The sequence below is a fragment of the Saccostrea echinata genome, unplaced genomic scaffold (assembly GCF_033153115.1).
Source record: "Saccostrea echinata isolate AGI-Se365-2 ecotype Australia unplaced genomic scaffold, CSIRO_AGI_Sech_v1 ptg000023l, whole genome shotgun sequence".
Classification (NCBI taxonomy): Eukaryota; Metazoa; Mollusca; class Bivalvia; order Ostreida; family Ostreidae; genus Saccostrea; species Saccostrea echinata.
In genome coordinates, this window is record NW_026889772.1 from 3,642,527 (window position 1) to 3,714,615 (window position 72,089).

Sequence of the window (72,089 nt, forward strand, 5' to 3'; positions counted from 1 at the left end):
TCCATAGAAAGATATTGTTTACCTTTTAAATTCAATGCAACGATATCTGATCAACTTGGAAAATGACAATAAATTTGTAAACCATTTTATACAATATAAATCAACATTATACAATTACCCTATGGGCCTTATCAGCTCGAAAAGTTGGTACATAAAGTGTGTCGTCTTGTAAACATGTGCCTTTTTAACTCATTTCCGGTCAGGCTAATAACTCAAACGTACACAAACAAGACAGAAAAAAGGGTTGCACTAAAACCCGCAAAATACAAAAACAGAACAGTTTCCAGATTTTCAAAACTTTTATTCAATTATAATGTCAGAGAAGTGAAGAATGGATTGAAAATTTTCGATAAAAAAAATCCCATAATGAGACTCAAAACTCTAGATTAAAAAAAAATCAAAATCTCCTGTTAAAATTTTACATGTTAAAATTGTAAAACTCGATCTTTTACAGGTATAATTTAAATTCTTAAGGACATATGAAACATAATTTGAACTTTATTGTCTTTTTCCCTGGAGTTGAAGAGGCCCAATACTTAAAGGAACTGTGTGCTACATTTTAATGTCTATATATGCTGTTGTACACCTCTTCTAAAACAAGTTTGGATAAACAAAACATCTAGAATATATGGTTAGTAATTTTTGTATATTTTTCTTTGAATTATACAAAAATTTTCATCAATTGATATCTTTTCAAAACCCCTGGTAATGCATGCTGATTTTTTGTCTAATAACATCTGATGGCACTATAATCTTAAATTAAGAATATCTTGAAAAATTATCAGTAGGTAAGGTACGTTGCGTACGTCCTTAAGCATATTTATTACTTCTTAGTTGATCCAGATGTTTATTTTGGAATTATACATGTAAATCAGGAATACCCAATATCATTTTTTTATGGTTCACTCATAGAGGAATGGATAAAACTTTTTGAAATGAACCTTATTTTAACTAGGTATATTTTACACCCAAAGAAAGAAATGTAGGAAATATACACGTATCAGACATAGCTATGTTTTAATTTTGTGTACAGGACTGATCGATAATCTGCAGATATTTTTAATTTGCTATAAAATAATAATAAATTATTAATTAATAGGATCCCACAAATTTGAAATCTCCAATGAAAATATATGTAGACTTTTTCTTGTCAGATGTTGGAGAAAATCATCTGAATCTAGTTCTTATTGTAATGGAGACAGTTACTAATGTATCGCACACGGCTCCCTCACACCATAATGCTACCAAGTTCTTTTTAAGGGGGACCGACCATCTGATAAGAGAGATAACTTTTCAAGTTCAAAAACCTGATATTACCCATAGTTTGTCTTACCAGACTTTAGTAATGGATCCCTTCGAATACTGGTAGTCGATTCAATCAAATTTATTATACCTCTATTGATTTTTCCCTATTTAACATTAGATCGTTAGATGTGACTAATTCCCTAGAAATCATCATGAATGGACTAATCCCCGTGTGTTAGTCAAGTGAGCTAATCCCTGCTTTGAAAGCTAATTCCCGGTTATCCGTAATCCTTTAGATTTTACTTTCACATTGGTATGATATGTGAATGGACTAATCCCCGTGTGTTAGTTCATTGAGCTAATCCCTACTTTGAAATCACGCTATCGGAATCCTCTAAATTTTACGTTTGTATCAGTATAATAAAACAGTTAAAGTATATAATTGTGGGAGTTATCAAGATTCCAGTTCCCCTCGACCAGGACTATTTCCCTTGGCTTCGCCTCGGGAAATAGTCCTGGCCTTGGGGAACTGGAATCTTGCTAACTCCCTCAATGATATACTTTAACTGTATACTAACACATAACGGAAACATCTACTTCTATTTCCTTTTGCCTACATTTTTCAAATTGTTTTATCATAATTGTTATAAAATATTGACAACCAGATTTTAAACCTTTACAAATTTAAGCAGTTGTATCTTTTTATGAACAATTTTAAAAATGCATTAATGTATTATATACCATAACTGCATAAGTAGTATCTTCTATTAGTATTACATTTAACACATATTGAAGAAAGATAACTCTTGCTGATGAATGTATCCTTTTCTTGCAAGCACAGATAACATTGTGATATTCTGACTTAGGAAACAGCGCTTTATTATGTTTTCTAAAATGAATTTAATAGGTGTGACACTAAATATTATATACACCTCATATTTTTAATCTTACGTTGTGATAATAAATAATTGCTCTTCCTGTTTTCTGTGTCTAAATTTCTTCATATCATGGTCCGACATAAAAATCATTTTTGAGAGAATAAGCACCGCTTCATACCTCATTTTATTTTCCATTTGAATCTAATACTGTAGTTCTTGAAAATCAATGTTGGGAAGTTTTTAAAAAATTATGAAATTTAGAGCAGAGGGTCATTACTTCTTAAGGAAAGTTTAAGTTTAATGGTCGATACAATGTTTTTGTCAGCAAATACAGTCTATCATTTAATCGAATGCTGATTGACGTTTTTCATACTTATAATTGTTAGGCCATTGTTTGAACACTGAATTGTTTATGGATTTTTCCGTTTGCCCATTCATGACAATGAGCACACTGCGGGTGTGACCGGTCGACAGGGGATGCTTATTCCTCCATGGTATCTGATCCCACCTCTGATATTTTTTAGAGGTCCTTGTTTGCTCTGCTCCTGATTTGTATTGTTTCAATGGACTTTTGAGCTTGATTACTGTTCTTTATCTCCATTTATCATTTGATAAAATTATTCAAAGCATTCTCAATGAGAGCATGACGACAATCAAATACTAGAGTAGGTGAGAGGTAATTAGACATTGTCACCTGATAATGCCATTACAAATCATTTTACTATATCCATGGATTTAAGTGGTGTGGTCCACCGCTGTACTATTTTACAATCTAAGCTGTCATTGCATTTATTTCAAAAACAAATTTTGACAATATATAATGAAATGTATCTAATCTTGGAGGTTACATTTAAACCACTTTTTTTTAGTTGAATACTGTGGGAAAACTTCAATAGGCTTTCGTAAACTCGCTTTTAACAGTCTGCACTATACTTTTTGTTGTGGTTCATGATGACATATTTATTTTATATTATAAAGTTTGGACTGACTGTACATGTCATAGAGTATATTTTGTGTTCATTTTTAAATGCACTGTTCGTTACAAATCAATTTAACATATTAATCACGTATAATCAAATAAACCAATAAGTATCATATGCTTGCATATCGGCAGGAGTTTTGTTTTTATATTTAATTTTTTAGTGAGCGTTTTCTCATATCAATGTCATTCCTCCTTATGAGTGTACCGAAACAAGTCCACATATTACTTCCAAAGTTATTTCATGCATCGCTTGGGGCTTCTAATGCGGAAATTCTAGTAAATCTGATACTTAGTTTGATTAATAGATTTCAAGTATACATCAGTTAATGAAATAACACTATGTATAAATGCACGTAACAACACTTGAAATTGTAATGCCTCCAACATAGAGTACGTTTGGTACTTTGATTATTCTTGTTGTATCAAATGACATATCTACTGTTTTATCAAATTCTGTGAGGCTTTTTTGAAGATGACGCATAATTGATCCTGCAAATATTATGAAACAGCTATTTTAGACTTTAGCAGGAAAAAATATTTGGCATCCCAAAGTTAAAGTTGGTGAAGATGGGGATACTATTCAAAATGTTGAAACATATACACATTTAGGAATAAAATTCCAACAGGATGGTACATACTTAATATCCATGCGTTTGCATGTAACCGATTAAATATCCCCCAACACAGAACCAACATTTATTAATGTGTTTTATTTATATCTGTAATACTCGGTATGTTTTTGACCTTTGTACTAGGGAGGGGGCTATACCCTTATAAAGGATTAAAATTTACATGTACATGTGTAATTTACTTTCCTTTGTTCTGTTCTTGAATCAGATATTGTTTGGGATAATTTTTCAGATAGAGATGCAAAATTACTTGAAGATGTTCAAATTACAGGCCCAGGCTTAAGGATAATTTCATCAAGATCAATGTTATATGAAGAGTTTGAATGGGATACCATAGAAATAAGAAGAAAAAATCAATAAACATTTTATAACATATACTCTATGGATAAACTTCCCAGTATTTGCCAGACTTATTCGGCCATGTTTTTTAACCACACAATACTTATCCCTTAAGGAATTAGGACAATCTTACATTTCATATTCCACAAGCCAAAAAAACTTCATATATGAAAAGTTTTCTCCCTTCAACTATTAGACTGTGGATTGACTTATCTTTTGATATTTGAATTCTTCCAACACTGTACTGCCTTTAAAAATGTTTACTCCCTAAAATATTACACTTACGAGAGTCGCAAAGCGAATATACTGCATTGCCAATTACGAAATAAAATGCTGATTTATTTAATCATTTTTTAAGGGAAAATAAAGTTTGAGACATAAATTGAATTAGTTCTGAAACTGCAATTCACTTTTTCCTGGTATCCATAATATTATGTGCAAAAGCAAACACTTACAGAAAGCTTTAACAATGAGCAATTTTCATTGGCTTATCTTTATAACTTATTTTAAAATGGAGACAAATCACTTAGTTACAACTTACTTTCTGACCTATTTTTTTTTATTTCTTATAAGATCTGCAACATGTCGATTTTGCAAAAAGTCGACACGATACTATACCAAAATGTTGCAGTATATTTAGAATTGCCCATGATATTATTCTGCTAAAAGAGAAATTTGTATGTTTTCTTTAATAAATTTTCAAACCACAGAACCAACATTTATTTATGTGTTTTATTTATACCTGTAATACTCGGTATGTTTTTTACCTTTGTGCTACAGAGGGGGCTAACATAGGTAGCGTGTCCTCTGCTCAATCCTACAATGTATCGAACGATAATATTTTAAATTAAATAAACATATTAAATTAATAAACATTATTTATTAACATTAAAACAATATTTTACTGTTAAGAGATTTTCTAGCTTGTATTTTATTGTACATACTCCTTTTTAATTAAAAGTAATGCAGCTTAATTTCATCGTTTCTCTTTTGAAGTTTGTTACGCCTGGAGTACCCTGTCATATATAACACGAATTAATTTGTTAAAAATTCAAATTATGTGCCATTTATTATTAATTTCACTAAAATAGTTTTTTTTAAATTCCTAAAATAATACATAATATGATCATGTATTCTCCATAATATAACAATTATAGTAAACATTTATTCCCACTTCTCATATGATATTTTTTTATATTATGTCTATGCAAATACTATTTCAAAGTTTTTCATCATTGATGTGGAATTTGAGAGACATTAATGCCCAAAATCTCAAAAATTAATTTCTCAAACTTTCAAAGTAAATCAAAGCATCATAATAAAGTTTCGAAAAATCATAGTAAATTAAATTTTTATTGTTAATCAGGGTATCTAAGGTATACACTTAAATAAACTAGAAATTACTATTAATAGCTATTTTAAATTTTTTAGGAACTTTTCGTAAATGTTTTTCCCATCTTATTACTGATGTCGTTTTCTGTGAATGCCAATATGAATTTCTATTCATAACTTTATCATAAATACATCTTTGCTCAAAGAGTTTATTTTGAAATGTATAAATTTAGAATATAAAAATGCATGTAAAAATCTTCTTATTTTGGATCAGTTTCCCAGAACTACTAGTTAAATAAGTATAATTACCAAAAATGGTATGCCTTATAATACTTAATACGCTGAAAATTTCTAACGTACGGAAAACGTAAATGCGCCGTGTTAAAAAAAAAAATCACGCAATCCAAATTGTGTGTGAACTTGAAAAGGACATTTCCTGAACACTGTGATATTATAATAGTCGTTATTAGCATATAAAAGACAAAATTTAATCTGTCACATATTTCGTTCCGGTCGATAGATTTTTACGGTCGTACCTTTGCAATTCTTAACCAACAATGTCGTTAAAACAATCCACTTTCTGACAAGACACCATGTCAATTAAGAGGTCTCCGGCGGGAGACACTTGATAATCTCATTTATAAGATTTGTACAGAAAAAGATATCAAGGTATATTTTTAATAGCAGTTTTTTCGTATGTCCATTAAAACATATTTTTATCTTTTGAGAGTTGTTCCATTTAATTAACATTTCAATTTATTTATGTCACTTGCCAATATTATTTACTATGTTAAAATTATGACAATTGTACTAACTGTATTAACTTTACTAACACCAGGAGAAGAACTTGAAAGTTGAAAGAACTTGTTTCTAATCCTTTTGTGTTAAACAATAAGATATGTTCAAATCAAATCAGTTGTTCCAGAATAGACCCTTCCTTCACAGTCATCGTACTGGCCCCCTTGCGTGCCCCAGTGCCTAGGGCTAATTAATGAGAACTTGGTAAAGGGTTGACATTATACATACACACTACAGCTAAAACATTTTTGTTCTTTCTTGAATTTTCAATTAGTCATGTGTGTATGAGAATCCTGAATTCATAAAAAAATTAACATTCTGTTTCCGGAATCCGTTAAAGAACATGGTTTCTCATGTATATTAACAGTCTATGTATATTTTGTGTTCTTTGTAGAAATTGTTCTTTGTTGAATTCGAAGCTACTCTGCGAGTTCTTGTAACCAATTTAAAACAAAAATCAGCTAATGCTCTGTTTGAGTTTCTCTTTTACTGTGTTCTTTGTTTGGTATTTGATTGGACTTTATTTAGTTGTAAGAAATATGAAAGGAGGTCCCAGAGACTATTTGGAAAAGGTTAAATTTTGTTCTGCGCCTTGCGCATGCGTTCTGGGACTGGCGTGACGAGTTAGCAGTAACTGTGATCACGGATCTTGGGAAATCCACGAGGATTGACACAGTGGCGCTCCCCACGACCCGCGAACACAATTACAAAGTCATAAATCTAATGGCCTCTGTTGTCTGCTTGTAAGACAGTCATCTGAAAAGAAGAAGAAAAGTCATGAACGTTTTTATACAGCACAATATGGTAAAATTGGTCAGACATTTTTATCATTAAAACTTGTGGTTTTATTGAGCACTCAATATTTAAAATTGATATTTCAAGATTATAATAATACCGTGCTATAAGGATTTTTCTCATGAATATTTGATACCAGCAAGCGCCATAATTATAAGCAAGAATGCTATGCATTTTTATAGTTCTCCATGTATGAATAAACATGTTAATAAAAAGTGACCAATGCTTTTTTATGACGAGATGAGCGGCTCTTAAGCAAGTAGTTGACGTAGTCCCGGGAATTTCTCACAACCTGGGACCCCATCAACTTACTGCCCACGAGTCACAAGCTAGAGGATATCCGATGTACCGGAAGAACCCCGAACAAACGAGAGAAATAAGTTTGCAGAATGACAGAACCGCAAAAAGCTGACTATAAATATAGAGGTTATTAAGCAAGAAGATATAGAAAAATATTAATAGAGCAGACAATCTGATTAGAAGTCTTAAACACTGGACAAAATTAGTTTCCCAGATAAATTAGTTCCCGGCTGCAGTGTTTTAGAAATTTCGGCTTCTCTCGTGTCGTGCGTCTTTGCAAGTGAAAAAAGTAACTTATGCCTAGCCGTTTACAGGAAACCGGTTGAACGTCTAATGCCGCAGATTAATGTTTGACGGGGACCACGGCGTGCAAAACAAGGTGAATTCTAAAACAATAGTCAGTCACGTGATTCGGTCCACCAACAATATGTGAAATGAACAAGAAATTTGCATTAGAGATGACTTTCAACATAAGGTTATTACGCTGAAAAATGATTTGTGGACTTGAACACTGCTTACGATTTGCACTAATTAGGAATATTAAGTATTTCAATCGTCCACGTGTTCTATGAAAAATATAATTTTTTCTCTACAGATTGGCATTGTAAGATTTCAGCTACTTTTAAAATTTAAAATAAAAAAAACTTTATGTACATTTTCATGCTAACAAACTAGGCACCAGATTTCATACAAATAAAAAAAATAATTTAGAACAGACTGTTAGATTACCTGACTGGCTGTGGATGGTGGGACATTATTGAGTGAAGGTTGTACAAGGTCAATGGTTTAATCAACTTAAACCTTTCCGTTTTTATGGGGCAAAATTTTTAATTGATTCATCGTTTTGAATATGTGTAACCAATCAGAATTTCAGATTTGACCACCCATTTACAACTTATTTGCATAATTGATCCCTGAAACAATATCAATTGTCCATTTTCATTCAACCGTAAAATATCTTGATTTTGCAGGGCGGATGTGATTGAGTGAATTATATCCATAATTTATGGCTATCAATATGTTGCATCATGTTTGCAGGGTATCGTGTCAACGACATAGTCTGTACAGGAGATAACCCGGAGAAAAAAGCTTGCATGGGAATATTTATTACACCTATTTATAATTACTTTTAATGAAGGTCATGATAAGAAACATTATGTTCTACCAGTTCTGTCGGATTTGCGCCTCAAGGAATATGTTGTTAGTATTATTAAGATTACTTATTAAGAGTACAACTTATCCATCAATAATTTTTTTGAATGAAGATCAAACTGCTTGTCAAAATATTTATATAGCGGCACGTTTCTCCTGACATTTATTATTTTTAAAACAAGAACGTCCAGTTGCTAACCTATTTTTTATTAATTGTTATCTTTAGGCAACATGCATAGCTGTTACAATGTTTTATTATTTAGGACTTATAGCATTATGATGGATAAAGTCAGAGACAGATCATAAGATACTTATTTAGGATAAAAAAAGAAAAATACTTCGTAAATTTCAAATTTATCAAGAAACCATATGGACATACCTTGCGATGAAACTCCGCTTCAAGGTAAATTCCTGAAACAGGACAGAAAAATTAAAACGCCTTGTCCTCCATATCTAGCAAAGCTTACAAAATCAAGTCATTTTCTGACTTTCAAATTAATCACAGTGTAATAATTAAAATCGCCATTCTTAATCAAATGTCCTCCAAATTAAAGATGGTGACACCCTAAAGGTTAAGATGCGTATGAATACACTGACGTTAACACGGGCTCTGATCATGCGCGAGAGAAATGAAGACTTTATAATTTAAAATCAATCGTTTTGAATTTTTTTGAAATGTCTGGTTATGTACGAAAATGACATTTTGAAGCTAACATAACACAATGAAACATGTCTGACGTGGAAGAATATCAATGCTGAGGCGTGACACGGTCTCTGACAAGCCGGCAAATTTTGCTGACATCTTCTTGATGGATGAGCCGCGTTTGTATTAAATATGTATTACTGTATTGCCTTTAATAAACCACTCCTATTGTGGATAAAAAACGTCTATATAAACCTTTGGGAAACCGGTGGTATTATGGATAAAAACGTCTTCACAGAGAGTGCTCTGTACATGTCCTTAACATGAATGTATTGAAGTACATGAAGTCTCCGAGAAAACAAAATCAAACTTTCGTATTTTCCGTATTGTTCTTATTTGACACGTTTATTTAGCTAAGACATGTTATAATATTGTTTTTTTAAAAAAAAGTATATTAGCGAGAACCACAAACGTGTAGATCAAATTTATTGACAATATTTTAACTAAAACGTGTCAATATTGACTGTTGGAGGAAGTTTTGCCCGCGGGTCTCTTTCTTTGCACGGATTACACAAAAACAAGATGATATCTAAACCAAAGCCTTTCAATGATATGTACATATAGCAGAGACTCATAATCCGACAAAATTAAAGAAGTAGATTGCAGCTCAGTAATTTTACATTACAATTATAACTAAAAACTTATTTTTTTTATGTTGAAATAAGATGCATGATGTTTTAATTCTTATCATTTTTTATAATAATAAGAAAATATTATAATAATAAAAGTTGTTGAAATCAAATTCAATATTACTCCAACGCCCATTTTCAAATTGTGCACAAGAATCCATACAGAGTTGGGAGTAACTAGGATAAGCTCTGTTATAAATACAAATTTCAGACAGTTATTGTCTTTGGATGTTATTAATTTTACTGATAGATTTGATTGATGGTTTGGGATTTGAAAATGTTGCGCTTTTACGGAAATAAAAAAAAAAATCCATACATCTAAAGAATTTTGCAGTGCTACATATGTAATAAATCATTTTTTTCAAATTTGAAAAAAAAAACCCAGCTTGCAATGTTTCATCAATTTCTTCATACATGTAGATGTATGCAAATTTTCCTCCAATAATAAAGCAACTTGCAAGAAAAAAGACTAAGTTTTAATTATGTGGTTATTAGATATCACGGCAATAAATTATAATAGAACACCAATTACCATGGTTATAAAATTTGTAAGGATAATACTAAGTAGTGCTTATATGTAGGTCCTTTTTAAATCCAACTATAAAATATTTGTTCTATATTGTAAATTTTGTATTTTGATAATTACACCTACACTGAAATTAAATTCCTTACATTTCATTCCATAAATTGCATACTTCATTTTAGAAAGGACAAAGTTAAGATACAGGACTATATTTACCCAATGTTTGAAAGATTGATCATACATAAGTACAATATGAAACCAAAATACAGGGTGCCAATTATTTTTTTTTTATAATAACTTAACCCGAACACCTGCCTTTACGGAAAGAGCTGGAAGAGTTCTATTCAGTTTTTATTGTGTCATCATTAGTGATAATGTTCTTTTTTTTTTTTACACAAAAGATTTTAATTTAATGTATATATTAGCTACATGTATACAGGAAACTTTAAACTACTAGAGTTTACCAGGACATTTTTAAAAACAAATTGCACATTAGAAAGTATCACAAAAACAGACTCCTTCATAAAATCAATTTGCAGAAAAGAGCAGCAAAATATTTTCTCTTCATATTACAAAATCCATGAACAACTCTGTATTATGTATTTTTTTTAACAAATAAAATTATACGACACAGTATCCTGTACGTATAATTAAAATAGCAATGCTATATTACTCTAGCTGGTACGTAAAATTTTAAAAATAGCTACATGTATGCTATTTTACTCTAGATGGTATGTGTAATTAAATACCTAAGCTAATTTACTTTAGATGGTACGTATAAATAAATAGCTAAGCTATTTTACTCTAGATGGTACGTATAATTAAATAGCTATGCTATTTTACTCTAGATGGTACATATAATTAAATAGCTAAGCTATTTAACTGTAGATGGTACGTATAATTAAATAGCTTTTTCACTCTAGATGGTACATATGATTAAATAGCTTAGCTTTTTTTTTTACTCTAGATGGTAGGTATAATTAAAAAGCTAAGCTATTTTACACTAGTTGGTACGTATAATTAATTAGCTATTTTACTCTAGATGGCACGTATAATTAAATAGTTATTTTACTCTAGATGGTAGGTATAATAAAATACTATGCTGTTAACTCTAGATGGTAGGTATAATTAAATAGCTATTTTACTCTAGATGGAACGTATAATTAAAAAGCTATGCTATTTTACTCTAGATGTAAGTATCAGACAGTTGGAAATAGGAAATTTAACTATGTTAACTAACGATCGTAATATTCAACACTGAGAAAGGTTTATCATTACTGGCACCTACTGCATTTGTATATACATTCATTGCTATTATTCAGTATTGAATTGCATTGCTTGACCCATATGGGTGTATCATGCAATAAAAAGATTATTATTATTATTTCTATTTTTCAAAAAAATATTCATTATATAATGAATTTGGATAGAATAATAAACATGTATGCTTATTATTTTTTGTTTTTACTTTAGGTGGATCAATGCACATGTGTTAAATTGCATATAAACTTACAAAGTACTGAACAACGATATTGAAGATAAATCATTAATAACCCACCTGAGAGAGAGAGAGAGAGAGAGAGAATATGCAGACATGGAAAGATAAACAGAATCGAAAATAAGATCAAACACACATGTACATCTTTCTAGCATAGTGTGTAGCCATATTAAAATACATTTCAATCTGTAAACTCTAAAGTTTTGCGATTGCAAAAAGTATAGTATAAAAATTTTAAAAAAATCTTTTACTAAAAAATAATGACCTGATACTATACAGTATATTATTTTACTTAATATGTATGCTGGCTTCCGCATAATTAATCAAAAGTTGCAATTTTTTTTTTCGTTTTTAAACAATGAAAGAGGAAATAAATGAAACCTTCTAACTAGTGACCACATGGTGTACTTGTAGACGTAGATGAATCTCCAAAGTGGTCTTTAAAAAACAAAATTTTAGTCTTTACTCAGGTCAACGGACTTATTAAAGTTTGGTTGTGTATAAATGTTGGCATAACTAAGTTTTGAGTATATTTTCACAGTGTGCCGATTTCGTGTATTACTATCATCAATTTATATTTATTGCATAAAGTTTATTATTATTATTACTAGTTTTAAACAACTATTATAACGTGTAGTTTTACTCCAAACTTTTCGTCCAACCAGAGATCAAAAGAGAGTATATTTATGTTAAAATATCATTACTTAAAAAAACAATGTGAGATCAGAAGAATAAAAGGATTATAACCAGTAAACAATCGAAGCGTGAATTAACACTTCCCCGAGGCTACAGAAATGTATTTTGTTTCTGGTAAGTGACTTGTGGATCTACCTGTTTGATATGCCCAAACAATGTGAATAAATTCGGGAAATTTACATAGATTTTCGAGCTGTCATGAATGAAAATTAGAAAAATATTAACTTGATTTGTTTGTGGTTTCGTCTTTAACAGATTTATTACTGAAATGTGAATTTGATTTTCCATTAAAATTGTGTTGATGTGGCGTGTTTTAAAACCGAGAATTCCAGAATTTGATACGAAATAAAATATTGACTTTAAAATCATCACATTTGTAAAGTCAAAAAGCATGAAAATGACTCCCATATAATGTATTTATAAATTTGTCTTCAAGAGTTGCAATATTGGATAACGACCTCGCTATAATTGCTACATATATACGGTAGGATTCTTTAAGGTTGCACGGTGTTTGCTTTTTACAATGAATAGTTCCTGACTTTAGATGAAGACAGCAGTTAATACAGACACACATATATAGGACAGAACTGTCAGAATCAGTACTGCCAATATCACCAAGTCCTGAAATAAGGAATATATAAGTCTCCCAGCATCTATCTAAATCTTCAAACCAAGCTTAAAATGTTGTCGTTCACGATTATGTCACACGTTAAACTCTGGTAAGTAATTTACCTAGGCAGGATTTATATTTGGAAGAAAATTTCTGTCAAAATAGGTAAGGTCAAATACAAGATAAGACAACTCTCACAATACGCTGGTAGAGGGCAGTCACGCTTGCCCACGTCTATAATTGATGATTGAAAAATAGTTGAAAACTTTCTTTTTTTAACACCGTTGATAAATGGGATTTGGATTTTTTTGCATCCAACAGCTATTATTTCACATCAACTTAATTCTAAAATGTAAAACTCATTAAATTTTAATGTCTGTACATATCTCTTCTTTTTTGGCTTAAAGGATGTAGTAGAAATCCAACAAACTTTAACACCTCCCCCCCATTCATTAAAGTAAATCTAGATATCACAAAGTAATAGAAATAGATACATATGTTGTATTTAATTTCAAACATCTTTTTTCAAAAATATTTCTTTTAGAATTTTCTGAAGTAATAGACTACATTGTATACCAAATTATGTAACTTCAAGTTGTAAATGTATTTCTGTTGCTTGTGTCTTTCATTTCTTTGAAATGATTCTATTCAAAGGTTTTTCACTAGCAATAAAAATACACATGTGATACTGTAAAATGTGAAATAATGGATAGAATTAAATGCATGTAGATTTAAGATTGGATAAATCGTGGTACCTGAAACCATAGTTTGACAAAGGAGTAGATATGAAAAACAATTAATAAAGTCTTTCTTGAGAAATAGTATTTATTTATATACTTTAAATAGTATATATGCATTTTTATCATAATCGTGAACCATTTTTAATTTTTGTAAAATTAAAATTAAATTTAAAATTCCACAAAGTAAGAAATGTGAAATCACAGGTTGTGACGTCATAAAGTTGACCGGTTGAGACGTCATAAAGTTGACCGGTTGAGATGACATACATGTAACTTTAGCGGTTATGAGATTGAAAACATTGTAATCATAGATTTCAAAATACTTGGAGAAGCTTAGGCTGTTTTAGTCTCTATCAGGATGGTTTATTTACTCTCACTTTATTATAACAGGATAGGAACTATTTAAAAAAAAACCTCTTCGTGAATGGAAGGAAATCTCGAGTTTTGTCGCACTTGGATAATCTTTCACACTATGACAAAATATCACTTTGACATTCTTTCACATTGTGAGAAAAATATCACTCTTATTCAATAAAAAAATCACGACTGAAAATGAAATAATATTTTAAAGTCTATTTATAGTTCCTAGATAGTATATGCAAACGCAAACGGTTCATAACACTCCATATGCCATATTCACCGTAAAGTCAGCGGCGATTGTGACGTCACAAACGATCGACACTTCAAGCAATGGTTGCAACGACCGGTGATTAAGAGCAAAACTTTCCTCCATAGTGAGACTTCCCCCGGAAGTCTTGCTCTAGAATGAGCCTTCTAACAAGGGGGAAGTCTATCTCTAACTCTAGAGCCGTACTTCCCCTCCACAGCCTTACTTCCCCCTTTCCCAAAAGTATCTAAAGAGAGTAAGTCTACCCAAGGAGGAATCCTCGCTTTAGAGCCTTACTCCCCTCTCCCGCAAGATTTGCTCTAGAGTGATACTATATCTTTGGGGAAGACCCACTCTAGGGTCATTTTTCCCTTGAAGTCTTCCTCTAGAGTAAAACACCCTATCACCATCAATGTAAATTCTAACTTTATAAACTTGTTGGATAGGAAAAAAGGTTATTAATGTTATGTTTTGAGTAATAGTAACTAATACAAAGGTAGTGGTCATGCTGTCTTATCAAATTTTATATTTCATTTTATAGTAGACTTATGAGTTCGGTGTACGTATCTGAGCCATACTAAAAAATATATAAAAGTTCATTGCAAGAGCTCAAAGGTTTTTTTTAAGATATCGTCCAGAAACGAAAGTATTATACATAGACAGAAAATCAGCTACTAGTAGTCGGACGGACAAACGGATGGAGAGTTCCCCCATGGGGAAGTCTCGCTCTAGAGCCAGACTTCCAGGGGAAGTTTCACTCTAGAGCCAGACTTCCGGGGGGTTTGTCTGACTATGGGGGACGCCTCACTATACAATGTCGGAGCCAGCTGTGTATACCAAAAGTGTCGATAATTGTATATTATACTATGCTTTTTTCAGTGATACTATTCCCGCCTTTTCAGGATATATTTCACATATACTGGGGATAGCTACTCGGTTGTCAATGTGGGAGGCGATAACTATGAGGCCAAACATTGATATTGGCTAGGTTATGTGTTATATACTATGTACGTGTCTGTGGTCTAGCTACTATGGTGGCATATTTCTGCCCCCTTGAATATCAGAAGTCTCGTTTAAAGTCATCATTTCGTAAGTTCTATGGTCGATACAATGACCTAGTCAGCAAGTACAATCTATCATTAAGTCAAATGCTGACTGACTTTTTTCATACTAATTGTTAGGCCATTATTTACACACTGAATCGTCGACGGATTTTTCCATTATTTCCCGATCATGACAAAGAGCACACGGCGGGTGTGACCGGTCGGCAGGGAATGCTCACTCCTCCATGGCACCTGATCCCACCTTTGATGTCTTAGAGGTCCATGTTTACTCTGCTCCTATTTTGTAATGTTTAATGGACATTTGAGCTCGCATACTGTCCGTTATCTGAACATATTTCATGCAAGATAAATAATAGCTACATCTTTCGTCGGACAAAAAGATTTGAAAACGGAAAAAAGATCCTCAAAAATGTGTTAAATTATATTAGATATGCTGTATATCTCTAAAATATTTCCTGATTTTAGTTGAAAGCAGGGTATTTCAAAAATTTAAAATCAGATCAGATCCGTAGCAATGTTTTTTTTTTTTTTTTTTTTTTTTTTTTTTTTTTTTTTTTTTGAAAAGGGGGAGAGCACAAAAATCATTGACAAGAAAAAAAAAGTCTGAAAAGAAATAGACCTGGTTCACATAATTCAAATTCTAAAAACGGTAAGGGGGAAGGAGTTGGTTAGGTGGGTTAGGTTGGTTAGGGGGGTATATTAAGTTGCATTGAATAGCATAAGAGCAGATAGAGTATTGTATCTTCACATTTTATTCCACCTACCTTAGATACTGTGAAGAGAAGCGACACACGTAACTGATCCATTCAATCTTTAAGGACACGTGATCCGTGTTATAACCCATAATCAGTTTTCGCTTTTTCAATGTGAAATACAGTAATTTATGTTATGAACATAAATGTATTGAAGTAACTAAAATCCTTCAGCAATTCATATCTTAATTTAGTTTCAAATTATTAAAAATAAATATATTCAATTGACTAACATTAAATTCTTTTGAACTCGGTGAAGGGAAAAACACTCCTACACTCAGAATATCAGAAAACGTGCTAGACCTCGTGAGAATTCTACTGAAACGCTTGTTAATGTTTTACCGTTTTTAAAATATGTCATGTTTTTACTTCATTCAAGGTGCCAGTTTCTACGTTTTAATCAAATACTCCAGGACCTTAACATTGACTAGGTTCTGCTTTGTGGTTTGGTTTTTGTATACATGTAGTAGAAGTTAATGTGTTTCCTGTAACGAATCGTCCAATCAGCGAGCAGAATCAACTTATTGATATTCTAGAAACCAACATGAGGTAATTCATCATCTTTAATTAATTCAAGAAACCAAAATTGTCATATTCAGTTATGAATAGAATTCCAATTAAATAATTCCACCACATTCATTTATAGGGGTTATACCCTAGACATCAATGACAATTAGGATTTTATTAATAATTTAAATACATTTTAAAAGCACTGCAGCTAAGAGCTTTAAAAATAGAAAAAGCACAAGCAAGGGGGTACTAACTACTATACATAAAGTAAAAAAAATCAGTAAATTGTTTTACGATAGACCATAAAACAATTAACTGAATGATTAATTTTCGTTTGATTGGTGGATCTAGAAGGGGTGCGAGCTGCAAAGCCCATGGTTATCATGTAGGAATAAAGGACAAGAGAGATCAGCCCCTCACTTTTAAATTAATGGTATTCTAGATTTTGTTGCCTTTTCTTGCCTTTTTTAAACCTTTGCAATCCCTGCCCAATCTTTCTTTCACTTTGTGACAATGTTCATTTCTCTTCTTTCTTTTCCTATTTCTTGTTAAATAATTTTTGTCTTTTGAAATGTATAAAATTTTGTAACCCCTCTACCTTTAATGTCAATTAACAAGCTTCAAATTTTAGTTTCATCATTTATGGAAGGAAGAACAATGTGCATGAACAATCTGATGTTTTTTTTTAAGTTTTAGCATCCTGTAGAACATTCATTTTAATTCTGTATCACATCATGAATAACCATGTATTGTATAACACATTAGAAAAAAGCTCTGTACACAACTTACAAAATAAAAACTTACAGAACCAGTATTGTGTATTGTATCATTTGACAAGTTAAACATCTACAACAGAGTGGACACCATGAAATGTATGGCGATAAGGAACAGTATTCAAGCTCAAAGTCCATTAAAACAATACAAATCGGGAGCAAAGCAAACACGGAACTCCAAAAAGTTCAGAGGTAGGATTAGGTTCCATGGAGGAGTGAGCATCCCCTGTCGACCAGTCACACCGACCGTTTGCTCCTTGTCATGATCGGGAAATAATGGAAAAATCCGTCGACAATTCAGTGTGTAAATAATGGCCTAACAATTAGTATGAAAAACGTCAGTCATCATTTGACTTAATGATAAATTGTACTTGCTGACAAGGTCAATGTATCGACCATAGAACTTACAAATGACGACTTTAAACGAGACTGCTGATATTCTTGTTTCATCAACTTGTTTGTCAATAACTTACTTCGTTTTAGAAATTGTTCATACGTAGAGCATGCTCTTGCAGTGAGAGATATAAACCCCATATGCAGGTGATGAAGGTATATTGCTGCATAAGTAGGGGAAGTTGACAATTGAAAAGTTAAAGTCATCACGTTTATCATAAAGCTTTGTTGTTAGATTACCATTAACGTCTTTTTTAAGTAAAATATCCAAATATGAAACAGATGTGTCAGACTCTGTGGTATCTTTTATTTCAAGCTCAGCAGGACATATCGTATCGACATACGAATGGAAATAACCATTGTTAATTGACAGTATATATACTAAATGTCGAGTTGAAGGCCACAGCAAGTGCTTTCTTCTTTTCACGTACATGATTTTGAACAAATTCTGCTTCATATGAATACAAAAATAGGTCTGATAATAACGGGGCGCAATTGGTACCCATGGGAATTCCAATAGATTGTTGGAAGACCTGGTCTCCAAAAACCACATAATATTGTCAATCAGAAACTCAAACATCTTTTTGATATCAACTTCAGAGTATCTGTTTGTATAATCAGAATGTTTTAACAAAATAATTTTGCAAATGACCAATGACAAGGTAAGTAAATTTACGAGTTCCATTTTTATTGAAAAAGCAGCTGTCAATGATATCAAAAAGCCTGGACTTTAATTCATCGTGGGGAATGGTTGTATATAAAGTTGAAAAGTCGTTAGTTTTTATGTTGTTAATTTTGGTAAAATATTGTGATTTCAAATTTTCCAAAAGGTCTTGGAATTTTTATGTTTCCACATCTGATTTACACCACCTCTCGAATATATTGTTGCACAGTACTCCTGAAGTTTCTCCTTCACTACTGTTACTATTTTAGTGAGGAGTAAAGAAAGAGGCTTGGTAAAACATTTACCGGAACCCGCTATGTATCTTTGTTTGTAAGGACTTTCATGAAGTTTCGGAATCCAATATAGATATAGTAATTCAAATTCATATTGGTTGTTGGGAATGTTAAAAATATTCAAAACTGACACATGATTTTGAAGAATTTGGATTCTTTGATTTTTTTTAAAAAAAATCCAAATTTGGATTTGGATTGGATTCTCTATATCTGTCCATCGTCGGCAGGTAATTTGACTTAAGCCTTATTCTATACAATCTACGCTCGTAATGCACATGGTTTGGAAAAATAGGCTAACCATTGAAGAACACTTCTGCTGCTGTATAAAGTTCCCAAAAGTATGCTCTTCAACACCCAACAAATATAATTAAAAAAAAATATAAAAAATGAAGTAAAAATAAATAAATAAGAACTGCGTGAGAAACAGTGAATTAAAACCTTGCATAGAATTCTGTTAATTATTCCATAATTCATTCACAGATTTAATGATTCTCGTTGAAGCTTATAATGATTCGGCTATCTGCAAATCGGTTTAGTGTGTCGCACAAGCAGAGAAATTTAAATGCATATAGGCTTTATACGAGAACTTCCAAACCAAGATTGGAAAAAAGATATTAAATTATATTTGTCCATGCTGAGTCAAAAGGACATGCATGTGCAATTGTTTCAGCTTTGTAAGCTGAATAAATTATTGTGTCTTCATATAGCCTTAAAAAATGTGATGGCAATAATATGTGAACAATATAGTACATTGTTATGGTTTTTTTTCACCCTCAAACTATGTCGCTCGAATAACATACCAGAGCAATTTCGGTATTACATTATTTCAGTGTAGCTGTCTGGTATCGATGTCAAGAATATCTTAAGATATACCTTTAAAGAAGTCGCAATATTTGCTTTTTAAAATTGCATTTCTTAACAGAGAACTTAGAGTCTTATTTATTACTTCTTAAGAAAAGCACAACTTTTCCAGAGATAAATATATGGACATTATGATCATTATTACTTAAAATTTTGTAATCTGATTTGCGAACATGGAAGTCTTCAAGTTGAATATTATTTATAATGCATTTCTTTAAGGTGTTTCTTTACGCATTATGTAAGCTTCTGAGCTATCATTCGCTCTATTCGTTCATTTTTCGTTCTTTCTGGCTGCTGATTTGAAAACAAACGAGAGTTGTCCCGGAATTCCGTAGACTGAGCTCATATCTTTTATAGAAATTAATATACCCTTAAAACATTTCTGGGTGGATAAAGTGTAGCTTCGGAGGATAAATATAAAGTTTTAACAATAGTTACTTTCATTCGTATGTCGACACGATATATCCCAGTGATATTGAAATAAAAGATACCACAGAGTCTGACACATCTGTTTCATATTTGGATATTTTACTAGAAAAAAACGTTAATGGTAATCTAACAACAAAGCTTTATGATAAACGTGATGACTTTAACTTTTCAATCGTCAACTTCCCTTACTTATGCAGCAATATACCCTTATCACCTGCATATGGGGTGTATATCTCTCAGTTGATTCGATACGCAAGGGCATGCTCTACATATGAACAATTTCTAAAATGAGGTAAGTCACTGAAAAACAAATTGATGAAACAAGAATATCAACAGTCTCGTTTTAAATCATCATTTCGTATGTTCTACGGTCGATACAATGACCTTGTCAGCAAATACCATCTAGTCATATGCTGACTGACGTATACATACTAATTGTTAGGCCATTATTTACACACTGAATTGTCGACGGATTTTTCGGCGGTGTGATCGGTCAGCAGGGGATGCTCACTCCTCTATGGGACCTGATCCCACCTCTGATGTTTTTGGAGTTCCGTGTTTGCTCTGCTCCCGATTTGTATTGTTTTAATGGACTTTGAGGCTGAACACTGTTCGTTATCTCCATTATTTCATTTTAACTACTGAACATGTATCTCTGCTGGTGGACAGTTTGTCCCCGAGGATACTTGTCGTTCGGTACTTATTCATGCATGATAAGTATACACAACATAACGACAGGATACTGACAGACGCGTCGCCCAGTATAAAAAGGCGTCACTCTTTTGAATCTATAAGGGACACAGACTCTAAGAGTTCAATTGCTGTCCCTCGGATTATCCTTAGGGATATTATACATATGTCATATGTGCAGTCTTCAGGTTCCAAGTTTTGGTATAGAACTAATAGTTCTTAAAAATATTTGAAGGAATGTAAATTTTCTATTAGTGATATATTTGACGATTCCTTTTCCGATCCCATGTGTTCTATTTCAAAATGTTCTGTCAAAAACTGTAAAACCTGGTATATTTTGATTACTAGGTCTTCGTTTTCTAGTAATTTTACTGGACAAAATTGGGAAAATCCGAATTGCAAATCTTTTAATGTTGTCTATGGAATAGACTGTACCCTTTGTTGGCTTATTTATGTTGGTGAAACCAAGGGTTCACTTAATAACAGAATATCGGGGCATAGATTTCAAATTAACAACTGGGGCCAGCAGAGTCCATACAATTTGAAATCACAAAATTTTACCAAAATCAGTAACATAAAAACTTACTTAAAGTCCAGGCTTTTTGGCATCATTGACAGATACTTTTTCAATAAAAATGGAACTCACAAATTTACTTACCTTGTCATTGGTCATTTGCAAAATTATTTTGCTAAAAACATTCTGATTGTACACAGAAGTACTCTAAAGATGGTATGAAAAAGATGCTTGAGTTTCTGATTGACAATACCTATGTGGTTTTTGGAGACGAGGTCTTCCAACAATCTGTTGGAATTCCCATGGGTACCAACTGCGCCCCCTTATTAACAGACCTATTTTTGTATTCATATGAAGCAGAATTTATTCAAAATCTTACGTATTATCAATTAACAACAGTTATTTCCATTCATACGTCGACACGATATATCCCAGTGAGCTTGAAATAAAAGATACCACAGAGTCTGACACATCTGTTTCATATTTGGATATTTTACTAGAAAAAACGTTAGTGTTAATCTAACAACAAAGCTTTATGGTAAACGTAATGACATTAACTTTTTAATCGCAACTTCCCCTACGTATGCAGCAATATACCCTTATCACCTGCATATGATGTGTATATCTCTCAGTTGATTCGATACGCAAGAGCATGCTCTATATATGAACAATGCATAAAACGAGGTAAGTTACTGACAAACAAGTTGATGAAACAAGAATATAACAGTCTCGTTTAATGTCATCATTTCGTAAGTTCTACGGTCGATACAATGACCTTGTCAGCAAATACAGTCTATCATTAAGTCATATGCTGCTGACGTTTTTTATACTTATTGTTAGGCCATTATTTACACACTGAATTGTCGACGGATTTTTCCATTATTTCCCGATCATGACAAGGAGCACACGGCGGGTGTGACTGATCGGCAGGGGATGCTCACTCCTCCATGGGACCTGATCCTACCTCTGAGATTTTTGGAGTTCCGTGTTTGCTTTGCTCCCGATTTGTATTGTTTTAATGGACTTTGAGCTTGAATACTGTTCCTTATCTCCATATTTCATTAGGAGTGTTCCGTGGTGACAAACATGTTGACTTTAAAATAAAGTAACATGAATTCCATTTAATCAAATGGAATGAAACTTCACACATCGACAAAATGAATCTTTGCACTTGAAAATGTGCTGATCATAAATCTTGTTAAAATAATATGATGAAGAGTGATATTGTCTACATATTTTTTGAATGACCCTCGTATCCTCAAGTTCATTTTCCTGATTTTATCTACAAGTTTACGAATTCTCTTTTCTCCTTTTATTTACAATATTACAAAGAATTGTTTTAAATTCTGATTTTAGTTACACGTTAATGAACAGTTCGCTTTTCTGATTTTACCTACAAGTTTACAAAGAGTTCGCATTTTCTTATTTTATCTACAAGTTTACAAAGAGTTCGCTTTTCTGATTGAAAATGAAAAAAAAAAATTGACCTATGTCTTGTGCAAATTTCAATCAAATAATCAGATAACATTTATATGGATATATGTACATGCATAAAGACTTTACAGAAAGAATTGGAAATAAAGTTCTTGACCTTTAAATAAGAATTGCCTCGTTCAAAAAGGAGACAAAGATATATAAAAACCCTTTTCACTGGAACCATTGGATCAGTTTTTACATACATTTAAGCTTCATTATTTAAGATCGTTTCAAATCCAGTATGAATGCAGTTCTTATCTTACCGTGCACGTCCAGTGCGGAACATTTTTATTTGCATTGGGACGTCCTCGAAAATGTCATTGCTCCAAATTAAGGCCGTAAAAGAAAAGAATATATTGTGTTCAACCAAAAAAAAAAAAAAGAAAAAAAAAAAAAAAAAGAAAAAAGAAAAAAAAAAGATCCTTCTTGAACTCTAAACTTGTGCTCTACCAACTGAGGTAGAACTTGGTTTCTGACGAACAAAACTACTGACAAATACAATTGTACATGGATTTCCCTCTTTCAATTTTTTGATATTTGAAGAAAACAACCCAAGTTCATCACTGGCAAGTTTACATCCCCATAGGAACCCGAGATGGGGTATGTGCCCCAAATAATTTTGCCACTATATACTGTACAATTTAGTAAGAAAGGAAGCCTGCTTAAGATTGTGCCTCCACAATAATGAAGCCTAAGGACCTTTTTTCAATACTTTTTTGTTTCTCCTAAAGGAATTTTTGTTAGGTTGTGCCTCCAAACTAAATTTGTTAGGTTGTGCCCCCTCCCCCAAACTGAAATTGCAGCGCACAGTATGTATCACCGGCCCATTTTATGGGTCTGAATCAGGCACGGCACTAAATTTAACAAGGAAAAGAAAGTAGAAAGTGCGATCGACAAGACCAGGATTCTAATCCTGGTACCCAGCACTCTGTCTATGTGCTCTATCAACTGAACTACCTGGTAAATGGTAGTCAAACCTGCTGGTTGCAGGTACATGCAAAGAAAATCTTTCAGCCAGTCATAAGACACATACAGGTACAAGTTTATAAGAAAGCACCTGTTAGCTAGCATGTTTTTTTTTTTGAAATTCCACGTCTAGTCTGCTATTTTTTACAAAATGAAATGGCCAAAAGGACACCATTGAATTTATAGACACAACAAATACTAGTAGAACAAAGCAGATAAAGGATGCCAGGAACTACAGAAAAATTTACCTATGCTTTTCAACGAGACAGGCTTACAAAAGTAGCTTTCATATATAGTAAAATACACGAAGAAAATGCTGGGGTGTTTTGATAAAAAGAAATTCAAATTATGTCCCCTCTAATACATGTATGTCTAAAATCCCTTGCTATCAGTGTAGAATCTACATTATATTTCGATAATGCATGTAGATGTAGTTGAGGGGAACATTGTCAACAAGGTGCAGCAAAGGTTGACAATGGTTTTCGAGGAGTGAAAATTTTCAATGTTACCCTCAACTACATGTACATGCAACATCAAAAGATAATAATATTAAAGATTCGACTCTGATAGCAACAGGGTAGTTACATTGCTAATTTTTCAATATTTCTCTCAATGAAAACCTAATAAGAAATTATTAGAAAAATGTAAAAATTGACCATTGAAAATGTTCTCAAAAACTTTACAGTAACAAAACTTCATGAATATTTCTAATTTTTTAAAGATTATATTGAACTGACAAGTTATATTTTTACCAAATTATGTATCTTGGCCGAACATGAAGTTGTTTAACTAAAGAGATCACGTTTTTAGTGAGAGAGGCACCTATTTAAGCAAATATATTTGGATTTGGAAGAAAATAATCGTTTGTGTTTTTCATCCTTAAACAGTCATATACAAACTTGTAAATAGTACTATAAATGGTATCTCCTTCCTTGTCTGTTGGATATAAATAAGCTTATAAGGTTCATTATTCCTTTGTTCACTCATAAAAAATTTTGATTTTCCTAAAGTGACCTTATTTTATATACGTTAAAAAGCACACTATTTCAGAGGAAAGAAGATTGACGAACAAGGCGAGCAAAATACGTATTGTTCGAGAAAAGTGAACAATTAAATCTCAATTATGTCCATTTTTTCTTTGATATTTATTTAACATTAACGTATACTTTATGTAAAATTTCCACAAATCGCAACAATCTCACAAAGATTGAAGTTATTCCTCTACAAAATAGCATACATAATCAAAGAGGGCAAAAATGATCAATTCTTGTACTAAAACGCAGTTTTTCCATGCGAGTGGGTCTTCCCTCCATTTTTTTTTTTGAAAGATTATACTCATAGTATGCGTAAAAATATACATTTTTAGGTTAACATGAAACATGGAGCAAAGACCCACTTAACCTTAAAAAATACACTTTTATGACACATTCTTGTTAGTCTCGAATGGAAAATTGATATTCAGATTATTTATTGCATAGGTTCGAACACCAAGAATACCTGTTTTTTTTTAATCATAGAATGATTTCTGCAGAGAGAATTTTCCGCAGTTTCGTTTGTCATGATCTCATACCTTTCAATGATAAAAATTTTACTCTAAAAACTTAATTCACTGAAACTGACTTTTATACATTTGAAACTATAAGCATTTTTCATGCCTTATTCGCCCATTCCCTTTGACAGAAATCGCTGTAGTCAGCTCAATCACCCTCCAATATCAATTGAAAGACGTGGAGATAATAAGAAATAGGAAAAAATTCCATCAAGAAATTACTATTAATAAAGTTTTACTCTCAGCAGCTTAGTTATAGCCTCCCACTGTTTAAATCAGGAATACTTTTTTTTCTGTAACATGTTTAAAAATACCTCAGGAAAAAATGCAAATATATTAGCAAAATTGTAAAGTGGGTTGGGGGTGGTCTGATCTTTGGATGAGAGAACTTGAATATCAGCAGCAGAGTTGAATTTAAGTGATGTATGCTGTGCTGATGCTGTATTTTTTTTCATCTTCTAGATATTTTTTTTTCTTGGGGATAACTTTTACTAAATATTATCATATAACAAATGAAATGGGGCTGTTATACTGTGCACTGAAATTTTATAGCAAACTACATCTGGATTCATACAGGTACTCCTTCAAATTATTCAATACTGTGAAGAAAAGCATAACAGAATTTAAAATCATTGGTCTTGTTCATTGCATACCTTTAACTTAGATGTAAGTGCTATGTAGTTCTATCAACATTGGAATGTAAGAATATCACAGGCAATGATTAGGTAAAAAATATGGCAAAAATAAACAATAAAACAAATCTCATAATTATATTTTTCTTTGCACTTGCCAAAATCAATATAAACAACATATGTAAAACATATTAAGATTAACTACTAAGCATATATGTATCATGTTTCAAATAAAATATGTACATGCTCATCATATGTATGTAACATGTTGAAAAAAAAAGTCAACCTTCACGTGTCAGATACGTGAAAAAATACTCATATAACTCATTATTATGAAAATGTCCAGTTGTTTTAATTTCTCATTTTTTAATATTATACTTTAGAAGCATATATTTGTTGTTACAATTATACATGTTTACACTTTAACAATCAGGAATCCGCTTTTTATGAAGAAACCCTTCTATACAAAATTGATATAGAACTAATAAATTTCAAAATACATACATTTTGATATAATGTGAATAAGTTTATATAAAATTTACAGACGCCTACAAAACAAGAGGCCCAAGGGCCTTGAATCACTCTTCCGATAAACTGTACAACCTATCACTTCTATTTGAAGCCTCTAAGTATCCTGTATATTTAGATAAACCCTTGAAATTCCAATTCACACTCTAAGAACCCAGGATGATTCTAAGCCAATTAGTACCTGAGAGTTGGTCATGGTACACTTGTCACTCTCTGAGGACCCATCAACTAAGTTGGATGATTCTAAGCCAATTAATACCTAAAATATTTTTTTTAAAAATTATAACCACAAAATTTTATAAGTAGTATAGGTCAAAGTGACCTACTTTTCAGTTGTTGTACTCCGAAGACCCAAGGTACATCGACTGACAAAGTTTGATGATTCTAAGCCAATTAGTACCCAAAATATTTAATTAAAGCCATAAATTTTCAAAAGTAGGTCAAGGTGACCTACTTTTTAGATGACGTACTTTGAGGACCCAAGATACATCAACTGACAAAGTTTGATGATCATAGGCCTTAAATTGTTCAAAATATGCCTCTAAATCATTTTGAAAAAGAATGGCCGCAAAATTTAAAAAGTAGGTCACCATGACCTACTTTTCAGTCAACATGATATGAGGTCCTTAGATGCATCAACTGACAAGATTTGATGATCCTAGTCCTTATAGTAAGCAAAATATCAACATTTTAATAAAATGTAATTTTTGGTCAACTGTGAAGTGACCTTGAGACCACGCCCTTTGCCCCAGGGTAAATCCCCGTGCAAATTTTAATCTACAGCATATCCTCATCCTTTTGTGTAAGTTTGGTGATAATTTGCCAAGTGGTTCTTGAGAAGAAGATTTTTTAGCAACCAGTACTTTTGTTTCTATTTTCCTAATTATCTCCCCTTATTTAAGGTTCACAACCCTAGTTTTAGTACAAACGGGAGCCCTTGGGCCAAGGATACCCTGTGACAAATTTGACAATAATTGACCAAGGGGTTCTTGAGTTATGGTCCATATTCTAAAAAGTTTACGCACACCACACAAATGGCCATAGCATTAGCTCTTTGAGCCTTTGGCTCAGAAGAGCTAAAAATGAACGATAAATCTCTTTGAGCCTTTTAATAATCAATATATACATTGAATTGAATAATCATCAAACAAACATTTATATTCATTAATCATCTCAAAATAATAGGTCAAGGGAATAATGAATACACAAATGTGTTCTAGGTAAAACTTGTTTAATTACACCACTGGTTCCACAGAAATTTGCCAGATTTGGACAACATTCAGGAAAAGACATTATTTTTAACAACTGAATTTCCTGACTGGGACTAAAAGTTTTCCTCATAATATCCAAATTTTAAAATACACAACGTCCAGATTAGACAAGTTTTACAGTTCAGGTTCTTTTATGCATTGGTTGAACTGACAAGCAACATGAACTGACATGCAACAAATCACAAGAAAATTAATAAGTAAGAATTTTTAAAAATAAAATCCTATAAAATAATTATGCGTAAAAGATAAATCCTGTATCTCATGGTTCCATGTTATCAAACTGCTGCACCCTTAGCCAGGATTATACAGCGGTCATCATACTGTGTATACCACAAGTACAGATCTACCACTCAGTACCTTAAAAAAGCCAGTAAGTATGAACCTAGGCTTCAGTATTGTACTGTACCATCCACTGCCTCAATATTGTACTGTACCATCCACTAAGTACTAACTGAAGCCTCAGTTGAAAATGTGTTGAATTTTCATATATCTAAAAGTTTACATTTTGTGGAAGACATGGATTTGTGGGTCTCTATATGCCATGAAAACAACAAAAGTTTAACCCCAACGAAAATAAATGATTTCACAGTAATACTGTAAATGTACTTTTTTCTACAGGTCATAATTCTGCAGAATCACTATTTCTGTTCAATCTGCAGGTAAAAAATTACAAGGATGTCTTGGATTGCCATTTATATCTCCAATGCACTACAAGTATGCTGTGACAAAATACCGTTGAAAGTTTGTGACCGGGGAACATAGCAAAAAATTAATCTAACGTGGAAAAAAGTACACCTACAGTACTTGTAAACATATTCCGGGGAACATAGCAAAGATTAATTTAACGTGGAAAAAAGTACACCTACGGTACTTGTAAACTTATTCCTTCAATCTTGAATACATTTCCATTTTATATGTGTAAATTTGCCAGAAATCATGTTCTACTGAATGGAAACAATACCCCATGAGAAAAAAGGAGGACACATCAATGTTCGTCAGAAATGTTTAAAATCGTACTGAGAAACAAACAGTTAACTGGGCCATGGTATAAAGGAGAAACGGGAGCCTCTGTATCCTCTACACCACGACCCCCTGTCAGCTGGAGCCCATCCCTGCTGTACAACCATAACAGTGACTGTCTGTCTGTATGTGTACACCCTCCAACTCACGGGCAGACAAAATATCAAACACTGTCATGGAATCTGAAAAGAGTGCAGACATCTAAACACCAGTATTTCTTTGACTAAATCACCCAATCATTACTACATGAAGCAAAAAGCAAAACATCTGGCTGTTTAATTTTGTCATTTCTTTATGTACATATACAACACTGCACAATTAAAGAATTTATAGAACATAACAGTCTATATTTCTAAAGAATTTAAAACAAACCTCTTGAATAATAAGATTTCTAAACAATCTTTCTTCAATTAATCTTAAGAGCTGAAAAGACATATCTGGCAAAGATGTGATTTTCATACTTTAAAGAAAGTGAAAGAAAACAGATGTTGTGAGGGGGAAAGGATGGGGGTAGGTGGGTTACCTTTAGTATTGTCCTTGGTGATTCCCATTTCCAGCTGTTGGTTAAAATCGCAGTCATAAATTTTCCCATTCCAATTGACATTTATCAGATTGCGACACATCAGCTTGTCTAAAGTGTGGATGTTATAGTTCCTGACCAGTAGCTCCATATAACTCTCTAGCTCATTTCTAAAATACAAAATATAATATCAAAGTTCTGGACCAGCAGCTCCATATAACTCTCTAGCTCATTTCTAAAATACAAAATATAATATCAAAGTTCTGGACCAGCAGCTCCATATAACTCTCTAGCTCATTTCTAAAATACAAAATATAATATCAAAGTTCTGGACCAGCAGCTCCATATAACTCTCTAGCTCATTTCTAAAATACAAATATAATATCAAAGTTCTGGACCAGCAGCTCCATATAACTCTCTAGCTCATTTCTAAAATACAAAATATAATATCAAAGTTCTGGACCAGCAGCTCCACATAACTCTCTAGCTCATTTCTAAAATACAAAATATAATATCAAAGTTCTGGACCAGCAGCTCCATATAACTCTCTAGCTCATTTCTAAAATACAAAATATAATATCAAAGTTCTGGACCAGCAGCTCCATATAACTCTCTAGATCATTTCTAAAATACAAATATAATATCAAAGTTCTGGACCAGCAGCTCCATATAACTCTCTAGATCATTTCTAAAATACAAATATAATATCAAAGTTCTGGACCAGCAGCTCCATATAACTCTCTAGCTCATTTCTAAAATACAAATATAATATCAAAGTTCTGGACCAGCAGCTCCATATAACTCTCTAGCTCATTTCTAAAATACAAAATATAATATCAAAGTTCTGGACCAGCAGCTCCACATAACTCTCTAGCTCATTTCTAAAATACAAAATATAATATCAAAGTTCTGGACCAGCAGCTCCACATAACTCTCTAGCTCATTTCTAAAATACAAATATAATATCAAAGTTCTGGACCAGCAGCTCCATATAACTCTCTAGCTCATTTCTAAAATACAAAATATAATATCAAAGTTCTGGACCAGCAGCTCCATATAACTCTCTAGCTCATTTCTAAAATACAAATATAATATCAAAGTTCTGGACCAGCAGCTCCATATAACTCTCTAGCTCATTTCTAAAATACAAATATAATATCAAAGTTCTGGACCAGCAGCTTCATATAACTCTCTAGCTCATTTCTAAAATACAAATATAATATCAAAGTTCTGGACCAGCAGCTCCACATAACTCTCTAGCTCATTTTTAAAATACAAAATATAATATCAAAGTTCTGGACCAGCAGCTCCATATAACTCTCCAGCTCATTTCTAAAATATAATATTCTTACACCACTTCTTCTAAAACATCTATTTTCAAATAGATATTTTATAAGAATCTAAAGATCTATATCTTTGATACAGTCTGTCAATCTTAATTTTATGATACAAATACTGCCAATCCTTTAGTTACCTTTGATAAAGCATCCTCATATTTGACACATAAAATATTTTGAAATTTTATGATACATTTGGTTTTGATACTAAAACCTTGTAACTAATTTTAAAAGTCATTTTTTGATGTGATAATGCTTATACCAGTCAGGGGTGATACTGAAATCCGTCATTTTTCATGTTTTTAAAATGACGATTTTTAGTCATAAAATAAAATTTTTATTATGACTTAAACTCGTCATTTTTAAGAAAATGACGAAAAACAGTCATAAAAATTTAGAGTGTTTCTAGAATACCGAGTTACCTCTCTTTGAAAAATGTTAGATCCACCAACCGAAAAAAGGACAAAAAACATCGTAAACAAACTTCATTTCTCTAATACAGTTGACTACAATACTGGTTATGTCGACAGTACAAATTTCCCAAGCAAAAATAAGAGTGGAAGAGTTATTTGTCAATTTATTTGCATTAAATAGGAAAGAAGACGAAAATGACGATATGCCGTCTTTTTTCAAAATGGAGGGTCTGGGCGCACTAAAATATCTCGCTTGTTTTACGGGGCGCACTACTTTTTTATGGCTTTAACTTTTTGTCAAGACTTTTCTCTACAAGTACGTATTCTTCCAGACGGTGTACTATATGTTTTTATAGGTTTAAAAGCCATGTAAAAATGGCGAATTAGTTCTACCAAAATTCGACATTTTACCGCTAAATAATAACTTTCACCTTCCATGTTGATGTTCTAACGCACGTGGTCGGCAGTAATTAGTGACCCGGATGAAATGAAACTTGCGTAAACACTCTTCTTTCAGCGGTGAATTCAAATTTCGCTTTTATGTAACCAGGATAGAAGAATAAAGTTGAAAAAGAATATATGACGATAGTAAGTCATACTGACAAAAATGACGAAAATACGTAGTTAGTAAATATGACGATTATCCATCATTTTTCAGAAATGACGGATTTCAGTCTCACCCCTGACTGTATACAGTAAAACGAGGTTACATCGAACATGCTTATATTAAATGCACATTCATAGCCAAGTAATTTTCATTTCTTGTTTAAAAGCCTATTATGAAATTATCAGATATAGTGAATAAATTCTATAATGAATCAAATTTGTTTGTCCCTTACACTTCACTATTGGCATGTTTTACTGTACATGTAATAACTTAATCCTCTAAACAAGAAGTGAATTAATCTTTACCTTCGATAGAGGAAGTCCGCAAAACGTTTGATTGGCATGTTGGTAATTGTGAAGAGCTGGTTAAACTTAATTCCGAAGAACTCCATCAGTTCTTGGCGGTATTTATCCTCCAGCGGTCCCTGGGGTGGGGGCAGGAAGGCACCTGTTGTGAATTATAACTGGCTGATCAGCATCGGTTGACATATTCTCAAACAAGTTATCATATTGGTGTTTGTTTAACAAAGGAATCATTAATTTCTATATGGGTGATATTCCAACTCCTATGTCCATTACATGATAAATAACACAAGATATTTTAAAGTTGCTGAAAAATAAAATGATTCGGAATATTTTTCTAATTTAAAATGGTGATCACAGCCCTTTCAGTAAGGTTTGACATTTATGCAAAAGATTTTCCTTCTTCCAAATTTAAAATGAATTAAATCAAGGGACTTTTGTACAGGTCTATTTGGGCATATACATGCACTTACTGTAATTTAAGGTTATCTCCAACCTCCTATGACATCATAAGTTATTGCGATAGTTTTCATTAAAACTTGGGTGACAATAAAAAATATTTCTTTTGTAGAAATGTTTCACAATGTGTACAATGAAAAAATAGTGCTTCGTAAAAGAATAAAGGAAATTAATACTTTTTCATAATAAATCAAGTCTTTAAAAAAGTGGTGCAAAGGGCAATAACTAACATGTTTCTCCTTTTATTGTATTTTCTCGTATTATATATTGACATTCATATTTACATGTATATTTATTAATAAAGTAGCAATTATTTGAATTTTTTTTGTATTACATTTATTTTATATGAACCTGTTTTTATGCATTTTTAAAAATCCTGTAAGTGCATGTTTACCAATATATATTTTTGTTTGCTTATGTTTGTTAACTAATCCTCTAAGATTGAAGTCTGTCAAGCAAAGGGTTCTGAAGATATTGAGCAGACAATATCTACCTATGTCTGGAGTGGTTTAACCCTTGACCTTTGACTTGTGACCTTAATAGGGGTCATCAACTCCTTATGTGGAACCAGTGCACGAAGTTTGATGTCTGTCAAGAAAAGGGTTCTCAAGATATTGAGAGGACAACACCTTAATTGGTCTATTGTCCAAGTCATACTGACTGAAAGGTGCAAATCAATATGTCCCCTTTTTTCAAGGGGGCATAATAAAATGAATAATTTTTTTATTCAAAATACTGTTTACAGATATGCACAACAGATCTACTGATCTGTCAGTAAAATTTGACATTTATGCAGAAAATTTTCCATCTTCAAAATTTAAACGTATTGAGCATTGTAACCGCAAATGATTAGATGACACTTTGGACAACAAAACAACAAGTAAAGATTAAACAAAAAGTCTGTGAGCCAGTGCTCACTAGTAATACCCCCGCTTTGATGTGAATGTACACAAGTTAAGTTATGGACAGACGCACGAATAAACAGGAAGTTGACATCGGATTTGTACAAAAATGATTCCCACCATATGGCATGCCTAAACAAAGAATTTGCTAAAATTTCAAGCATCTGCAATCAGTAGTTGCTGAGAAAACTGCAACCAAAATTTGTTATGTATGGTACGGACAGACGCATGGATAAACAGGAAGTTGACATCGGATTCGTACAAAAATTAATCACACCATATGGCATGCCTAAACAAAGAGTATGCTAAAATTTCAAGCATCTGCAATCAGTAGTTGCTGAGAAAACTGCGACCAAAATTTGTTATGTATTGTACAGACAGATGCACGGATAAACAGGAAGTTGACATCGGATTCGTACAAAAATGATTCCCACCATATGGCATGCCTAAACAAAGAATGTGTTAAAATTTCAAGCATCTGCAATCAGTAGTTGCTGAGAAAACTGCGACCAAAATTTGTTATGTATGGTACGGACAGACGCATGGATAAACAGGAAGTTGACATCGGATTCGTACAAAAATTAATCCCACCATATGGCATGCCTAAACAAAGAATGTGTTAAAATTTCAAGCATCTGCAATCAGTAGTTGCTGAGAAAACTGCGACCAAAATTTGTTATGTATCATACGGACAGATGCATGGATAAACAGGAAGTTGACAAGGGATTTGTACAAAAATGATTCCACCATATGGCATGCCTCAACAAAGTGTGTGCTAAAATTTCAAGCATCTGCGATGAGTAGTTGCTGAGAAAACTGTGACGAAAATTTTGTTACGGACAGACAGACAGACACACACAGACGGACAGACAGACACACAAGGGTAAAACAGTATACCCCCCTCTCCTTCGGAGCGGGGGTATAAAAATAATTTCATTCTGACACTACTCTGTTTCTCAATTTAAAACAACTTTTGTGCTCATCATTCGGGCTGCGGGGCATGTCCTCATTGTAATTTAATAAAACTTGGAGCCAAATAGAAATATTTCTTTTTCTTTTTTTTTTTTTTATAGATGTTTTACAATCCTTACTATGAAAAAATATGGTTTAGTAAAAAAAAAAAAAAAAGGTGCAAAGGGAAATAACTCTCACTTGTGTTTCTTCATTCATTGTTTTGTTTTCTCTGACATCCATAATTATTTATATTTATCAATAAAGTAACAATAGATTTAGATATTAAACTTATATTTTCTGAACCTGTTTTTATGCATTTTAGTAATGTTACAAGTGTTCGCCAAAATGTGTGATATGGTTATATGTGTCTGACATCTTAACAAAGGTGGCAACCTATAAATTTTCTGTGTTTATTAAAAATATATTCAGAGAAAATCATTGCAGTTTTCTGCTTTGAACCAATGAAAGTGTGAAGGCCAGTGGAGACACAATGTTTCATATATAATTGAACAAGATTTATTATCACTCAAGCACCTTCATTAATCATGCATTATTTAACAGAGGTTTTGAACTGAAAAAGGTGAAAATTCAATATATTTGGATGTGTTGAAACTAGAAAATATTTACTTGGCCAATGCACTTTCATTGCATAGAAATGGCCTGTCTAGTACTAAAAACAAAATACTTTTGTATATCACCAGGGACCTATACACTAATTGTATATAGGTCCCTGATTTTACAAATACATGTAACTGTATTGTTGATATATTTGTACCAAATTCAACTATATATCTTGAAATTCTAAATATTATAAAATGTGTAGCTTTGAATATGACCCTCATTAAATGTTCCACAATGAATTTCTTGTTTGCAAATGTATTTTGGAAAAAAATCTTTCCATTAGCTTTTTCTAATACCCTTGCATGCACGAGATTTTTTTCTGTGATAAGAAACACCATATCTTTAAGTGGAATGTTTTAGGTTCCCAAAGTCTTACTACATAATCCATAAGCTGTCCTTTGAAGGATATTTTGAAGAAAAAGTCAATTGTATGTATTACAACATCCCCATGTGCTACATAAAAAAGAATTCGCCAGACCACTTACCAAGAGGATTGTAGACTAGGTCCAGCTTTAGACCCGAGCCCTCTTCTCCATACCCGAGGGAGTTAAACTTGATCAGAGCTTGTATGCTCCTATCAAACACTCCCTTTCCCCTCTGTTGGTTAACATTCTTAGCTGTGTAACAGGGTAGGGAAGCTACAATATTCACTTGGTGATCCTTCATAAACTCTGCAGTGTCCTCCTGTCCTGTAAAATAATGAAACTGGCTCAAAAATTAATTAAAAGAACTGTTATTTGTGTTGTAGTATATGTATGATTTTACTTACTTATGTATTATCCAGATTCAAAAAAATAAACAAAAATGCTCAGAGAGAGAGAGAAAGAGAGAAAGATTACACTCTTAATTTATATATTTGTGTCATAGAGCCTCAGACTGATTAACAACCCAGAAAAGGAGGTCACTCTAATTATTTACCTGGTTCTGTGTGTACGGTGAGGTTACTCCTTATTAGTCCCCTACCGGTGAAACCAGAGGGGACTAAAGGTTTCCTCTGAGTCTGTCCGTCCGTCTGTCTGTCCCTCTGTCTGTCTGTCAGTCTGTCCCACTTGGTTTTCCGCACTTTTTTCCTAAACGCTTGCAGATATTGAGCTGATTTTTTTGTATGTGAGTGTATCTTGATGAGTTACAGATCAAGTTTGCATGGTGAGGTTACACCTTATTTACCTGGTTCTGTGTGTACAGTGAGGTTACTCCGTACAATAATCTTCTTCCCGAGTTTTCGGCCTCCACTAACCAGATATCTAAACTGATCTAACAGCTCCGGGGCACCTCCTACAACACACACATGTACAGTGTACTATGTATTTCAAATAGCATGATTAATGGCAAAAACATTTTCAAAATTCTTCTTTGCAACTTTCAGTGTTTTCAATAGAAGAAAATAAATTTGAAATAGGAGGAAACCAATCATGGCGAGAGGTCTGGAAACAAAAATTAGCATTTTGACTCATTTTTCTTACCTCTCAGGTCAACAAAATGTTAAGTAAATAATTTATTCAAAAATTTAAGAACTTTTAAACACAGAGTATCAAAATACATGTATTCTACTAAAATATATGAATGACGAAAATCTCACAGCTGGCAAAATTTCTTGTACAGGTGGTTAATTCTGCCAGTTGATGTTTCCTTAAGAAGATCCAAATGGAAGGATTTTTCTTTATATTCAAACTGATTACCTTTTATTTCTGTGTTGTATTTTACCTGTGATATTTAGTGTGTGGATAGAGGGACTATTTTGGATATTCAGGATGACTACCCTTTATTTCTGTGTTGTTTCTTTTACCTGTGATATTTAGTGTGTGGATAGAGGGACTACTTTGGATATTCAGGATGACTATCCTTTATTTCTGTGTTGTATTTTACCTTTGATATTTAGTGTGTGGATAGAGGGACTACTTTGGATATTCCGAATGACTACCATTTATTTCTGTGTTGTATTTTACCTGTGAGTTTTAGTGTGTGGATAGAGGGACTACTTTGGATATTCAGGATGACTACCCTTTATTTCTGTGTTGTTTCTTTTACCTGTGATATTTAGTGTGTGGATAGAGGGACTACTTTGGATATTCAGGATGACTATCCTTTATTTCTGTGTTGTATTTTACCTTTGATATTTAGTGTGTGGATAGAGGGACTACTTTGGATATTCCGAATGACTACCATTTATTTCTGTGTTGTATTTTACCTGTGAGTTTTAGTGTGTGGATAGAGGGACTACTTTGGATATTCAGGATGACTACCCTTTATGTCTGTGTTGTTTCTTTTACCTGTGATATTTAGTGTGTGGATAGAGGGACTACTTTGGATATATTCATTTCCCTTTATATCTGTGTTGTGTTTTTCCTGTGAGATTTAGTGCATGGATAGAGGGACTACTTTGGATATTCAGACTGACTATCCTTTATTTCTGTGTTGTATTCTACCTTTGAGATCCAGTGTGTGGATGGAGGGACTATTTTGGATATTCAGGCTGATTACCCTTTATTTCTGTGTTGTATTCTACCTGTGAGATCCAGTGTGTGGATGGAGGGACTATTTTGGATATTCAGAATGACTACCCTTTATTTCTGTGTTGTGTTTTACCTGCGAGATTTAGTGTGTGGATAGAGGGACTACTTTGGATATTCACAATGACTACCCCTTACGTCCTTGTGGTATTTTACCTGTGATATTTAGTGTGTGGATGGAGGGACTATTTTGGATATTCAGGCTGATTACCCTTTATTTCTGTGTTGTATTCTACCCAGGGCTCGAAATAATTGATGGCCCGCTGGTCTGGGTCCAGTGGATTTTCAATCTGGGCTAGTACATTGCAGAGGGCATGTGCCCTTTGGGTCAGCATTTTTTTTTATGCATAATAAAAGTCATTCACAGTAGGGCTAGTTAACTTGCCAGTGTTGTATGTCCCAACTTCTACTGTTTCTTGTTTTGTTAAGTTGTACTTCTAAGTATCACAATATAAAAACAAGAGGCCCATGGGCCACATCGCTCACCTGAGCACATTGGCTAGGAAAAAAAGCAAAAATCAGTACAGTATTGAAAAGTTTACAGGGAGGGGGGTGTTGAATTTTAAACTACCTGATGATGCTTTCATATCAATATAACAAATGGCTTTGTTGTTCTTGAGCAGCAGATTTTTTTCCCATATATTCATTTGTAAAAATTTGATCCCCCATTGTGTCCCCACCCTACCCCCGGGGGCCCTCATTTGAACAAATTTCATTCTACACTACCGAAAGATGCCTCCATATCAATTTGACTAATCATGGCTTTTCTGTTCTTGAGAAAAAGACTTTTTCCTATATATTCCTCTGTAAACTTTGATCACCCATTGTGGCCCCAACCTATCCCCGGGGTAATGATTTGAACAAACTTGAATCTTCACTATCTGAGGATGCTTCCATATAAATATGACCAATCATGGCTTTACTGTTCTTAAGAAGAAGATTTTTAAAGATATTTTCCTATATATTTCTATGTAAAACTTTGATCCCCCATTGTGGCCCCACCCTACCCCCGGGGGTTATTATTTGAACAAATTTGAATCTTCACTACCTGAGGATGCTTCCATATAAATATGACCAATCATGGCTTTACTGTTTTTAGAGATATTTTCCTATATATTTCTATGTAAAACTTTGATCCCCCATTGTGGCCCCACCCTACCCCAGGGGGTTATGATTTGAACAAATTTGAATCTTCACTACCTGAGGATGCTTCCATATAAATATGATCAATCATGGCTTTACTGTTTTTAAGAAAAGATTTTTAGAGATATTTTCCTATATATTTCTATGTAAAACTTGGATCCCCCATTGTGGCCCCACCCTACCCCCGGGGGTCATGATTTGAACAAACTACAATCTACACTACCTGAGGATGCTTCCATATAAATATGACCAATCCTGGCTTTGCTGTTCTTAAGAAGAAGATTTTTAAAGATATTTTCCTATATATATCTATGTAAAACTTGGATCCCCCATTGTGGCCCCACCCTACCCCCGGGGGTCATGATTTGAACAAACTACAATCTACACTACCTGAGGATGCTTCCACAAAAATATGACCAATCATGGCTTTGCTGTTCTTAAGAAGATTTTTAAAGGTTTTTTTCTATATATTTCTATGTAAAACTTGGATCCACCATTGTGGCCCCACCCTCCCCCTGGGGGTCATGATTTGAACAAATTTGAATCTACACTACCTGAGGATGCTTCCATAAAAATATGACCAATCATGGCTTTGCTGTTCTTAAGAAGAAGATTTTTAAAGATATTTTCCTATATATTTCTATGTAAAACTTGGATCCCTCATTGTGGCCCCACCCTACCCCCGGGGGTCATGATTTGAACAAACTTGAATCTACACTACCTGAGGATGTTTCCATATAAATATGACCAATCTTGGCTTTACTGTTCTTAAGAAGAAGATTTTTAAAGATATTTTCCTATATATTTCTATGTAAAACTTGGATCCCCCATTGTGGCCCCACCCTACCCCCGGGGGTCATGATTTGAACAAACTTGAATCTACACTACCTGAGGATGTTTCCACATAAGATTCATCTTTCCTGGCCCAGTGGTTCTTGAGAAGAAGATTTTTAAATGATGCCATTATTTTTTCACTAATTCCTAATTATCTCCCCTTGAAAGAGGGCTTGGCCCTTCATTTGAATAAACTTGAATCCCCTTTACCCAAGGATGCTTTGTGGCAAGTTTGGTTGAATTTGGCCCAGTGGTTCTTGAGAAGATGAAAATGTGAAAAGTTTACAACAACAACAACAACGCCAACGACGACAGACAACGGAGAAAATTTTGATCAGAAAAGCTCACTTGAGCCTTTGGCTCAGGTGAGCTAAAAAATATTACTATTATTATTATGGTTTTGGGCCAGTCTTTTTAAAATCTACTGGCCCAGTGGGACAGTGAAAGTACTAAGCTGACCAGTAAACAAAAATAATTATTTCTAGCCCTGCTACCTGTGAGATCCAGGGTATGGATGGAGGGACTATTCTTGAGGATATTCAGACATCTTTCAGCGACTTCATGGCTCATCATTTCTTTACGGCGTGGTGAAGACTCTACATGACAGTGGTTACATGCCTGGTTACAATACAGTCCTATATTGGCCTGCAGGACCTCTATTGTCTTTTTATTTAATGCATCCTCAGTGTCTGAAATATGAACATTTCTTAAGCACTGAATAAAATGGACTAAAAAACAAATATACAAATTTTTGCATTCCTCAATTGTTAAGTATCAATGTTTTTACTCCTAAAATTAACAGTTACACAGAAGGTGTTTCAGCATTATTCCTGGTCAATGTTCCTAAAGTTTCAAGAATTTTTCCCATTGTTAATATGATTTATTTGCATAAATTTTCCCATTCAAAATAGAAAACAAGTAAAATAGCACTTATAGTTAGTATAAAATTACTTGGTAGCCTAAAATCTGAAATAAAATTTACACACTTTAAAGTTGAGTACATCATCAAACAGAATACATGTAACAGAGAAATGATGGATTCTTCTGTGTTATTTAAATGAAAAAAAGAAGAAAACTTCAAAATACCAATATGTTGTGCATCATTTTCTGCCCTTTTCAGCTTCCAGTAATCCTCAAAGTCTGGAACATTCAGATTTGTCAGTGCTCTCTGTCTGCGCTTTCTTTCCTCTTTTGTCAATTTTTTGGTCCCCATTTCTTTAATTTTTGCGGCTGTCAATTTGAAGTCTTCGTCTTCCTCCATGGCTTTCAACGTCTCTGGTATAAGTGAACCCTAATAAATAAGTCAGAGTTAAATATAACATACTGATAAAAATAAACCACATAAGATGTTGTCCTGTCTTCTAATGTCAAAATGAGTGGTTTTTTGCCTATACTTATGACTGCTGTCAGATAAAAAACAAAAAGCATGTTGATAAATTAAAATCTGCATGCTCTTTCTTAGGGTTATTAATCATGTATCTGCACATGGTTTATACAGTTTAAAAAAATGGCATGTTTAACAATTTATTCTCATTTAAATCCTCAATTTTTTTGCTCTCTAGATTAACACATGTCCATTGCTGAAATGCTTTTAGTGATCTTTTCCCACAAGTTAGCATTTTTTGATACTTGAATTCATATATAAAAGAGATCATAATTATGTATAATTTCAAGATAATGTCAAATAAAATACTCATTTGTACATGCTAGTATTTAGAGCTGAAAACAAACCTTGGTTCTTTCTGCTAGAGTCTGGAGCCCCTCCCATTTTGGTGTGGGTGGAGGCTTTTTCGGTCGTGTCAGACGGTGACTGTTAATGTCAACAGATGTATTATAGTCAGGCAGGTGGACATCTTTGTAGTGACTTCCTAGCCTTGAACTACACAGGCGGAATGAGCGTCCACAGATACGTTGGCAATGGTAACAGAGAGGTTTTAGATTAAGCATGCCTGAAAATATGTATAAGGTGCTTGTTGATAATGAATTACAAATGAGATAAAAATCGATTTCTTTTTTTTTTTTATACTTTGACTACAATGAAGGCATCAAGTTTGACTGGTCTATTTCACCCCTAACCCCCCCCCCCCCCCATTTATCTTGTAAACAAATTATCTGACTCATCATTCTTGTTGTTGTGTATGTGCATCTAAGTGCAGGGTAATAAACCCTATTTGAACAAAGTGTATCTATCAGTGGATAGATGCATCATCTCACATGACTATAAATTAATTCCAAAGATCAGATTTTACCAATGAAAAATAAAAGATTTTATCAGTTTAATATTGCAACTGTGCAAATATTTGTTTTAACATGTTTAAATCTCCAGTTAAAACATGATAAATGTAAAATATAAGTCCTCTCTCCAGCATTGTGTTGCACTTTTATGAATCATTTAAATCTGCAAATTCAAATTTTTTTAATATAAAAAGTACTGAATATTCACTTGTCATTGGTAATTAAGTTTTACCTAAATTGGGAAAGAAGAGCAATTTTTTAAATTGGGACAGGGTCCTTTTACCTGTCCTATATGCAATGGATAGTTAAACCCTGTAAGATGTGGGTTAAATTACATAGATGAAATTTATTCACTACTTTAAGCATGTTAAGTAACATATACAATGGAAATGTATATCTATGAGACATCATATGATGTCACAGTCTTGACCTTCCAAATATTGTGTGGTTTGTTTTTTGTACTCAAGAAAGGGTGATCATGTGACCAACTTCATGTCATCAAAAATTGAAAGTAAATTTCGTTAGTATTGTCATTTAAGTAAACACATTGGCAAATGTAAACAGGGAACAGATTATAGAAATGAGTTATCCTTCCTAATCTGGGTGCAATAAAAACAAAATCGACCAAGGACAAGTGGATGTCTGATAATCTGCTTTCTCCCAGGTGATGAGTAAAATATTTGGTGTGATAATTTCCTTCTGTTCATATCTGGTGATAATGTCATAAAAATGAGAAAAAAAATGCTTTCAGATTTGACAAAAGACACAGGTCTAGACTCTGAATGAAGGTTGTATGTTCGTTCGCCCTAAAACTTGTTCGCCCTTGACGCCGTTCGCCCTATTTCCCGTTCGCCCAGAGTTCGATCGCCCTAAAACTTGTTCGCACAGGGTCCGTTCGCCTTATTTATATTGCAGGAAGTTGAATAATGAACCAATGGATTTTTTAAATAAATTGTATGTACATTGGTACATAAATTGCACACGGGAGACAACAGACGTATCGGCAGACCAACAGAAATTAACGTCTCAGTCCTTTAATTGTTTCCAAAACATAACGCAGACTGTACGATCCCCTAAATTACAGTGACATTATTAAGTATAATTAAATCAATTATAAGCATGTAAAGAGCATAAATATCAAATTTGAATTATTTAATTAAGATTACGGTAAATAAAAAAAATACTGTAACAACATTTGAAAACAAAACACCAAGTCGTAAAATATTGAATAAAATTAATAATAAATGTTAATATTTACTATATACTGTATATATAATAGGGCGAACGAGATATAGGGCGAACAAGAATAATGGCGAACGGACCCTGCGCGAACGGACTCATGCGAACAGGTAGATAGGGCGAACGAACCTGATACCCTGAATAAATAAATACACTGGTCATATGACATGATATGTATATATCAGACACAGTTTGAGAAGCCAAAGAAATCTAAGACAAGCTTTAATCTTTTTTATTACTTGGCAAAAAACAAGCTTTTGTAAGGGGCGAGTAAAAGATCATGGGGACAATTGAGTATGATCCCCTGGGACGAGCGGTCATTGAAATTCTTTTCACCCTGCTTATCTTTGCTGTTAGGTTGGATTATTTCCCTGAGTCAAAGACCGCTGTCACATAATCAAGCAAATTTCACTTCATATTTACGATGGGATGGGGATAAAATAATGAAAATTGACATTTGACCTTATAATCCTTCATTTTATTTTTAGGACGAAGTGCTAGGCCTAACAAACATGCCTCAAGACACGCGAAAATATTATGTAAACAGAGAAAATCTCCGTTTGTTTTGTTGACATTGTTTTATTGCTATCAAACATTACCCGCCTCATAAACTTGTGTTTTTTGTCATTCATATTCTCACCTTTTAAATCCCTTCAAATGAAACTTTACACCCCTTGCAAATAGACATGCAGTCCATGTCCCACAAACCGAGCTTTGATCGGAAGTTCTCGGGAATTTTCAACCAGGAAAGTATGGAGCGTTCAAAGCATCATAAAGTAGGTTATAAATTTACAATAATTTGTGGTTTTATTTTTCGTTCTTTTTTATGAAAGAAAAAAATATAGCCTAACATACAATGTATAAATACCAATGATTTTACGGAGTAGATATATTTTTCTTTTAAGATTTTCCACTCCAAACTGTATAGAATGTAACAAACAGACTTTAAAAAATGATTATCTTAAGCATATTCAATTATTTTTTTTAACTTGAAAATATTTGAAGTCATTGGAATGATTTAAAAAAAAAAAGTGGGCCTGGTCTTTCACAAACATCAGTTCTTCCTAAGTTAAATGCTATATATCACATATAAATATATTTCTGTAAATTAATGTTATTAAATGTTAATCATGTCATTTATAATTAGATACAGTATCTCAGAAACAATTCACTTTTGTTTTATTCATGTAAATCAAAGTTAAAAATTCATGCCAGGCCATCTTTAAAAAACTGTTTGGTTGCCCTCTCCCGAACGACTGGCTAAAAATGACTCAAATTTTTTTAATCCCCAGGAAGCATTTTTTTTATGCACTCTGGAAAAATAGATTTTGAAAAATCAACATTAAATTTAAATTTTCTGAGAAAAAAAATTCTCACCTACCTATACCGACCCAATTTTTTCATCCTGAGTCGAGAGAGGGCAAACAAACATAGTTAATTTTAAGTTGGCCCCAGGTCATTTTAATTAAATAAAAAAAAATAGATGTGTTGTAACGCCACGAATGCCCCCGCAGGCAGCCAAAATTTCAAATGCAATGTCAACCTTATACATACATGTACATCCCTACAAAAGTTAGAGAGCGGAAACTGATTTTTTAAAAAATAATATTCTCAATTCAAGAGGGATAACTCTGTCAGAAATCATCGAACCACAACTATAAATTCAAACTTGACCTGTATTTTCTGGTAAAAGACCTGCATATGCAATTCCAGCCTTTTAAATACATCTCTACAAAAGCAAGAGAGCGGAAACTGAAAATTTCTTATTTTTTCTAAGTTCAAGAGGGATAACTCTGTCAAAAATCATCGGGCCATGACCAAATTCATACTCGACCTACATATTCCTATGACGTATCCATATTGAGTTGAATGTGTGCAACTGTTGCCGAGATAATGAACGGAAAGTCGATGATGACGGAATGACAGAATAACGGAACAGGGTACAGTCCCTGAAACGTTCTACTTTCCCATTTTTCCGTTCGCTAACCGTTCGTTCACCGTTCGTTCAGCGTGCGTTCACCGTTCGTTCACCGTGCGTTCACCGTTCGCTCTCCGTTCACAGTTTTGCATTCACCGTTCACCGTGCGCTCGCGTTCACCGTTCACAAAGCGTTCAGCGTTCGCTCTTCGTTCCGTTCACTTTGCGTTCACCTTGCGTTCAGCGTTCACCTATCGTTCAGTTTTCATTGTCATTCGGAACTCCGAAGTGAAAGGACTTATCTTTTTGTAGGGAAGGAGTTACAGGTTTCTTAATTTAATAACTAACATATCGTGTTTGAAGAATCATTATTTCATGTTGAAAAATATATTTTTATTATTCTAACTTAGCTGTTAGGTTATTTATTAAATTACTGGAAAGTAAATGTTGTTATAAGCACATTCTGTACCTATGTAGAACGATGCTGAAATATTAAATTTAACTAAGGGCAATGTGCAAATACTTCAAGCACTGCAACATTTTGTTGTTTTGTTAAAGACGACAAATCGTTAATGGTGATATAATTATCCAAGTCAAATAATTACGCAGCAAAATTACGAAAATATTTATTTCTAACACGTTTTTTTAATTACTACAAAAAATATTATAGAACTAGTTCTGAGAGTTATACATAGTACTGCGGATGTCCTGTTTATTATCTTTGGAGCGAATTAAATTGATAGTGTGGTTAAAGGAAATATTTATTTAAAATGTACTGCACTACAGAACTTTCTCTACTATAATGTGTAAAGTCTATAGTTATAGAGAAAAAAATTCTCTCTTCACCGTAACTTTATATGTTTGCCATTCGATATGAATAATAACCCCCCCCCCCCTTTTCCCCTAAATCGGTTACTTAGTCAGTACTGCATTTCCAGAATATTTTAATGAACATTTTTTAAAGAAAGTTAAGGTCTTTTTTAGAACAAAAATTTCAGTCTCAAAACAAACATGCATCTAAAAAAGTCACAAAACAATAGTTACTGTAGATCAAAATGTACACGTGTCGGCGGTGGTTTTTGGAATTGGCAGAGAGTATGTATCAAATTCAAGTGTTAATGCCCAATGTATTTTATTCATTTATTATTCAAATGTTGGAATCAAATCTAGAAATGATAAAAATAAATGTTATAACTTGTTGGAAATACTCGCACTCCGTCTTCGATGTGACGAAACTTTCACACCTGCACAGTGTTGAATGATTTTGATTGACAGGACAAGCACGTGGACTTCGTGTGAAATCGAAGCAGGAACATAAAAACGAGTATGACTGTCAAACAAATGGATATGATTTGTTGATTAAAAAAAGTTACTTTCTCTGTCTGATATATTTAGAAAAAAAATCAGAGTTTTTGTTTGATATAGGTACAAACATTTAGTGAAGCCTGAAAGGAGGGGGGGGGGCTAAAACGGAATATTTCTCTCTCTCTCTCTCTCTCTCTCTCTCTCTCTCTCTCATTTGTCTGTTTAATAAAAACTATAACAGCATATTACTTAAATATCAAGTTCTGAAAATTGAATTTATAACAAATAATATGAATATGTATCTTGTCCGAGTATAACCACGGCCATCTACATATACATGTAGAAGTATGCTCAATAAATCATCACGAAAAATAGAAATGACACATAATATATTATTATGTTAAAAATTTAAAATACGAGCGTATAAATGCAAAACGTCCACTGACCTTTGTAATTAATTTTTTTTCATTAATTTACACGAAATCGCCTTGACACGGAGATATATGAATGGATGTTACAACCGCTTTAATTCATTCTATAAGTCAGAAGTTTTCTCTGATTTGTTATCAAATAAGAATAAACATTTTTATTTTCCAACTAAAAAAATATCTTTTATACTTCAGCGCTCGATAACAATTGCAATGTTTTAATGCTATAAAAATCGTGTGATTAAAAACTTTATGTGCATGCATCGTCTTTCTTAGGACAATTTTGGAGAATTTATTTTATTGACTTAAATAATCATTCATTTATTGGTTTATTTATTTATTTATTTGGCACCTTAAAATATAATACAATAAAATAGTTTCAATGCAAGGAAAAGATCAGAGGCATTCCGAATATATCGTTCATCTTGCGTTCACCGTTCACTTTGCGTTCGCGTTTGCGCTCCGTTCGCGTTCAGCGTTCACTCACCGTTCACCGTTCACCGTTCACACATCGTTCACCAAATTGCGTTCAGCGTTCACACATCGTTCACTCACCGCTCGCTCTGCGTTCGTTCAGCGTTCGTTCACCGTTCAAGTGGGAAAGTAGAACGTTTCAGGGACTGTAACACTTATGCCCCGGGGCATAAGTTCAGGTCATTTAAAATATCAGTTCCACAGTATAAACTAGCTATCAGGTCAATATTCTAAGTGGCTGTCATTATTATATTCCCCAAACGAACTTTGTTTTTTGTTTTTTTCAAAATTTCTTCTCAGGTACATTTTTTCCGCGAGTATTCTCGGAAACTACTCATCCGATTGGGATGAAAACAGGCAGATGTGCGGAACGAAGGTCATTTTGCGCGTGCAATGAGTGAAATGACCGATATACTTAATATAGCTGTATCTTTTATATTTTTTGATGAAATGCTTTAAAACTCAAGCAATAAAGATTGTATATTGATAGTGTAGATAAGTTGACATTGTGAAATTAGCATGAAATTAGCATTAACTCACGCTCATGCACGTCCGCTTCGCTCTGATTGGTTGAAATAAAAATCTCAATATCTTCCTTGTTTCTTGACAAAATACTTTGAAATTTAAAATAAAGGTATATGGGCAAGGATCAGCTATTTGTAAATAATAACGGCCGTCAGATTGAAAAAAAATTGTGTCAATATTTTTACACTTTTTCTAGTTGAAAACATCTATATTTATATCTTCCTTCATGAATTGAAAAAGAAAAGATAGTTGTGTTTTTATTTTTTAAGAAAATCGCATCCAAATATAGGTGATCAAAAAGTGACGGGCGTTATGTTGACACAGTTAATGCGAATTTTGAAGGTTTTTTCGCCCTCCTCGAAACGTTAAAAAAACCACCACATGCATGAATCTGACCACACTTTCACTTGGAATGAATTAGACAGCTTTTTTTGACCTATCTGTAAAATAAATAAGGCACAATTAATCGTGACGGAGGTGACGTCAAATTCTCTTGCTGTAGCATTTTCATCATTCTTACTTTCTGCAAAGAAATCGTGTTTTCGGTGTTTTTTTCACTACATGAGGAAATCAAACTAGTTTTTCATTTTAAAAAAGCAGAATAAGGTACATTACTTCTTCCTTTAACTATTTTTTATCCTGTTTAATAAACGGATGTTATATTTGACCTTTTGACAAAAATGGATTTTACAAATTGACAAACTAAGGTTTGCTAGTTACGGAGGTTACATTGACGCTGATTTTTAAAGCATTTCGTAAGTTTTCTTAAGAATACACATGATTTTATTCATGCAATGAAGTTTGTGTGTCAAATATCTGCATCCAAACATTCTGCTAATACTATAATTAAAACTACTGCAAGTATTTTCATAAATTTTTTAAGCACTGTGACGGATGTTACAATATAACGTCCGTTACGGTTTTTCATGGTAGTTACATTTTAACTCCCTACGGGCTTTGTAATTTTTATTTAGTAAATTTATTATTTGTTCTTCATTAATCAGTTAACATACAACTGAAGTTTACTGATAAAATTTTATCTTTAATAACATAATAAGAAAAAAAATTGGAATCAGCACAGATTAAGAATGGTCAAATCATAACAGGCAATCAGCCAAGAAAATCAATAAGGAACTGGTAGCATGGCATCTGAAAAGAAAATAAATTATTTTTTTAATAATCAAAACAGCGAAAAATATGTCCATAAAATTTCTATGTTACATAATCGAATCATTGTGCTTCAGAAGTTAAGGTTTGACATTGTTTTCTGTCAAACTGTCACATCCGTATATTTTATGTTAGTCAAAATATAACTGCCGAACTCTATGATCGTAATAGTTCTAGAAAAATGCTTAACGTTTGTGTCAAACAATAACAATTATAGATTTCAACACATTGGAGAACAAGGCTTGTCCATTTTATCATTAAATATTATATAAATCTTATTTAGTTATTAGCGTGACGCCTGTTATCTACTAAGAAATGTTGACCGACAATACAAACTCACCCACTTTGCCTCCTTTTTTTGTATCATGGTCACTTTTGATGACGTATTCTGCAAATGTGTGGTAAAACTAATAGAAAAAACGAACTGGTTCTATATATCGCATATATGCAAGTCATTTTACGCCTTAGATTACGGACGTTACGAATTTGACCGACACCTGTGTACCTTTGCTAAATTTGCGATAATTTAGTATTTAAATCCTTTACGCAGACGTTATGGGAAAGCACCTGTTGAGTATACTTTTAAGTTAAACCTAACATAAAATATTCGTATATTTTCTATACAGTTACATACATTTAAATGTTTAAAGTCGACCCATCATGTTGACCGACACTCATAACGTCCGTTATACATTTTCAAGGCTATTTTTCTCGGGCTAATGATAACCAATTGTAATTATTTTTATCTATAATTGTAAGGTAAACATCTATCTTTTAGAATAGTCATATATAAAAAAGTATTAATTTAATTTTTTTTTTTTTTAAAATGCATTTTTGACACATAGGTTGGGAAATCTCTTATAAGCATGCGCAAAAGTTGGACAATTTTACACAAATTCGGTAATATTAATTTTATTTCTTAAAATAAAAAGATTAAATTGTTAATTCTTTCTCTTTTAGATTACAGAAGTATAAATACAACTTTCTGAATTGCAAAAAATATATATTCTTCTTGATTTCAATTTCAAAAGTGACGGCCGTTATTATTTACAAATAGCTGATCCTTGCCCGTATATTATAAGGTTCTACAATATGTTTTATGCTAGATAGAATGTTCTATCGTTAAAATGATAAATGTCGTACGGACCCGGTTTAAAGATAGAATGCGTTCCATGTATTGTCTGTGTAGCAAAGAAAATACGGGAGATAACTCTAACTCAGTGCATTTACTATGAAAAATCCCGAGAGTTCCGAATGTCAACATGGTATGTAAATTTTAAACGAGTAAAAAACGTTGGTGAAAAAGTGTTGAATTCTTCCATTATATGGATTAAATTTTTAGATGAAAGGTATTTACAGTCTCAAAAAGGTTTGCTATGATTAATTTGAACGTTATTTTCAATGCAACTTTATTATTTTTCTCCAAAATCGTTTCGGAGCGATTCTGCAATTTTTTTTGCTACATTACGGTATATGGGAGGCATTCTAACTGTGGTGAGGACCTGTCCCGAGACACAGTTAGATTATTCTAACTAGTTTTATGCGTAAATTCTTGAAAACACGCGTATTCACGTGTGTTGCAATTTGATTGGCTGAAACCTTAAATGGCTATAACTTCTTTAGTTTTCAATAAAACAGAATGAAATTTAGAATATAGATAGGTATAATGGGTCTATACATTTAGTTAGAATAATCTAACTGTGTCTCGGGACAGGCCCTCACCACAGTTAGAATGCCTCCCATATACCGTAATGTAGCAGAAAATTGCAGAATCGCTCCGAAACGATTTTGGAGAAAAATAATAAAGTTGCATTGAAAATAACGTTCAAATTAATCATAGCAGACCTTTTTGAGACTGTAAATACCTTTCATCTAAAAATTTAATCCATATAATGGAGGAATTCAACACTTTTTCACCAACGTTTTTTACTCGTTTCAAATTTACACACCATGTTGACATTCGGAACTCTCGGGATTTTTCATAACATAGACAATACATGGAACGCATTCTATCGTTAAACCGGGTCCGTACGACATTTATCATTTTAACGATAGAACATTCTATCTACCCTACATTATGCTACTATCAAAACTGAATGCAAGTACATGCATGCACGTGTGCTGAAATCTGATTGGCAAAGGTTGCTAGTGTTTATAACTTTATTAAATGTTAACGAAAGATGAAATTCAGTGTAAATATAAATAATACAAGTTCCAACATTATTCACTCATCAGAAATGAATAAGAGGACATGCATGCACGTGCACTGATTTCTGATTGGTTAATAATTTAATATTTATGTTGCTGTTACTTTCTACGTTTTCAGTGAAATTCTTTGAAATCTAAAATGGACCTTTTTATGGCATTCTATGAGATGACGTACATGTATATAGTAATTTTCGAAATAATGTGCATGCACATGTACTTAAATCTGATTTGCTTATGTTCATTGTGCTATATATGCATTGTTCTTTCCTCAAAACTTTGGAAAATAAGTTGAAAAAGTCTATCATAATACAAAGATTTTGCTTATTATAATAAAATGAAGTGTATAGGGAATGGGGTCCCAAAGGAAGTAAGGGGAGCATTTTGGAAATGTCTGTAACGGTGTCCGTTACAATTAGGACTAGTTCAAATTTGTTTTATACCTGTTAAAAAAATTAAATATCTCAGGTCACTTAAAATCATCTGGTCGATGTAAAATATAAAGTCTGGTAAAAGATTAGAAGAAATTATCAGGTAATTTCAGAATAAAGTTTTTCTTGAAATGTTGCAAATATTTAGAGCTCTCTTTGATATTCAAGGCTGATTTATTTCTTAAAAAGAAAAAAAAATATTATGAAAATATTTCAGGTCATTTGAAAATATGAGGGTTTTTTCCCCCAAAATATATCAGGTCTTTTGATTAGTGGAAAATTAGAACATGTCATTTTAAAGACTCAATTTTTTTTTACCGGACGGTTACCTGAGGAGGGGGAGTGGTCTTGGTAGTACTGGTGTTATTTACCTGGAGATCCCCAATACTCAAGATGTCAAAAATAAAAAATAAAAATAAAATTATCAACCAATATAATAGTGACATGATTTTTTTTTTAAACCAGAGTGTATACAGAGCGACTATTCACGCGGTACATGAAAGCGTTTGACGCATGACCATGTAACTGTTTTCAAAACATGCAAACTCAGATAATCAGGTAGCCTACGTAGTTGGCCCGTCAATCAAATCAGAAGATATATTGCTTTTTTAATGATTGACAGGCGGTATATTATTGATCTTGAATTAGCTAGATTTTGGGGGCGTTAACATAAAATTGGGTGTTTAAATCAATACCGTTTACGGTAGCTCAGTCGGTAGAGCGCTCGCTCCGTTATCGGGAGGTCGTGAGTTCGAATCTCGGCCGCGACTGACCTAAGTCGATAAAAAATGGGTAGCAACTGTTCCTTCGCCATGCGCTCGGAAATTTGAAGTGAAAGTTGTGGGTCCTTCGGATGAGACCTTAAAAACCGAGGCCCCGTTTTCACGGCAGGCGTTGGCACGGTAAAGATCCCTCACTGCTCAATGGCCCTGAGTGCCGAGTAAAGGTCAAAATTTGAAGCCCTTCACCGGTATATGGTCTCTATATGAGTGAAAAATTCTCGAATGGGACGTAAAACAACATACAATCAATCAATCATTTTAAATCAAGTTTTTCTTAAATTGCCGCTATTATAGTCAATATTTCCCCCCAAAAAGAAAAAAATAATGTTTAAGTTGATAACATTATGTACATTTTTTTCAAGAGGTCTTTGAAGTTTGTTCTGTATACTTAATATTATAAAGTATGCATGTTTCACATTACCTGATATATATCAGTATGCTTCTTTATTACATTTTCAACAGTGAAATACTGTGGTTTATTTATTGAATAAAAGTGATATTCTCTCACAGTGTGAAAGGATACCAAAAATGATATTCTCTCACAGTATGAAAGGATATGAAAGTAAGTAAAAAATAATTTCTGGCCTGTCATAAGATAGAGATAGAAACTAAGCATCTTGATAGAGCTAAAACTGCAAATTTCTTCCTAGATATGTTGCTAAAATCCATGCTATCTAATGTTTTTAATCACACAACTTCTAAGCTATGACGTTTCAACCGCTCAACTATGACGTCAAGCCTATGACACTGTGTTAAGAAAAGACAGAGGCAAAGGGAAAATCAAAGAAAATGTAATAAACAGAAAATTTAATGTTTTGTAGATGAATATGGAATTTATTTCACTCGTGAGACAGGATTTTTTGATATTTTCACTCGTGCTTCGCACTCGTGAAAATATCAAAAAAATCCTGTCCCACTCGTGAAATAAATTCCATATTCATCTACAAAACATTGAATATCCTCTATATATATACACTGTAGCCTTAGGCCTATACTTATTCTTAGCTGGGAATATATATTTTTTTCAATAATGTTTTTCAATATATTTTTTTAAAAAAAATAATATACACATTTAAGGTTATAACTAGACATAGATTTTCAAGCAAGTAATACATGTATTCACACACATGTAAATCAGGTCAATCAGGGCATTCAAAAATCAGGACATTATACCCCTTGTAAACTTCAAAAGCGCATTGAACAATGGATAATACATGTAGATATTTTCTCCCACACTTACATGTAATTGAATTACTTTCATATATCATCCTAAAAAGATATTAAATTAAATTGGAATAAATAAATTATGCAAACTTGAGGTTATAAGAAGTTTTTATACTATCAGGTCATTATACCCCAAAATATTTATTATTTCAAAAAAAAAAAATATTGTTTGTGTTGATCTTATGGAATGTTGAAATATCTATCGTTGCCAAAATAATTAAGTAATACACCCAAAGACGTGACATGAGAAACCATACCACGTGTACATGTCCTTGTTTTTTCTCTAATCCTGCACGTGGTTCATATCAATAATCTATTTAACAGAATTATATCAATGAATAGTACAAAGATTTTAGATTTATTATGATTTGTCTGTTTTAAAGAAACATGAGACTGAAAAGTATATGTTATAGATTTTACGGCCAGTTATTGCCTCGTCATGCTCTGTAAGTGTGGCATATCGCACTTCAGCTACAGATCCCCCTCCAATGGTGAGAATCACTAGCGACACCAGAGCGATCCTATGAGTCCGGGTTTCAGATGTCATCAGATAAGTTTGGTTCATAAAACCAATCCTTTGACAGAATTGAATATATAAACGTATATAAACGTACATGCAAAGCACGCCTCGTCAGCATTGAGATTTTAACTCCATAAAAGAATACTTACAAAACGGTAGGTATGTGTATTTATTTATTTTTATGTATGTTATTGTTTGTTGTATTCATGACTATATGCCAATGTATGATGGTGTTGTCAAATAAATGAATTGAATTGAATATTAATTATTACAAGTAAATAAGGGTTGGTTAATTACTCATATTGGAAAGGCTATATATTCAATGATATTGTTTATACTCACTAAATGCAACTTTTCCCTACGCTCTGCACAGTAAACAAGCAATAACGTTTTGTAATTATTTTCCAGAGCTTTATATACGTATTGATACACTGAAAAGTTCTGATTAAATGTGGTTAAAGAACAATCTCATATATATGCATTTTTATGATTAAATTTGATAGTCATTTTCCGTCTTGTTGTGGATGCATGTTATAGATTAATTGTTGTCAAATGAATTTTTGAATTCATCCCTAGAAAACCAAGTCTAATTTATTCAACTTTAGAAACTTTAGATGAAGCATCCCTAAAAACAAAAATCATTATCTCCAGACACCTCAGTGCGATATTGACGACAAGCAATGGAAAATCACGAATTATGTTGGATCCCTTTTTGTGAATTGGTGGTCATTTTCCAAATGTTGACAGAACCCCTCCCTAAATAGACCCTGGGACCTTTTCGATTAAAAAAAAAATCTTTTTAAGAGACATATGTGAATATACATATATCAGTCACAAAAAAAAAGTTAAAACAATTCCTATCCAACTCGCTATATAAAACTTTATAATTGAGCTATAAGTCTACCAGGCTAGTTATTTTTTTCTATCATATTATGTAGCATAAATTTTCTACTACAGACATTTTCCTGTTTCAGATAAAGGATGATGAGTTTTTACCTTTTGATCACATTGCAAGCTGCCGTTTACCAAGTATTCGTGTCCGCAAGTTTTGACCCATTCGGAGAGCCTAGTACATTACCCTACATTTCACAGCTTGTTCGTGTTGTGGGAAGTTCTGCTGAATTGGGAGAGCGACATAATGATGGCTTGCATCATGACCTGCAGGGGGGATCTGATAAACATGGTGTGAAGAGGGACATGTGGACCCTTTCTCAGGTGTTGAAGAAAGAAACAGCGGCTAGCCCTACATCGACTCCAATCAAATGTACAAATACCCGGGAGACCAGTTACCAAAGATTCATAAAAGACAGATTCTCCGCATTTAGTAGATCTAACATCCGGAAATTGTTATATCGATTTGGAAAATGATTTACTGAATAGAAATTTGATACTTATATCATGTTTTCTAAATTAAATCTCCAAGTCATGATGTTTCAGTTATATAACAGTTATACATGTATAATAGCGTGATGCTATTTTACAAACAGATATATTTATAAATGTAATCTTCCATTTGTGAAGAATGTTCACTTTGCAGTAACATTCATAAATCATTGTTGGGTATAATTATGATTTTATCCATTACTCTCGGTGTATTTTTATTAAATTAAAAGCAATTAAGCTTTTCACCGTAACTAGAAAAAAAGTAAATGGCAACCTAATAACAAAATTTTATGATAAACGTGATGACTTCAATTTTTTAATCGTCAACGTGCCTTATTATGTACAATATACCACTATATCTACATTCAGTGTAATTTTCTTCATAAAATTTATTGGAAATTTGCAACATTCAATACTCTATAACACACACGAAAACTAAAAAGTCTTGTCACTTTGCAGTATATAAAGTTGGAACTATATGCATTTTCAATACTCTAGGGACACCAAAATGTTAACAGAGGTCAAGGTCGTGGACAATGTAGGACGTTTTTTTTCTGCCCCCCAAAATGAGATCCTTCAAAGGTTCTGGACTTACAAGACAAGTTATCGACATAGCTTGCACTAGAAGGAACTAGTGCAAGATTTGTTAATGTTCAAATTCTGAAAAATTTTTTGCAGTTGTGTGATTTACAAATATACACACTGTGATGCTGTGCGGTTTCTGTCTTTTTCAAGTTTAATGACTAATTTAGATTTCTGTTTGTAAACTTGTTGCAATAAGTCTACAATTTTACTTTAAATTATATAGAATTAGTTTAGATTTCTTCTTTAAGTTTTTTATTTTTACAATAAGTCTCAAACTAGATTTTTACTTTAATCTATGAAATTTCAGGTGTAAATTTTATCAATTGATTTGCTTCATTTTTCTTAATACTTTCCTTTTTTATAGATAAAATGTCTTTTAATGATCAATGTGTGATAAAATAATTTTTTATAAAGTTAAAAAGTTAAAAAAGTAATATCTATCTAATGAATAAATTGAATGAAATTAAAATGTATTGAAATAAACAATATCTTATTTGCAAAGTACATGTATTGATTTTTAAACAGTTATTTTTTCATTGACCGTTGTCCAATTTAAAACTTTGATCACATTGTCTTATTCTGTGGACATGATCTTATAGTAAGATTCATATCTTAATGCTTTTTGCCAATTCTTTGTGCTTTAGTTCATAAATTCCCTATACATATTATCGTTAATAAATTAATAATAGAAATACACATGGTGCTACATTCCGATATCGCCAAATGGTCGTTTGTCTATGTAAAATTTAGGGAAAAATGAGTTCATGCAAATACGAAATAATATTGCAGTATATTTTTACAGACAATTCTCAAGTTCCGTTTTATATAAAATGTGTGCTCTTCAATATCTTGTTATTGCTTTTCAATGTCTTTGAAATTGTTGATCAAAAGAAATCGTGCATGGTCGTCTTTCGCAATAACTTCCTGATAAGTTTGCACAATATGCAAAAAAAAAAAATATGTGCCTGTATATATGGTATTTCCAATGGTTACCTTTGTAGGTGAAAACGCACATCTATAATTTACCACTTCACTACTTATTATTCCTCCCCAATCATTTTTTAATAGAAACTGTGTTCATACACTAGAACAGTTCGTGAAAAGAAACTTTTATCAAAATATCGACGAAGTATATAAGGTTATCTTAAATATTATTTCTTCCAATCCAATCACAAATCTAAAGGTTAACAAAGTTATTTCAAAAAGAGTATGGGATTAATGCCCTAAATTGTAAAGCACCCATCTTTGATTCTAGTTTTAAAGTCAGTCGTTAACTTTTTAGTTTTTATGGTGAAAAATTCATTAAGCACTTTACGTGAGTACACTATAGTATTTCTTATTCTCCTTGAAAATTCAAATCAGTAAGGCATAAATATTAATTATAGATATCTTCTGAGTTTATCTTTTGTCTGATAATCCAATAAGCACACACTGAAAAGTACTTTTGATCAATCTTATTTTATTCTGTCTATTCCTTTTTCATTTAAGAAATGTTGCAATTCGAATTGATGTCTTAATTTTTTTTTTTTAAAGAAGATAAGAAAATGCAAAACTGCCCATGGTATAAGCCTGCTTAATTGTATAAAACCTTATAAGACTTTCCAATGAAGATAATATGATGTCTTTCGTTTGTCATCGGAGACAGAGTTTGTGTTGATAGAGTTGCGTTGTGTTGTATTCATCTGATGGTCAATACCTGATTCTAGTAAATGATGTAATTGGAACCATTATGCTAAGTTATATATATATATATATATATATATATATATATATATATATATATATATATATATATATATATATATATATATATATATATATATATATATATATAAAATCCTCCGCATGCATGACTGACAATCAATTTACAATGTCAGATTCACTTTAAATGCCTAATTCCATGCAAGATTCAGATAGTGTTAGAGAAACACATGTAGCTCAATTTGTTCACTATCTCGATAAAACATTTGTTATCTAAGAGGAAAATACTCCTATGGATGATGCATGTTAAAAATGAATTTCTTTAAAAATGACACGAAAACATGCACCAGGTATATTGCAGTCAGTACATGAAACTGTATCCAGTTTATGACTTTTAACAAGTGGATATGAAAACAATCTATCTATGTAAACAAACTATCATATTTTGACTGACAATTTTCATACCATTTGTTAGGTCATTGCTTTTGTACCGGATTTGTCTGCGGACTACTTCCTGACCAATACATAGGGTTCAAGAAGGGTGTGACCGGTAAAAAGGAGTTGCCTACTCCTCCTAGGAATATGATCTCCCCTCTTGTGTTTCCAGGGGTCTGTGTTTTTGCCCTGTTCACGATTAGTTTTGTTTTTTGTTCACTGGATTGAGGAAATGACACTGTAAACCACCTTTTATAATCCACCAATCTTCTCTTAATGGGAACCACAGAAGTTAATTTAAAAAAGAATGGGGTAGTTTATCCTTTTACTGTAATGTATGTATCTCTTCTTATGATCTTCTGATCGACTTCCCATAAATAAATGATCAGATTGATATCTTTGGCTTTTAATCTTCTTATCAAACATAATGCCTTTTTTCCAAATGTCTTTTATTCTCAAACCGAATACTGTTTAATTGATAGTTAAAACATTATGAGTAATGGGCCAGAAAAGTCAAAGAGGTTCTGCGATACCTTCGATAACCCATAAACTAAAGACATCTTTCAAAATGAGTCAATCTGATTTCCCTCTTCGTAACACTTATCTCAACAGAAAGATTTTATTAAAAGCTAAACTCTTTAACACATCTTTTTTTTTGCACCTGATCCCACCTGTAGTGTTTCTAAGGGTCTGTGTCATATTTTTGGCACCTGATCCCATCTTTGTGTTTATAGGGGTTCGTGTCATATTTTTGGCACCTGGTCCCATCCGTGGTGTTTCTAGTGGTCGGTGTCGTATTTTTGGCACCTGATCCCACTTGTGGTGTTTCTAGGGGTCTGTGTCATATTTTTGGTACCTGGTTCCACCTGTGGTGCTTCTAGGGGTCCGTGTCATATTTTTGGCACCTGATCCCACCTGTGGTGTTTCTGGGGGTCCGTATCTTATTTTTGTCAACTGGTCCCACCTCTGGTGTTTCTAGGGGTCCGTGTCTTATTGTTTTGGTTTACTTTTCGTATGGTTTACAGTATTTATGAGATTCGTAACAGTTTGTTATCTTAATCTTTTTCGTTAAAAATGCATTTGTGAATATGCTTTATTGATTTCTCTCTTTATTTTTATTTCTTCAATACTTATTTAATTTGAAATGCATGTCCAATGCCTTGTCTTACGTCTTTTCATTCAAATGTATTTTGTCTTAAGTCACTTTTACATTGTACAATGAGATCATCAGTATCAACCTGAGATTTGCATTTAATAGCTAGACCCTGATATGTTCATCAACTTGCTATTTGGAAATCGTGTTGCTTGAGATTTTCATAAATTTCTAAAAAGAATTTCTCAAATAACCATACACCTGTTTCAAGTAATTGCTGTAGATTCCTTATTTTACGCCAGTACTTAATTCAGCGAAATGACTAGCAGACGTCAAATCGCGAGAACATAAATCCGCGATTGGGCGTTTCATCCAGAGTTTATATTTACTTTTTAGCTACATGAAAATGAAAGTGAGTAATTTTATTTTGCGATTGTTGCTTCTCATGAAATTAAGCGATAATAAATTCCTCGCGTATAATTAGGAATCTATAGTAACCAGAAATGCAAAACAACTCTTTTTTAAATAAATTAAAAAACAAAGGCAATAAAAAAAATCCCATAAACTTTGCGTTATTAAAAAAATCTTTCCCACTAATACAGAGGGAATATTAACAATAAACAGGCAGTTAAAAAGGATTTTTATAATCTGACTGAATAATAAAAGGTAGGGATACGACTGTAGTGTCGATAGAATCAAATAAGCAATATTTTTTAAAAATAAAATTCAATGTAATTTTAACGCTTATAAATATAAACATGCACACGATTTTGGAAAATCTGTTTAAGGGAAACTAAAATCTTATATATTTATAAATCGAAATAGCTTAATGCTTATTTAGATAATGGAAGAAATGTATTGAACAAATATACTCAAATATCCGCTATAATTTAATTCGCACGCCCATCATTTTTTCACCACTCCTGGAAAGATTTTAAAGTTATTCACCACAATATTAGAGCTGGAAACAGAAAAGATTATCTTTGTCCACTCTCTGATTACATGCTCTCTGCTACACGTGCACTTTTGTAACAATTGTATTAGTTTCCAACAATAACTGCCTAATTAAGGACGTGTAAAATTTTTAGGTAAGAAAGTTTCCATGTCGACGAAACAGTTGCATTCGGTATCGCTTCTGTTGACCTTTTAGATCTGTCATAAACTCTGTCAAGGACCCATAAGAAAGATCATACCTTAAAATGATTAAAAGCTTAATTACTTTCATCAAATCAGAGGTTTTTACAAGTTGTCCCATTAAGCTGCTGTGGCTGAAATTTAAAACAAACCAAATTCGGTTAGGCTTTGTCTGTTGATGTATGAATCCAAGGATTTTTATGATATGTCCTTTTCAGACATAACGTCCTCATCCAGTAGAAGAAGATAGGAGGAGAGATTTTTCCCGTAAGTCACAATGCTAAAAAAAGAAAGGTTTTCTTCCCTTCTTTGTTTCTCTTGGCTACTTTCATTCTCTTGCAACGGTAACAGTTTTGAGAGCACATTCCTGCCATTGTAGGCAACCTGGACAAAACCGCTGTCTATTTTTTCTTTATACTTTTCATACAACATTTTCCCTACTGTTTGACACCACGCTGTATCATCACTCAGAAGAAATACAACTTTCTGGAAATCTTTCCAATAGGTGTTTTCTATCAGAGAATCAAGTGTCTGTTTTACAAATCTGATGGACTCGTCTGATCCCTTTTTTGCAGGAATTGCAATTGTTAGATATCCAGAAAATTGCTTTAAATTACAGTCATGCAAATTATTTCAAATAAAAAAGTCTAAAGCATTTCAGCATATTTATCACCAAACTTTGATGTATTTTAGCTGAACTTCACGATACAGTATTCATGTAGAGTTTTTTCACGATAGTCATGTAGAGATTTTGATATTTGTTCTTTCAGCGAGATTTAAATATTTACATAAACTCTGCAATAAAAAACGTGCCCTGCTGCAGAGTTTATTTGATAGAATTAATCTATCAGAAAGGACAATTGAATTAATCCAATAGGAAAGAAATAGGATATGGTATGAAGATTAAATTTATATTTACACATTATTTTCTTGTTATTTTGACTATTTTATTAATATAATGTATTAACCTTTGTACGATCTAAACATTCCATACAGAAGAGCCCTGCCACGCCTTGCTGACAGATATTCTTCTATCTCTTCATCATATGTCATTGTTTTACTAGACTCTGTAGGCCAGTACTGCTTCCTTTTTACCTATAGAAGACCATATAAAGGCTGGGTGACTTTCTACGAAGATCATATTACAAGCTTATAAGCGACATACGGATCCTTATTATAATGTATATGAAAAAAGACCCGATTATTGTAAAATATATATTAATACATCACACTAAGCAAAATTAAATTATGATTAAACAAATCTTTTTTTTAATATGAAATACAATTTCATTTTAAATTTTCTCAGTATACGAGATAAAAGGTAAACGCGTCAATCTTAAATAGTATGCATATGTATTGCTTTTTTTTTTTTTTAAAGAATTAGACAGGGGTCTTAAGGGTTAGAAAGCCGAAAACATGTTTTAAATTTGTCCGAAATGAAACAAAGCATATTATACTGGAAAACACCCACTGTATTCAGTATAGCAATATAGATTACTCAAACGCTTATTAAACTTTACTACTAACTTATGAGTAAATCAATGAAGATTGAACAACATTTCGCTCCAATTCTAACTCTAACTAGTAATAACAATGCATTCTTGTGGTAAAGACTCCTAAAGCCTCTACTGAAAATCTCCAGTACATGGCTTGGCAATGAAAAATGATCAAAACTTCAAGGAAATCCTTAATATAGAGATTAAACTAAATATTGTACAAGACCTCGCTGACTTTTTCAGCTGGTTTTTCCCCTTTATTCAAATCTCTCATTTCCATGACGGCAACTTCATTGTGTTTGTCCTTGGAGCCGGTCCTTATGAATTTAATGATAAATGCAACTATTTCGAGATCGCTGATAAATATACGTGTTTTTTAAAAACATTTTATGGGTTTTGAAAATTACAAATTACAAAGTATACTGTAAGGAAAAGAAACGCAGGGTAACATAATATGCGAAATGTTTTTGACTGTTAAATCAATTGAAAATTATGAAAACTGGTCGAGGTATACATGTATCTTGGTTACTGTGCATTAAAATCGGTGTTCATGTATGAAATGTATGACGTCACATGGGAGAAGTTGTAAAAAGCCAAAATCACGTGCATATCAATGATGACAAGTTTGTTGTTAACACATTTTGTAGTACCATTTGATGCACTGGAGGTATACACATTGTTTTTCCATATTTACAGTCAATATGAATTTGTTGCAATCATGGTACGGCTGACGGAAGTTCCATTTGGTCAAGTAATTGAATTGCCTTAGTTGAAGAAAAAGGCAACAACATGTCGCTGTGTAGTTTTTTAAATTTATTTTTCCACAATAGAACATTGTATCCGTTATCATAGAGGAACTCGAATGGTTTCTTACCAACCGTGCCGAGGACTTTGGCACGCCACTTGAACATGGGGCTTTTCATCCTGCTGCCCGTGTATGTAATCGCTTCGGCATTACTACTGAAACCGAATAAATTCAGTGGGCAATCTTTATCGTAACATTTACCGAAACCGACTGCTCTATATGGACCGTGAGCTTGTCAACTTTACGTCATTGTTATGCTCACTCGCACACGTGTGCATCGTATGCCTAAATTTTTCAGCATGTTCATCCCCGTGAAAATGTAGCCAGAGTTTGTCAAGATTTTCTCGCAAACATCCACATTTACCAAAATCAACTGACCTCCGTAAACTTTATCTCTTTCTCAATCCAAAATCTGTGGGACTAACTAGACGATAGTATTTGAGGGCATCGGAATGCCCCATCTTCTCTCGTCCAGATAAGGGGCTGCCCTGTCCGAAGAGTTTGTTATAATTATGTGTTATTAGGGTTTATAATGACAAATTATTAATTATCAATCTATTTCTATACATTTGTTCTATTAATTTTTGGTCTTGTTTGACATCTGTCGATGAAATTTAATTGTTTCTATTTGATGTTTAGAAAGGACATTTTTGCACATGGTAGCAATATCTAATCCTTGACATTTCTTTCCTGTCTCACGATATCAATGTCATTTACTCATACGTGTTATCAACTTTATGGTTAGATCTTAGGAATATGTTTTTTGAATTTGTTATGCTTAGCTCTACCTAATTTCAGTCTTGTAAATTAATGTCATACGGATTCCCCCTGTTCATACAATTTTCTTATCCTTAAGTTAATTGGCTGGACAGTACGACAGTGGGCGGAGTTGTCAAAGATTAGAGTGTGTGAGCTTGTATGTGAGTCAATCTTATTTTCACTTTTTGGGGGTACCTTCATATGAATTTCAATAACTCATGAATTATCAGTCAAAATTTTGGTAACTTGTAGATTAAAGATGAGCTAAAATGTTAGATAACAATACTGGAAAATACCTGCGAACAAAAAGCTTAAATTCACTTCAAAAGTTTACCATGCGTTTCTTTTTCCTTTCAGTATATAATATTAATTGGTCTGAACCTGGGGCTGGGGGGGGGGGTGTTATCAAAATTAATGGAATTGGACAATTGTCTTTCTTAAATAAACTTGACATTCCAAAAATTGATGAAAAAAAAAAAAAAATCATTATACAATAAACATTGTGAAAGTTATTCTTTATTTACAAATTGTTATGATGCAATCCAGAAAGTTGAGGTTGCAGGTAAAAATAATTTTAACAAGAGGTCCATGGGCCACATCGCTCACATGAGTAACTTTGGCCATGCTGTTCTTTACCAGATTTCCCCCCTTGTAATACCTATTGTGGCCCAGCCCTACTCCCGGGGGTCATGATTTGAACAATTAAGAATCTACACTACCCCAGGATGCTTCCACATAAGTTTCAGCTTTTCTGGCCCAGTGGTTCTTGAGAAGAAGATTTTTAAAGACTTTTCCTATATATTTCAATGTAAAACTTGGATTCCTTATTGTGGTCCCGCCCTTCCCCCGGGGGTCATGATTTGAACAATTTAGAATCTACACTACTTGAGGATGCTACCACATAAGTTTCAGTTTTTCTGGTCCAGTGGTTCTTGAGAAGAAGATATTTAAATATTTTTCTTATATATTGCAATGTAAAACTTAGATTCCAAAATGTGACCCCGCCCTACCCCCGGGGGTCATGATTTGAACAATTTAGAAACTTTACTACCCCAGGATGCTTCCATCTAAGTTTTAGCTTTTCTGGCCCAGTGGTTCTTGAGGAGAAGATTTTTAAAGATTTTTCCTATATATTTCATTGCTGAACTTGGATTCCCTATTGTGGTCCCACCCTACCCCCGGGGGACATGATTTGAACAATTTAGAATTAACACTACCCCAGGATGCTTCCACATAAATTTCAGCTTTTCTGGCCCAGTGGTTCTTGAGAAGAAGATTTTTAAAGATTTTTACTATATTTTCCAATGTAAAACTTGGATTCCCTATTGTGACCCTGCCCTACCCCTGGGGGTCATGATTTGAACAATTTAGAATCTACACTACCTCAGGATGCTTCCACCTAAGTTTCAGCTTTTCTGGCCCAGTGGTTCTGGAGAAGAAGATATTTTAAGATTTTTTCTATATATCTCAATGTAAAACTTGGATTCGCTATTGTGGCCCCGCCCTACCCCCGGGGTCATGATTTTAAGAATTTAAAATCTACACTATCTTAGGATGCTTCTACATAAGTTTCAGCATTTCTGGCCCAGTGGTTCTTGAGAAGAAGATTTTTTAATGACCCCACCCTCTTTTTGTCTTTTCTTGATTATCTCCCCTTGTAAGGGGACTTGGCCCTTTATTTTAACAATTTAAACTCCCCTTCACCCAAGGATACTTTGTACCAAGTTTGGTTAAAATTGGCCCAGTGGTTCTTGAGAAGTTGAAAATGTGAAAAGTTTACAGACGGACGGACGAACGGACAGACGGACGGACGACGGACGATCAGAAAAGCTTACTTGAGCTTTCAGCTCAGGTGAGCTAAAAACTTAAAACAAGGTTTTCTTTTTAAATAATGATAGTATCCTTTTTAAAAAAGTTGATGATATAAAACTATTCATTTTACAAAAATGATAATAAGCACTGTTGCATCTAGTAGCAATGAAATTGAAGGAAAACGTTAGTATTCAAAAGGTGAGTTATAGTAAATGTGAAAGGTACTTCAAGGTTACGTAGTTTTTCCAAATGTCCATCCTTCAAAGTATACAAGTGTGCCATTCTATTCATTAGAATAGTTACTACAAATTTGAAAATGTAATCATGAAAAAGAAAATTTTATTGCTTTATATTTTTTGTTGAAATTTTGATATTCTTTTTGAAAATTTGTCTCTCACAAATGGTACGTAACCCAGTATTCACTGACGTCATAACATTCACAAAAGACTGTGATATACAGCCCTGTATAATTTGATCATCATACCTTTGATCCAATGATTAGGGCAGTAATGCTGAGTACATCCTATGATCATTAACAAAACAATACAGTGGAATATCACAAACACTGGTATCAACAAAAGTGGTTGCTTTATCCAGAATCTGCGGGGCATTTTCTGCTTGCATTCCAGTCTGCTTGACATGATCAAAAATGTTTTGGATATCCTTTGTCTTTTTTTATGGCAAACAATGTGTTAAATTTTGTTAAATTGACATCGAAGTCTAATCAAAATAGTGTTCGACGTAAGAGATCAATCTTACGTTGTATTCAAGAGACGTTGATAAAACAAATACTCTTTGACCAAATATTTGTCATTGGATTGTTTGGAAACATACTGGGAAAGATGTCGATGTTCAGCCTCTCAAAGAAATACTAATTAACAGCTTTTTATCCAGAGGTCTAGCAGAACATTAAATTCTGAACTATGACTTTGTTGATTTTTATTCGTTGTATAAATATACAGTTTACTTGGAACAGTCTATACAAAGAAATGTGATGTGCAGCCATCAATTGCCCCGAGAAGCATATTAAGTAAAACTGTTTTAGTCAAATTAGTATATGTAAATGTTTCGAGGCAGATCAATGCCATCGCTGCAAATGAGTATTTTGTGACTTCATCCTGATAAGTCATTTATTCAGTCATTATATCCTTAGTCAATACAGCACATCAATATATATATATATATATATATATATATATATATATATATATATATATATATATATATATATATATATATATATATATATATATATATATATATATATATATATATATATACATATAGATAAATAGATAGATAAATAGATAGATAGATAGATAGATAGATATACATTGAGCCTAAAATCAAGAATATTTTTACAAATGAAATATGAAGATAAAGAACAGTATTCAATCTCGAAAGTCCAATGAAACGATATAAATTTGGAGTGGAGCAAACACGACCTCAAAATTTAGAGGTGGGTTCAGGTGCCATGGAGGAGTGAGTACCCGCCGTATGCTCCTTGTCATGATCGGGAAACACAAACCGGAAAAATCCGTAAACAGTTCTGTGTATAAGTAATAGCCTAACAATTAGTATGAAAAAAGTCAGTCAGCATTTGACTCAATGATAGGTTGTATGTGCTGACAAGATCATTGTATCGACCGAAAAACATGCGAAAAGATGACTTCAAACGAGAACGTTGATATCTTTGTTTCGTCAGCTTGTTTGTCAATAGCTTGTTATTTTAGAAAATGTTCATACGTAGTGGATGCTTTTGCATGCAAAATGCATTGCAAAATGATAAATCCCGTAAGAAACAATTCGGCTGGCTTAAAGACACAGCATTCAGAGACATGGACACAGAAACCCTTGAGTAAGCAATCCTGCTCTTATCACTCCAGCTCAATAAAATGGTGCAAATGATGTCGCTAAGGGTTAAGCGTAAAAAAATAATGAAATGTCAAAGAAAATACTTTTTGAATGAATGCATGAATATGTAACCTTTAAGGCAAAAATACAAAAATGAAGTGAACAAATCATATTGAGATATTTTATTTGGCATATAGTGATTTTTTGAAACGTACGTTACTGTCGCCAACATCGAATAATTACACTTAAATGGCTATTTTTTGTACAAATAACAGTTGAATCTTAAATTAGATAGCATATGTCTTCAAAACATTTATTTGTAAAATGCTTTTAATAAATTATTGAGTATAATCACAAATATATTACAAAACTTTGATTTGATATCCCCATGTCGCCAGAAACAAAATATTAAAAACGAACTGTGACATTAAATATAGTATGAGTATTCGGTATTGTATGCCCGTAAGATTGGAATACGTTTTATTTTGAAGGAAACTTCTTGAAAATTAAAAATAAATGGTTCAAAGCCTTGTATATGTTACCAATTTTTTGAAATTATATTCTATGTTCCTATTTTACACGCGTATGGATAGGCATGAAACATTCGTTGTATTAGTTTAATAGATGAAATAGAATGAATTCATGGTTAAACATGTGATACTTTTTCTTTTATCCAACAACTGTATTCCATGCTCCAACCATGATTTAACAATGTCTTATTGTTAGCTTACTATTTAAGAGAAAATGATTAAATGAAACAACCGTTACCGAAACATTCGTTACCAAACCTCTTAAAAAAGAATTATTTATGAGTTCAAACATCTTCTCCACATATTCGTAATCAAATATTTTGCGCTAGTATTCAAATTTTGACATCTTGAGTACGATACTGCCTTTTATGATTTTTTTTCTAAAGTCTGGACAGTGTTGGTGAGTTTGTTTTCTAGAATGTAATAACAATGAATCAAATGGAATGAATTAGTATTTAACTGTTAATATTTATATAACGACCGACAACAACTACGCAACCAATATCAATCTACACCTGAATGTACTCTATAAGTCTTGAAAGGTGTTGAAACATTCGTTACCGTAGGTAACGAATGTTACGAAATTTTTAACAAATCATATATCAAAATTGCAACAATATTTACAGAATTTCTTTCATGACTAATTGTTCGAATGTACACTTTATAGATTGATTTGTATCATTTTAAGCTTAAGTTGCATAAATTTTAATATAAACTGATTCTAGAGACGCATTATTGAACACACACATTAATTCTGAAGAACAACGTTAATTGAAATTATTTTGAAAGACAGTTTTAGATTGAATCATATGATATTGATTAAACAAAGACTTGAGTTTCTATTCTGAATCTACATCAGGGTTTTTTGTTTCTCTCATATAATTTTGATACTGTTAAACTTGCATTTTATGTTAAGTAACGTACGTTTCAGCATTTTATTTTAGTTGAACTATGGCATTGACCCAAGCAGAAATACGAAGAAAGTTTCCATTGATGGTTAAATGATTTCAAGCTAAAAGTCATCAGAAAAATTGTTATTTACATTATTTTAGGTTCTGTTAAAACGTCTATACAGACAATTTTACATATATCTCTTATCCGTTTGTACATATAGTACAGTTCAAGGAAAATATGACAAGATGATATATATGATGCAGTTCAAATTATGATTTCTTTTGACATTTTCAATACCATGGCCCAAGTAGAGCAGAAATTACATCTCACGAATTGGTCCATTTTGTTGGAATTAATCTTAAAAACAGTAAATATTACTTCTCATGAAACATTCGTTACATACGAACGTTGTTGCATTTGAAAGTGTAAATAAGAACAAGATCACAATTCATGAACAACATTTTATTTAACGTTTCTATAAATGGATCCTCTATTCATTTAGAACCCCCATTTGCGCTGGGCAGTTTTGATTTTTCTTGAGGCATATTTGAAATATAAAATTTTAGAGATATGTCAAATTCATTTGAAGAAAAAAATATAATACGAAAATTTGACTGCATCGTTCATCAAATACATTATGACAGTTGACCTTTTTTGTCTTATCACGAAAGTAAATAGACTGATTTGCTTTTGACATTGAGGATTTATTACAATCTATATTATTTCATCCTAAAACTTTAATGGAAAACTATAATATGATACGTAACGCTTGTTTCTCAGCAAATAATGATCAGCAATACACCTTTATTTCAAATTGACGTAATTTCTTAACCAATGAACGTAACTTGAAAAATCTTTGGGAATATAAACTTGATATGTTGATCTATCCGAAAATGTTATTAGCAGATGGATAATCAAAAGTCGATTTTTGAAGAAAAAATATCTTGAATTGCACCAATTTATTGAGTTTGGGTGTTATGTCAAATATGTATAGTGCCGAAAAATGGTCAAGGCACGGACAAAGCAAGGGATATTGGCCAAACTTTAAGAAATAAATTTCATTTTTGGAAATTCATGAGGACATGATTAACTATGATGCTTCATACCGGCATTTTACATGAAGAGTGACAGCGCTTTATGATGAATACGCAGACGCGAAGCGTTGAAGTTCATGTACCTCATGATATTAAAAAGGATGCTGGAGTTTCTCATTGACAACATATACATGTATGTAGTCTTCGGAGGCCAGGCCTTCCAACAAACTGTAGGAATTTCGATGGGCACTAATTGTGTTCCTTTATTAGCCGACCTTTTTTCAAAGTCCTATCAAGCAGAATTTATTTAAAAACTCCTACATGAGAAGAAGAAAACACTTGCTGTGGCCTTCAATTTGACATTAAGATATATATCGACGATGTACAGTGTATTATCAATAAACAATAGTTACTTTCAATTATATGTCGATTCGATATCATATCCCAGTGATCTGGAAATAAAAGACACCACATAGTCTGCCACGAATGTTTCAAATTTGGATGTTTTACTGACTATAGACGATAAGGGCTAACTAGAAACTAATTGTATGACAAACGAGATGACTTTAACTTTTTCATCGTCAACTTTCCTTATTTATATGTAGTAGTATTCCGCTATCACCCACATCTCCCAACTTATTTGATACTCTATAGAATGCTCCAAGTACGATCAATTTTTAAACTGAGGCAGGCTACTGACAGATAAGTTGAAATTACATGGATTTTGACAACCTCGTTTAAAGTCAGCATTTTGTAAATTTTATGGTCGTTGTAATTACCTTGATAGCAAATATAACCTATCACTGGGTCGTATTTTGGCTGACTTGTTTCATACCAATTGTTAGGCCTTTGTTTTTATACTAAATTTGTCTGCGGAAAGTTCCGTCTATCTGATCAGTACATAGGGATCCCGGCGGGTATTAAGGGAAAACAGGGGATGCTTACTCTAGTTCCTAGGCACCTCAACCAACCTCTGGAATTTCCAGGGGTCCGAGTTTTATGCCCTCTTCAAGTATTTTATAATTGTTTAGGTTTTTTTTTTTGTTGATCGATCACCGTTTACTGTTACGTTTTTCATGTTTGAATAGCGATTTGTGAAAGGGAGCGTATCAAAGATCAAAATCAGAGACCTTATGAGAATGACTTGGTCCTGAAGCGCATTAGAAAACTTAATATCCTATAGGCTTATCTTTAAGACTATTTGATTTTTAAAAATTCTTATGGACTTCTAACTCTATGACTTAAGCAATGAATCATAAACCTTCTTTTATATTTCACTAGATTTCAGTAGCTTGAGGCTTGGGAAAAAAATTCAATGACATCCTAAAAAATAGATTCCAGGGCCTCGTGATATGTAAAATAAACACATGTGTTATAAGATATATAGTAATGGATTACGTTGGGTGACCTGTGGTCTGCCTTATGATATTATTATCCCACGTAAGGCAACAGTATCAATTTAACACAGTACCTAACCTCTGGTCTCCTTATTAATATACATGTATAAGAGTAGGCGGCCTCCTTTCTCTGCACACACAGATCTAAAAGGAAGGGGGAGTGGGTAGGTCCTCCCCCTAACCCCCCCGCTTGGACTTTTCACTTTTTCATCTTTTCTTTAAGATGATGTTATAATTATTTGGTAATAAATTATATTAAGTGTCCTTTGGTCTTCCTTATGATACGTCATACCTCAAGTGACCTTATCAGTTTAACACTTTAGTAAACCACTGGTTATTATTGATCTTACAGAGTAGATGTACCCCTTGTCCAGCGGTAGTGGGGGTTGGAGTTTACCTCCCCTTTTCCTGGAATTTACACTTATCAAATTCATAAACGAATCAAAACTACATTTTCCAAAAAATAAAATTTAAAAATATGGACCCACTGTGAATTGCTTCTGGGAAACATATACTGTATATGAAGAAAAGCAAGTTGGTTTATACTCATCCCCATTTCGATTAAATTAATTTATAGGATTTGGAGAAATTGTGTGTTTTATTGTTTTTTTTTGTTTTTGTTTTTTGTTTGTTTTTTTTTTGTTTGTCAAAAAAATCAGGGTCTCAATTTTTGTTGGAGTGGATTTGAAAAATAATTCTTCACATACCACACTTTTTAAACTATTGTCTCCTTACAACTTTTAGTGACCAAGGGTCTTCCTAATAATATACAATATAAGATTACCTCTTGTCTCCGCATTCATAAACAACTTTATGTGACCTCTGATATCTCTATGATGTACAATATAAGGCAACCTCAGGTTTCCATATTCTTTATGTGGAGACCAGAGGTAACATAAAGTTTATATGAATACAGAGACCAGAGGTCCCCTTATTTTGTAAAACATTTGGGAGACCATAATTCACATAAAAATATTTATGAATACGGAGACCAGAGGTCCTCTTATGTTGTACATTATTGGGGAGATCAGAGGTCACATAAAGTTTATCTGAATACGGAGCCCAGAGATCACATTAAGTTGTATATGAATACGGAGACCTGATGTCCCCTTATTTTTTAAATCATTAGGGAACCCATAATTCACATAAAAATTATTATAAATACGGAGACCAGAGGTCCCCTTATGTTGTACATCATCAAGCAGGGAGACCAGAGATCACCTTATATAGTACATTAATAGGGAGACCAGAGGTCACCTTATATTGTACATCATTAAGGAGA

At 32.8% G+C, this 72,089-nt stretch overlaps 1 protein-coding gene across 1 annotated transcript; it reads right to left on the reverse strand.

The window, feature by feature from the left end:
* Positions 1-26,152: 26,152 nt before the first annotated feature.
* LOC133191091 (uncharacterized) lies at positions 26,153-43,620 on the reverse strand. Its single transcript, XM_061326778.1, has 9 exons — positions 43,558-43,620; positions 41,175-41,392; positions 40,530-40,734; positions 39,938-40,132; positions 36,124-36,231; positions 35,442-35,645; positions 32,024-32,165; positions 29,365-29,531; positions 26,153-29,023 (listed from the first exon to the last, which is right to left on the reverse strand). Exons 2-9 carry the CDS (start codon positions 41,388-41,390, stop codon positions 28,917-28,919), a joined length of 1,344 nt encoding a protein of 447 aa, XP_061182762.1. The 5' UTR covers positions 41,391-41,392; positions 43,558-43,620; the 3' UTR covers positions 26,153-28,916.
* Between the last annotated feature and the right edge of the window lie 28,469 nt (positions 43,621-72,089).

What these genes read in the sequence shown, in the direction of transcription:
- LOC133191091 (XM_061326778.1), bottom strand. Translation starts at nt 41,390, where the DNA reads ATGCTTAATCTAAAACCTCTCTGTTACCATTGCCAACGTATCTGTGGA. An exon ending in CTCTAGCAGAAAGAACCAAG is followed by an intron (nt 40,735 to 41,174) that starts GTTTGTTTTCAG and finishes CTTATTTATTAG; the next exon opens with GGTTCACTTATACCAGAGAC. An exon ending in CACCAAGGACAATACTAAAG is followed by an intron (nt 29,024 to 29,364) that starts GTAACCCACCTA and finishes CACTCTTTTCAG; the next exon opens with ATTCCATGACAGTGTTTGAT.